Source organism: Ipomoea nil, unplaced genomic scaffold (assembly GCF_001879475.1).
Source record: "Ipomoea nil cultivar Tokyo-kokei standard unplaced genomic scaffold, Asagao_1.1 scaffold1735, whole genome shotgun sequence".
In the NCBI taxonomy this organism is placed as follows: Eukaryota; Viridiplantae; Streptophyta; class Magnoliopsida; order Solanales; family Convolvulaceae; genus Ipomoea; species Ipomoea nil.
In genome coordinates, this window is record NW_017618163.1 from 41,635 (window position 1) to 113,723 (window position 72,089).

The 72,089-nt window shown below is 33.9% G+C and overlaps 3 protein-coding genes across 5 annotated transcripts; 1 reads left to right on the plus strand and 2 right to left on the minus strand.

Annotated features, from left to right (window-relative positions):
* The first annotated feature begins 32,272 nt into the window (after positions 1–32,272).
* On the plus strand, positions 32,273–35,090 carry LOC109192028 (uncharacterized mitochondrial protein AtMg00810-like). Of its 2 annotated transcripts, none has more exons than XM_019342654.1 (5): positions 32,273–32,436; positions 32,781–32,833; positions 32,915–33,090; positions 33,206–33,342; positions 33,877–35,090. In XM_019342654.1, exons 4-5 carry the CDS (start codon positions 33,255–33,257, stop codon positions 34,341–34,343), a joined length of 555 nt encoding a protein of 184 aa, XP_019198199.1. In that variant the 5' UTR covers positions 32,273–32,436; positions 32,781–32,833; positions 32,915–33,090; positions 33,206–33,254; the 3' UTR covers positions 34,344–35,090. The 2 variants fall into 2 exon arrangements, with proteins under 2 accessions (XP_019198199.1, XP_019198198.1); XM_019342653.1 differs by having other exon boundaries at positions 32,781–32,792; positions 32,901–33,090.
* LOC109192026 (protein KRI1 homolog) lies at positions 34,898–40,350 on the minus strand. Of its 2 annotated transcripts, XM_019342650.1 has the most exons (4): positions 40,234–40,350; positions 39,257–39,405; positions 35,704–37,699; positions 34,898–35,328 (listed from the first exon to the last, which is right to left on the minus strand). In XM_019342650.1, exon 3 carries the CDS (start codon positions 37,650–37,652, stop codon positions 35,733–35,735), a length of 1,920 nt encoding a protein of 639 aa, XP_019198195.1. In that variant the 5' UTR covers positions 37,653–37,699; positions 39,257–39,405; positions 40,234–40,350; the 3' UTR covers positions 34,898–35,328; positions 35,704–35,732. The 2 variants fall into 2 exon arrangements, with proteins under 2 accessions (XP_019198195.1, XP_019198196.1); XM_019342651.1 differs by lacking the exon at positions 40,234–40,350 and having other exon boundaries at positions 35,704–37,704; positions 39,257–39,404.
* Positions 40,351–47,606: 7,256 nt separating this feature from the next.
* Positions 47,607–52,187, minus strand: LOC109192027 (gibberellin 2-beta-dioxygenase). Its single transcript, XM_019342652.1, has 3 exons — positions 51,729–52,187; positions 49,324–49,669; positions 47,607–48,007 (listed from the first exon to the last, which is right to left on the minus strand). Exons 1-3 carry the CDS (start codon positions 52,136–52,138, stop codon positions 47,744–47,746), a joined length of 1,020 nt encoding a protein of 339 aa, XP_019198197.1. The 5' UTR covers positions 52,139–52,187; the 3' UTR covers positions 47,607–47,743.
* Positions 52,188–72,089: the final 19,902 nt, after the last annotated feature.

Consider the following 72,089-nt stretch of genomic DNA (forward strand, 5'->3'; position numbering starts at 1 on the left):
TCAGTTAACCCTTTAAAGAAGTAAAATGGTGATTTTTACATTTTTAAAATTTTTGTCATTTTAGTCAATAGAAATGTTTAATTTTTTTTTTTGAAGGTCAATAGAAATGTTTAATTAATTAAGTTGGTTCCTTTCAAAAAAAAAAAAGAAATGTTTAATTAATGAAATTTTAAATAATTTGAAGATTAAATTGGTTAAAATTAAAAATTAGTGATTACATTAATAATTAAGAAATAATTGAGAGACCAAAATAGTAATTTCTCCTAATTAATAATATGGATTATAATATTTGATACAGTATACTTTCATACTAAAATATTATAAGATTTGAGTTATCATATTCTTTTAGAAAAATATCAAATAGACCCTTAAACTTTACTCAAAAGTGTAATTAGGCCCTTGGACTTTAAAAAAGTACAATTAACCACTCGAACTTGTTATTTTGGGGCGTTAAAATCAGTAGCCGGTTATTTACCTGAAATAACCGGTCATTTAAGATTCCGCAACATTCTAGCGAATAAAAATTTTGGCAAACAAAAAAATCTAAAATAAAATCCAGTGGAGAAGACGACCGGCCAGTCGCCTTCTCCATTGAGGATGGTGACCAGATCTGGTTGTCCTCTCCAATGGAGAAGGCGACTAGATCCGGTCGCCTTCTCCGATAGAAATGTTCTTCTTTGGCGGTCAACGTCGATAATTTTATCGATAACATGTTGGTTATCGGTAAATTAGACTTATTTGACTCATTTTGATATGTTCGAGTGTTTAATTGTACTTTTTTTTTTTAATTTAAAGACCTAATTGCACTTTTGAGTAAAGTTGAATGGTCTATTTGATATTTTTTCTTATTTTATTATGGAGCATCTAATAAATTAATATAAATATAGATATTTTATTATAGTAACTTTAATCTTCTTTTCAAAATTGGGAATTTATAAAGCATCAAAATTAATATTTTAAAAAAAGTTTTAAATTTGTATAATGCATTTTCTTTTATGATTATATAATGTATTGTGCACACATAATTTTTATGTTTTTAGACAAATTTTATATAGAGTAATATATTTTACTTAATTAAAATTTATAGAGCTAGACTTTAAGATGACTCATTTATCATTTATCCAGAAAATATCTTCCGACTACAAATTTTTGAAGAAATTTTTCGCCGATTAAATTGAGTCTTTTTTCTGTTGACCAAAATGATGAGTTTCGTTTGACTGTATTTTCTTTGAGTAGCCAAAAAAAAAAAAAAAAAAAAAAACCCTGAAAAATAACATTGGAAGTCATTTTTCAAGTTTCCAAATGGACCCTTAATTTTTTTAAAAAATAAATCATAAACCTTTAGAAATATGGTTAAATGCGTACATATAGTCAGGGACTACATTAACCTATACAAAATATTAAAATAAATTATTTTAATTTCTAAATGCAATTTCCTTGGCAAATTAATTTATTTTAATTACTAAATGTTTAATAAATTCAAGAAAAGTATTTTAAAATGTTAAAAATAGTTAACCAATGAAAAATGCCACCTAAACTTTTATTACTAAAACAAGATATGCGTAGATAATAATTTTTAAAATCAAATATTTTAAATTATTTTTATGTACTTCAAATTGAAATCATTTATCTAGCTTAGTTATTTTTTAATTATAGATCAAATATAATTGGATGATAACAACAATAATAATAACACGTTAAACGTGTTTTTTTTTTTATTGCGATAACATATTAATTACACAATAAGACCATTAACTATTATATTTAATTCCACTACTAAAAATAATAATTATTAAATTAATTTATTTTAGTTACTAAATACTTTAAAAAGTCTAAAAGAAAAATAAAACAAAATTGTTAGTAACCAATGAGATATTGACATATATGCTTTTCAAAACTTCTTTACTATATAGTAAGGAAACTTCTCATTCCTCAGTAAGGGAAAGTTTTCATTCCACACATTTTATGGAGGAATGATATAACATGATTACATGAATTCATATATTATTCTCATATATCTATATTATGTAGGGGCATTTGAGTTTTTATTATAATCTTATCTTATCTTACTCTATATAATAGCAAAATATTTTTGCCATGTCATTTTTCCGCCTAAATCAAACGGCTTCCGTGGTATAACCTTAATTGCTAGATTAATTGTGGACGGCTGAATTATTATTCACAATGAGTTTTAAATGTCTTGAGAAATTCGAATTATTAATCACATTGAATTTTAAATGTCTTGACATATGAAAAGTTGTTTGCATATCAGAATTGTTCTTTAATATCACATTTAAGACATTTAATAACATCGAGAATGCAAAATAAATTTAAATGGAAGACAATTATTGCAATCTTCAAGACTAAATATTAATTTTAAAATTAATTTGCATATACATACGATTATATTCTACAAACCTACAACACTATAAATACATCTTCACGATTAAGTAAAAAAAGACTGAAATGGTGTGGCGAACTAAGCTGTGCAGGGCAGCAGTACTTGTCCGTCGTTTGTTGAGCTTTCAAAGAAGCTTTGCGGGGCAACATGGTGAAGCTGTATTGGGCATGTTGGGTAAGCGTCCAAGAAGAGGATGAATACACTTTAATTTGTCTTTTTATTTATACGTCCATTATAATAATTAATCTTACCAATCTTATATATATAATAAAATCAACATGTCTTAAAAAAATTTTAACCTAATAATTGTTATTATCATAACATAATAATAACACTTATAATTTTTAGCATGTGCATCACATGGGCATGAGCATTAATACTTTTCTATTTTTGAAATTTCATGTTAGAAAATTTATAACATCATTTATATTTTTTTACGAAAAAATAAAGAATCATTTATTTATTGTATATAGTTTAATTTACTACTTTTAAATTATGTTAATATATATATATATATATATATATATATATATATATATATATATATATATATATATATTTGAATGCTACTAGCTCTATTACATTGTAGTATCTGTTCATATACTTTCTCAACCTACTGAAACACAAAGAGCTAATAACACCTCTACTGAGGCTCGAACTTACAATCTTCCAAATGGAAGTCCAACCCGGATACTATATATATATATATATATATATATATATATATATATATATATATATATATATATATATTAAATGTAAAATTTTAAAATATCATGTGATATCTAATAACACAATACTTTATAATATATGCTAATAGTATGCTGTGATGTTTCAATATAACAACCAATTTAGTATTACAAAAAAAAAAAAAAAAAAAAAAAGTAACATTTCATAATTAATTTTAATGATTGATGTTTGAATTTTATCAACAATAAAAATACTTAAATTTTATACCGTGCATCACATGAGACAAATACTAGTTATTTTTAATAATTCATTTTCTACCAATAAAACAATTGAATAAATATTCAAGTAATTTCTTGACACCTCTATTACCATTGCAAAAATAATTGAGAAAGTCTAGAACAAATATTGATGGATATATTGTTGAGATTAACAAGAACAATAAAGCAATAATAATGGCAGAAAGGTAAAGAAGACAAGATTTACGTGGTTCGGCAATGTGCCTATATCCACGGGAGTGAAACAATATTCTTATTCATAGTGATGGTGATTGTGGTGACACAACCCCTTAGGGATACAACCAATATATTTATAGGCATCTAATCCCTATACAAAGGGTTTACCCGTTTCACTCCTACTCCTAGTATGAGACAAACTCATATTCCTAATCCATATATGAGACAAACTCAACAATCTCCACCTTGGCGAATATGTTCTTTAGGAGAAAAGATAAATCAACAAATCTCCACCTTGACGAATATGCTCTTTAGGAGAAAAGACTTATCTCACCATCTCCACCTTCACATATATTCCCTTTAGGAGAAAAGACTATCTCCACCTTCGCAAATATGTCCTTTAGGAGAAAAAGATAACTCAACAAATCTTCACATTGGCAAATATGTCTTTTAGGAGAAAAGACTTATCTCACCATCTCCACCTTCACAATTATGCCCCTTAGGAGAAAAAAAAACTTATCTCACATATACATATGGGTAGGAACAACCATGCTCATCCCAACTAGCCAGCCACATGCATATGCAACATCAAACGTTATCCAGTGCATGTACACGAACTGCTTTGTTCCAAGTCATTCGCCCCTCAGCCGTCGACTTGTTATACCGTCGCGACTCATGCTAACTGTCCCGTTAAGCTGACCTCCTGCATCTAGCCCATACCAGGTCCATGTCCCCTCCTGGTATCCACGCTGCCCCAAATACAACAGCGCCCCTGCAAAGTCACACTAAACCCGTGTGCCTTGCCTAATGCTCCACTAACCAGTAGTTTCCACTGGTTAGCAACACGCACCACACAGCATCAAACGTTTCCTCGTGCATGTTCACGAACTGCTTCATCCCAATCAATCCGTAACACTAAGCCATATTAGCCCAGCTCATACCAGCCGTGACTCATGACAAACCCGACTCATACCAGGTCCATATCCCCTCCTGGTATCCGCGCTGCCCAACACCACCGCGACCTTCACCACATTCTCATCTAGTATCTAGAAACACCCAACAAGTCCAAACAATGTTCGAACCTGTTACTAGTTACCGCTAGAACATCACCTTCACTATAATAAGAGTCATCAGCATGTACCACGTTCGTAGCTTCCTGCTTCTTCAACTCCTCCCAATCAACCTCTTCCAGATTAGCTGGCTTTTATGCCCTCAAGGTTTTCAGAAGGCCCTGATATGCCAACAAATCCTTTACCCTAGATCGCCATAACCCAAAATTCCCTATACCATCAAACTTTGATACCTCGAATTTTGTATTTGAATTAGCCATCTCAACTATGCTCTGATACCAATTTGTTGAGATTAACAAGAACAATAAAGCAATAATAATGGCAGAAAGGTAAAGAAGACAAGATTTACGTGGTTCGGCAATGTGCCTACATCTACGAGAGTGAAACAATACTCTTATTCATAGTGATGGCGATTATGGTGACACAACCCCTTAGGGATACAACCAATATATTTATAGGCATCTAATCCCTATACAAATGGTTTACCCGTTTCACTCCTACTCCTAGTATGAGACAAACTCATATTCCTAATCCATATATGAGGCAAACTCAACATTAGGGCATCCCCCAAAAGGGATTTTGGGAAGATTTTGAAACAGTATAATTTTCTTTGTCAAACTTTTCACAAATGGGAAGGGGAGATTTTGATGAATTCTTCCTCCTGCAAAATAAAAAATTTTGTCAGCTTAAAGTGTCCATAAAGTGTCCTTCCTCCTGCATAGTTTGATGTGACTCCATAAAGTGGGAGAAGATTTGATGGTTTCAGCAATTCAGCCCCACGTTGTTGGGATAGAATTCAATTCCTAAAATAAATAAATAAATAAATAAAATATGGAGATAAAATAGTGGGTCCACAAAAAGTTGTGAAAAAAATTTAAAACTAATGGGAAGAATGGATTTTGTGATTGAGTGAGATAGTGAATGATGAGGTGGATATTGGGGCCCACAAAAATCTGGGATAAAATCCCCAACTATTGAGGATGCCCTTAGGGGGATTTTGCACATATTTTAAGAAAAAGTTGATGTGTTGGAGGAGAGAGGAGAGAGGGGAGAGAGGGTTGGGGTTGTTAGGGCATCCACAATAGTGGAGATTTTGGTGTAGTTTTTGATGAGTTTTTGTATGTGTGATTAGGAAAAAAAAATGGAAAGAAATAAAAATAAAACATAAAAACCAAAACAAAATAAGAAAAAGAAAATTAAAAAAAGCAAAAAGTAACCTTTTCAGAAGAAAAAGAAAGAATGCTCGGGCACCACCGTCTATCTCTTTCTTCAGCTGGGCCCACAAGCTGACAAAATCCCCATATTAACACAAGCACTTCAAGCATTCTCTCACTTCATTCTTTTTCATCCATGTAGGTAACTTTTCCTAAAAAAACGTGAACAATCCCCTAATTGGGGATGCTCTTGGGTTATTTAAGGGATTTTTTGGGGATTTGGTGGGGGGAGGGGGGGGGGGGGTGTTTGAGGGTTTTTTCAATTTTTGATTTTGTTTTTTATTTTTTATTTATTTTTTTCTTTTTACCCATTTCTCTTTCCTAATCACACATGCAAAATTTCCTCAAAATCCTACCACTATTGAGGATGCCCTTAGAGACGGGCTCGGGGCAAACCGACTCGGAGGCGCGATATGAGGGACCGAGGGCGACTCGACAGGGTTCGACCTCGGCCAAGGTCGACCTCGGTTGGGGTCGGCCCCAACTGGGGCCGACGGCTACCCGAGGGCCCACTGGGGTCGACGGTTACCCGAGGGCTCGTGGCGGGTGGCCTCGGGTGCGTGCATGCGAACGCAGTCAAACCGCGATCCAACTGCCCACCCTATTCTTGTGGACGGTTGGTGAGCTAACTTGTATAAAAACAGGCATCCTTGTCCTGTTAAGGGATCTATTATCTGGTCTGAATACTACGCATTCCTTGTAATTCTCTTATAAATACTATCAATACGTAAGTTGTCCCCGCGGCACACATTCATCACCTTTGTTATCGCATTATCCTAGTCTTATCTTATCGGGTTTAGTAATTCGGGCTACTCCGGGTTAATTAAATGATCTCCATTTACCACCTTCTCTTCTTGTTCTTCAACAAAGCAAAAACCTCAACAAGCTCCACTTTGTATTATGGACCATGGTCCAAAATAACATTCATATTATGTGTCTGCAATTTGTTTACAAGTTCTGTAGACACATAATTTTTGCACCAGGTTCACAATGCGATGACGATGGTATACCAATTATTTAAACAATAGACTACTCTCATTTACATTGACCCTGTTTGGTAAAATTGTTAGCCTATAGGTCAATTTTGACTTTGTTGACCATTATTAGTTGTTTGACTTGGTTTAACAATCAATATAAGTGTTTGGTTAATTAACTTTTTGTACTCCAAAATGCTAAAATTCAAAAAGTGTTCATTTAATTAGTTTTTTGTACTCCAAAATGCTAAAATTTAAAAAACTACTCAAATCAACTTTTTCAATTAGCTTTTTGGAGAAAAGAAATTATACCAAACAACTATTAGCTAACAATTAATTTACCAAACACTTCTCTACAATAAGCTAATGTTATAACTCAATCAGCTAACAACCCATTGTAATTGTCATTAAGGATGTTTGTTTGTTACGTTCTCAACCCAATCAGCTAACAGCTGCCATTGTAATTGTCATTAAGAATGTTTTTCCTCTAAACTACTGCAGTTCAAAGAGTTAATACTCCATCATTGAATTTCGATCCTATGACCTTTCCTCAAGAGGAGAAATAGATGTGTCATCTAAGCACAATGTGCTTAAGTGTTTTTACCCACTTAAAAAGCTTCCTTCCTCTTTTTTCTCCCACCGCTGCACCCACCATGCACCAATTATTTGTGCTGCTTCCCCCATTAAAACACACACAAAATGCATTGGAAATGAATGGAATCTTGGGCGTGGCCTGCGATAAATACGGTCACACGATGATCTCCGACCGTTGACTCTTTTGTCGGCAAAAATTGTGGTTTAGAGCATCCACAATGGTTGGGGAGAATATGGGGATAATGTAAGAGTGATTAGGAAAGAGAAGGGGGAAGGGGAGGAAAAAAAAAAAAACCAAAACTAAAAATTAAAAACAAAAAAAAAAATTAAAAAAAACAGAGGTGTCAGGCGCGCCTGACGCGCCCATGTGGGCTTGCTGCTGTGCGCGAAACGCGCACAGCAGCGATGATCATTATTTTTTTTCTCTCTTTTCTGACATTAACCCCTATTTTGCAGGAGAAATCTTCTCACCATTATCTCATCTTCACACTAGATATTATCCCCACTCAAGAGATTGAATCTGACATTATGCTCCTAATATCTACTGATGTAGATGCTCTTAGTGAGTATGAGCGTGACACTGATTTTGGCCATGAAGACAGTGAAAGTGACATGATATCCAACTTTGTTGCAGCGGTTTACCCGAATTATTGTACATGAGCAAAATTTACTTGTGTACACCCTGAGATAGTGGCATAGTGACGGGAAATTTACTCATGCATCACTAAAAATAAAATAAAAAAAGATAGCAAATAGTAGATGTTTGAAAAAACTAGGGGCAATTCCAACTAAGTTAATTAAACTGTTGAATTGGTAACCATAATGTTATAAGTTATAAGTTTGACTTCCCGCATAACTGTATTTAATTCCTTAACTGAAGGACAAAGAGTCAACATTGCCTCCACTGAGACTCGATCTCATTACCTTCCATATGGGAGAGTCACTACATGTCATCTGAGCACAAGATGCTTGACAACCCCAGATGATATTAACTCTATGTGAATGCAATATTACTTCTCAGCTAGGCAAATTATATCGTGCACCATGGTGCATAATCAATTATGCACCGCGCGACAAAACGACGTCGTTTTATTTAATGAAAAAAAATGATATATGTTTCGCGCCGTTCCGCAAAAAGTAACTCTGTTATTCATTTTCATTTTGTATACATTGTAGTATTAGTCAGGGTTATTTATTTATATTATATGGTTTTATTTTGTGGCTTAGGATAGGTTGACTTGAGCTTCTCTGTCTGTTAGGAGAACTCTCGTTAACTTATACTTTATATATTTTGTAATTGCATTCTGTTAGAATTAATTAATGAAATTAATATTCTAATTTGTAGTTTCATTTCGATATAACTACAATTTGATTTCAATATATAACTACAGTTTCATTCGATATTATAACACCCAAATATGTGAAAATGTTATTTAATTTAATTTTATATACATCATAGTTTCATTAAAACACAACTACATGATCATTTTGATATAAGTACAGTTTCATTACACAATATACACTAAAAAATGTGAAATGTTATTCAGTTTCATTTTACATACATTGAAGTTTCATTTCAACACACCTACAGTTTCATTTCAATTCAATTGCAGTTTCAGTTGATAATATAAAAATAATAGGTGAGGCAGTGTCAGTTTAGATATACTGTAGTTTCATTTCAACACAACTACAGTTTTACTTCAATTGAATTGTAGTTTCAGTTGATAATATATAAAATAATGCGTGAGACAGTATTAATTAGATATACTGTAGTGTCAGTTGATAATTAATACACCAAATATGCGCGCTCCGTTAACTGTAACGACACGTCGTTTCTTTACTTAAAGAAACGATGCCGTTTTGACCGCAATGCACGTGCACCGCGGTCCACAATATAACGACTGTCTCAACTATCGCAAATTATGCCCTGGAAACGTGTTTACCGTGAATGGTGAACACAAGTCCAAACGACGTCGTTTTTAGGAAAAAAAAAATCGCGGATGTGGAGTTAACAGCGCGCGTTTGATCAAATTATGAATTTTCTGTTATGAGATTATGAATGTAATGAAAATTCATAATCTCATAACAGAAAATTCATAATCGCATAAAAGTAAAATATTTATTAAATTATGAATTTTCTGTTATGAGATTATGAATTTTCTGTTATGAGATTATGAATGTAATGTAGATTCATAATCTCATAACAGAAAATTCATAATCTCATAACAGAAAATTCATAATTTCATAACAGAAAATTCATAATTTCATAACAGAAAATTCATAATCTCATAACAGAAAATTCATAATCTCATAACTGAAAATTCATAATCTTATAACAGAAAATTCATAATCTCATGTTTCCAAAGTGAATGTGTAGGCATGGTCCCAAAGTGAATGTGCAGGCATGGATTCATAATTTATGAATGTCCGTGATTTCGGACAGGAATGTGTAGGCATGGTTCCAAAGTGAATGTGCAGGCATGAATTCATAATTTATGAATGTCCGAAATCATTGCTCACCACAAATTAAAGTGAAACCGCGAAATGTGAAAATGAAGAAGAAAAGTCAAGCAATTAATTAAGAAAAAGGAAAAAAAAAAAAAAAAAAAAAAAGATAACAGTGTACTAACACCGTTGGAACCGGCAAATTATATTGCGTCTTTTTTTTTTTTTTTAAATGAAAATAAACAGTGTTTGTTTCTGTCGTTTCGCACCCTTTTGCAAAAAGTAACTCTGTTATTCAGTGTCATTTTGTATACACTGCAGTTTCAGTTCAACACAACTACAGTTTCATTTCGATATAACTATAGTTTCATTCGATATTTATAGACTCAAATATGTGAAAATGTTATTTAATTTTATTTTATATACACTATAGTTTCATTAAAACACAACTACATGATCATTTTGATATAATTACAGCTTCATTGTACAATATACACTCAAATATGTGAAATGTTATTCAGTTTCATTTTATATACAGTGCAGTTTCATTTCACTATAACTACAGTATCATTTTGATATAACTGCAGTGTCGGTTTAGATATACTGTAGTGTCAGTTGGTGTTTAATACACCAAACAAGCGGACTCCGTTAACTTTAACGACGGGCCATTTCTTTACTTAAATAAAACGACGTCGTTTTGACAGTGTCGGTTTAAACACACTGTAGTGACTGCCGCGTGGTGCATAATCGATTATGCACCGCGGTGCATAATATAACGACCCGTTGGAACCGGCTATTGAACCTTAAAGATGTATAATGGCAAAATAATTGGTCCTTAAATGCTTCATTGTGGCCTAATTCCTGAGCCAATAAGGGGGCCCAATTTTGAAGCTACCATATAAGTGGATTAGTATTTGGGCCTAGATCCAATACGTTATTTGGCCCGCAATTGGGAAATATATTTTGTACACAATGAACTCATGAATAGGGGTGTCAATACGGGCCGACCCGCCTCATTAGGCCCGCCCCACCGCAGGCTTTTTATTTGGCGGGCTGGCTCGCGAAGCCCGCGGGCTTGGAACTATACAACCCAAGCCCGCCCCATGCGGGCTTGCGGGTCTCGCGGGCTGGCCCGCGGGCCATCACTTAAATTAAAAAAAAAAAACATTAAATAATATATAAACATGTTAAAACCGCTTGAAATATGGTACCAGAAACTTCCATAAAATCCATAAACCTCGCCCAAATCTCCTGGATCGATACCGCGCGTTCAGCCGAACTGTAGAAGGGTGATCAAAACTAGGGTTCAACAGCACACTCGATTTCTCTCCCGACTTCAGATTTTTCCTCTACAATTCCTGTCTGTGTATAATACATATATAAATATGTATGTTTGTTAGACTTGGAGGCGATTTAGTAATTCATAAATATGTATGAATTGATGATTTAATTTTAGGCTGTGTTTGGAAACCCGAAAAATGACTTCTGGAAGTCATTCTGAAAGTCATTTTCCGGGTTTTTGGTGTTTGGCTACACCTGGAAAATCCAGTCAACGGAATCCATTTTCCGTTGACTGGGGAAAATGAGGCCAATTTGGCGGAAAACGACTTCCGCCAAATTTGGGCGGAAGTCGTTTTCCGCCTCTTCTCTTTCATGAAGTCATGAATCAATAATATCGTGAAGACCAGGGACGGAGCCAAAAATTATATTGAGGGAGGGCAAAGAAATAGGGATGGTCAGTGGCGGATTCATGAATTGTTTTCAGTGAGGCCAAAAAATTAAAATAAAAGGGAAAGTTTGAAAAAAAAATGAAACACTTTAAAATGTATAACAATAAATATTGTTGGATATAGCGAAAAATAAAGCATATTAAAACTTTATAAAAATATTTATAACAAAATATGAAACATAATTAATTTGATAAAACAATTCGAATATAAAACACATTATAAATTACACATTCCATTATTAATATAAAGAAAGTTATGTATACATCCCATTATTAATATAAAGAAAGTTATATATACATCTCATTATTAATATAAAAAAGAAAGTTATATATACATCACATTATTAATATAAAAGATTGTGTTGAGCAAAGATGTGAAGAAGAAAAGACATTAAATTACACATTCCATTATTAATATAAAGAAAGTTATATATACATCCCATTATTAATATAAAGAAAGTTATATATACATCTCATTATTAATATAAAAAAGAAAGTTATATATACATCACATTATTAATATAAAGGATTGTGTTGAGCAAAGATGTGAAGAAGAAAAGACAATATCAATGGAAGGAATTAAACCCAAGCTATTTTGAAACCCAAACACGTTTCCTACCACCTTGTCTATCAAAGCTTTTGTTTACAAAATCTGTTTTATAATACTTATACTAATAATGTACTATATATATACATATTATATACAAAGCTATATATAGGGTAGGGGTGGGGTAGGGTGAGGGGGGGGCAAGTGCCCCCCCTGCTTCCCCTCTGGCTCCGTCCCTGGTGAAGACTTGAGCTATAATCTATATTGCAAGGTGGAAGACTGACATACAAATTCATTTTCGTGTATATTGAAGTTTCATTTTTAGTATATTACAAATTCATTTTACTATCTAAAAATAAATCTTCAATATGCTAAAAATAAACATTTGATTCACTTTGCAATGCTAGTTATAGTTCATGGTCCACAGTATAATTTGCCTTCATGAACGGGTAATCCCTCTTAGTCTTGTTGGCTTCTCCGTTTGGTTCACGAAGAAAGAATAAGATTTCTTAAGAGTGAAAATTACAGAAGAAATAAAATAGTAATAATCCAATAATGTTGTAGCTAGGGATGCATGGCAACGGGGCGGGACGGGAACGGCGAGTATAAACCCCGACCCTGTCTTCCCCGTCCCTGTCTCCACCCCATTCCCGATGGAGAATTGAAAATAGTCCCCATTCCCGTCTCCGCAGGAAATTTGGCAGGGACGAGGAATCCCCGTCTCCGATCAACTTTTAGTCAAAATTTTAAATTAGTGTGATTTTTTAATTTAAAAATTAAAAATAGAATTTTTAATTATATATATATATATATATATATATATATATATATATATATATATATATATATATATATATATATATATATTAATTATAATAATTTTTGGGGGACATGGAGAGGCGGGGAGGCCCATCCCTGTCTCCGTCTCTGTTCTCCGAAAATTTTTTCTATCCTCGTTTCCGTCTGCATTCCCGTCGGGCGGGGATTGGAAATCTCTATCGGGGACGGGGCAAATTGCCATCCCTAGTTATAGCCCAATGCCATAGCCTCATATGTATAATTTTTTTTTATGAGAGATTTAGAGATTAATTTCTTTTTATATGGTAAAAATAGTAACAATATTCCATTAATTGATTAAAAAACGAATATATAATAAATGGTATTTCACAATTCTATTGACATATGAAAAAAAAAAGAAAAAGAAAAAGAAGAATAACTAGTGATATAAAATGCCATAACACTAACTTATACACTGATATACACATGGTGTCAGATCCAAAAATTTTTTTAGTGAGGGAAGAACACATTAAAATAAAAGAGATGGTTTGAAGAAAAAATAATAAAACACTTAAAGAAATATAAACCATAAATATTGTTAGATATAAGTGAAAAATAAAACACATCAAAACTTTATAAAATATTCATAACAAAATATGAAACATAATTAATTTATTATTAAAATTAGATTCATGAAAAAAGTTATGGGTTTAATTCCTCTCCTAAAGTTGTGCCATGCATCATTGTGTTGGTAAAGGGTAACTTTTTTTTTTTTTTTTTTCCCCCTTAGTTGCAGCGTGGGGTGGTGGTGGGGACTCATGAATATAATAGTGCTTTCATGCATGCATTGTGTGTCAACTTTGACTTCATACATTCTAAAAGCTTGCATTCATGCACTTATGGAATTTTGGGACTCAAAACTCAAATAATCAACACACAACACTGCCTCCTCTTTCTCCAGTCCTAGATTACCTTGTTAGAGTCAAAGATATTTTGGTCCCACAACACCATAAAGATGAAGAGAGGTTGAACAACAATTACAACCTAGCTAGCTAGCTACTTACCCTACAAAAATAACCACAAGTTATCTCCGTTTATGGTGTTAATAAAAAAGGATTAATAAAAAAAGGATACAAAAAAAATTAATAAAAAAGATCAGGGGCAAAGATGGAATTAAAATGGCCTCCACCATTTTGGCGTAAAGCTTCAGTGCAGCTGCACGGTAGACAATCGTCAAAATGGCGCCTAATTTGGTGCCCTCACTAGAGAAGGTTCAGCGCCATTTTGGCGCTCTGTTGGAATTGGCTTTAGTAATATAAAATAGCCTAGCGAAGATAATCCAGCGACACTATCACACCTATCCAGTAATATATATAACCATAGTTGTCTTTTTTTTTTTTTTTTTTTTTTTTTTAATTGCTGGACAAAGCTAGCTAGTCCAGTGACACAACCATCCGCTTTTCTTTGTTTCGTTTTCATAGTTTTCAATTAAGAAATATGGAGGTTGTCTTCTTTCGGCAAATAAAGGTCTAACGAAGACAACCGGTCTCTCACACACACATATAAAGTTGTTTAATTCATCTTATATGTTATGTCTGAAAATAATACATGTGGAAGTCTAGTTATTGTCAAATTAACATGATGGATATATTACGAATGTAGTCGAACCGACCCGAGAGCATGGAACAAGAACGGCCCCCGGAGTGGCGCTACGTGCCCCATTCGTCCACCTCGGCAGGCACCTCAGCACAAGCCCTTGGCACGAGGCTTCGGGGGGCGCCTCAGCGCGAGACCTCGGCACGAGGTTGGCAGCAGACCTCGGCACGGACCCTGGGGCGACGCTACGTGCCCCGTCCGTCCACCTTGGCACAAGGCCTCGGTGCGAGACCTCGGCACGAGGTCAGCAGTGGACCTCGGGTGCGGTCAAAGCGGGGAACAACCGTCTCCCCGAGTTAGGTGGGCAGTTAGGAGACCCGTGGCTTGTATAAAAGGCCCCTCCTCTGTCCAGTTAAGGGGTGCTCACTACTTTCATTACGTACTCTTGTCCTAATCAAGTCTTGTAATAGCTTATTAGCTATATTTAATACAATATTCGGTCCCGCGACCTTGCAACGACATCGTTCTGTCCTTTTACTATTTACGTTCTTATCCGGGTTTAATAATTCAGGCCATCCCGAGTTAATTAAATCCATCACAACGATTACATGTTAACTATGAAACAATTGAACTTAACTGCACTTTTTTCAATTAGATGATTCAATTACACTATTTGATCGATATTGGCCGTGAATTTGACACTTTTTTCCCGAAGGAAAAACCTTTGGCCACTTTTAGTTAGGAATTAGTTACGTTGCACTTCACATACCTTCACATACCTATATCCTGTTAATATGCACTTTATCCATCAAAACTTTTGAATACAGAGTATATACATATCTTCGTAGGTCAACAAACAATATTCCAAGATGGTGACATTAATGGCAAACTGGATATCATGAGTAGCTCTCAATGGAGATCATATCATACATATAATATATATACTGTACTGCATGAGTGAATTAAGTAAGAACAGAAGAAAAATGGTGCAAAATGGCAGACAGTGACTTCATGGATAAGATATATATCTACCAAACAATTAAAAGTCTACAAGTAAACGCATCAAAAATTTTCAAAAAGTTGCAAAGGCCACTGTCATGTGAATCAAATCTCAAAGAAATGTTTGGTACTTTCCCATCAGTTAAATTTTTTGGAAAATGTTTCTAAGAAATATATTTGATAGGAATAACTTTACTGGAAAAATTAATTAACATGTTTGGCGTTACCTTTGAAACATAACAATTAAATTACCTGTTAAATTAATTAACACGTTTGATTCGTTTAAACTTTCCTAAGATAATTTTTAAAATCTCTAATATATCATTGTCATATAAGAAATTTTTATAACATGACAGTATGACACCAAAAAGGATAATATAAATATATAATTTAATAAAATTGGTAGATTTTCAGTAGGTTAGGAAAAAAAATTTCACCTCCCTTAGTTGATATTTACTTTTTCACCTTTTAAATTCTTAAGAAAGTTCGAATTTTTCTGACTACTAAATGCCCTCAAAGTGTCATACAGTTGATTAGATGTTTTTGATAAGGTAAGGGCATAAGGAGACATGCCGTGCTACATTATGTTACAAGGATGTCAAATGTTGTTTTGCTTGTGCATCTTAGAAACCAAGATTCAGTGTATGTAATGACCCTAGCTAAAAGATGCATGTGTCATACATATATCTTACAATCCATATGTTTATTTATTTCATTGGATCAATCAAGTTCACAAGACCGAGGTCCAAAATGATTATAAATATTTGACAGGTGTCTGTTTCATAATGCTTAGGAATCCCCTCCTTGTCTCCTAAATTCATTACAATATATTTCATTCGTCTCATTTTATGTGTTTAATTTGGTATACAAATTTTAAAGTTATTTTGAATTTAATATTTTATAATATTAAGTTTAGTACTAATTATATATAATTTAGATATTTAGAAATTATATTAAAAGTATTATGAAACACAAAAAATTATATTTTAAAATAATTAAAAAAAATACGTACTAAAAAAATAAACAAAGAAGATAGAGTTGATTTGACCAATGAATAGTAAACATATCAAGTAAAATAATACAGAGGGAGTAACTCTTTAATCTTCAACACTAGTTACATTATATTAGGGATAGAACATAACTTTATAATATACTCCGTAATTATATATAACTTTGATTGAGTATTCCTTCTTTCCAACTTTCACCTCTATGACCAGTTGAGTTGTCCATGCGGGCATTGATTGAGTATTCCGTAATCCTAAGGAGCAACTCCCAGCCAAACTGGTAGGACAATAATGGACAAGTTAACTACAGGGTTTCAAATTTGAATTTTTGCTGAAGGTTCTATTGGTCTTCTTAATTTGGATCGGTCAATTATAAACAACCTAGGCTAGTCTACATCCTCCTAGTATTTTGCCAACTAGAATTACAAAACAAACTTTACCCAAATACACTTTCGAGTAGTACGAATAGACTTTCCTATAAATCAAAGAATCTCCCTTGATCTTCTTAGACTTAAATAACTCTTACAACAGGCGAAATCTCTCTCCTGAAGAGCCTCGCACCCTGACCAGACAGAATTTATGAAAGTAATAAATCTCAGTGACTAAGGATTCATCAGGTGAGAAGATCAGTGTCACAAAAACACACCATATTAGATGTAAATCTAACACTACAGCTGTCATGGTTCGACATTACGTTTTTATCCACAATATATCATCCACAAACTAATTGATCGAGCTACCCCATGCGGCTGAACCTTGATAACTTTGCTAGACGCATTTCCCATCAACTGGTCATCCTAGACCACCGGGCCCATAGCTTTGGCTCACGGATTCCTTGGATCAACATGTCAACCTACAATACTGGAAATTCTGAAATTTTCGACCATCTGAAAGTGATCTTAAATCAAGTCGAAAGCCTTGTTCCGACCACTTTTGGTATTCGGAAAAACTCTTGTTGCTATTTCCGACCACTTTTTGCTTTCAACTTGATTTAAGATCACTTTCAGGTGGTCGAAATTTCAATAATTTCCAGTAGTGCTAGTACATACATTGACACATTGTCATGCTAGGTAACATCACATCGTGTACTATGGTCTATTTGTGAAATAGTGATTAACTACTCCGTATTAATTAATTGATTTGATCATTTAAATGTATTAATTATTTGTGCAAATAATGTAAACTCGACTAATTAGACCCATGGTGAAATATAGAGACATTTATTGATCACTTTTGACTAGTGAAGTGACATTAGCTTCCCCCGTGCATGCGAGACACGTAATCAATATGTCGAGATCCCGTAATGTACTCTTTTTAACTCTTTATAAAAAGCGCATTTAATGCCTTGATGATGGATTTTTGGGATAGACTAAAATGACACTCTCATAAACATATGATCCACTGTCTAACAGCCCAAGTACGTATATTTACACCGTGTATAGTACCCCTGTGTATTTTCCACATCATTGGTGATCGAATACTAAGTTTACTTTATACAAAGTAAAAATCTGTTTGACTTATCTTTTTCAATTACCGTCTATCGTAATCAAAATAATTAAAAGTTCGCATTCACTTATTAAATTATCCCAAAAAAAAAAAAAAAAAATCAAATAAGTGAGTTTTGAGTGGTCAACACAAACTCAAGCATCTTTCTTGAGTTTAGGCAGAGGAATATAATGGGTGGTTGTGTTAGGCAAGAAAGGGAATATGAAACCGGCCATCTAATGTTGGTTCATGATGGGCTGATGGAAGTGTTTGATTTTCTTCACCTTGAATTGATATATTGCTTTTCATTTTTCAATACTACTTTTCAACTTGGCTTACTTGTAGCTTTACCTTACCTCGAACAACACCATTAGGTAGATTTATTTTTGACTTTTTTGCGATGTTTCTCTCAATCATTATAATATAAATCATGGTCAACTTGGTAAAAAATACTACTAATATAAGATACATTTTTAATATACTAAAAATTCATTTAATACATTAAATATTATTTTTTAGATGATTCATTAATAATGAACCTTCAGTACACAATATAAATTTCCCTTTTTTCGTAGAAAAAGGAGAGATGAGAGAAGTAGGCCAAGGCGGGAAGTAGGGTCCTCGACCCCGCTGTCGCCCATGTTCCACGATTTTTAGTTTTATTATTATTATTATTATTATTATTATTATTATTATTATTATTATTATTATTATTATTTTGTTGTCGTCTCCGCCCTTGTGGGGCCGGGACCAAAATTTCCAATCATGTTGGAGTTGAATTTTCACAACCATTATACCATGGACCATGGTCCACTTTACAAAGTAGACCACTAACATAATATGTTCATTTTTAGTAAATTGAATGTTCATTTGTAATATATTGCACTTTTTAAAAAGTTCATTATTTGTATGTTGAAAGTTCATTTTTAAGTATACTACCTCTAAATGAACATATATCCGTGATCTATAGTATAATTTGCCAAATTTTCATCCCTAGAGAGATGAGAGAAATGGTGGGGTTTTATATGCTCAATAAGGATTCTTTTGTCAGACTTCTTTAAAAAAAAAAAAAAAAAAAAAAAAAAGTCACGCGACTAGTGGTTGCTAATTTTGTATTTTTCCTCTTTAATACACTCTAACCTATCAATAGTATCTTTTCAATAGTTTTTTTAACCCTAATCAAATCTTTCTTATGCAAAATAACAATGACGTCATTACCCAGCCCGACAGAGCATCTGGGAGGGTGTAAATCATGGTAACTCAATTGAACATGAACCACAAAGGTTAGACCTTTGCTTTCACCTCTATGACCAGTTGAGCTGCTCATGCAGCCCTATAGAGTACATTCTTATTATGACAAAAGGTTGACTCGCCCACCCTAGGGACGTCATTACCCAGGCCGACAGAGCATCTGGGAGGGTGTAAATCATGGTAACTCAATTGAACATGAACCACAAAGGTTAGACCTTTGCTTTCACCTCTATGACCAGTTGAGCTGCTCATGCAGCCCTATAGAGTACATTCTTATTATGACAAAAGGTTGACTCGCCCACCCTAGACACCCCCACACCACGACTCGACAATTTAATAGCAAATTTGACTTTTAGTACATTCTTCTATTAATATAAAAAATCTAATGTATGAAATGTTGTCTCATTATACCATTTTTTTTTATTTGATTGCTACAATATAAATGACAAATATGTAATTTTATCACTAACTAAAATAGTTTATGGGGGATGTCACATGTTGGGACAAGAGTATTGAATATTTACATGTTTGTCATCATTGTTAAAAGTGGAATCACAGAAATTTAAACAATATATGTTGGAAAAATAGCATTAAAATGACATTTTAAGTGGCTATTTTGTGGTACAATTATCGGTGGGGTCCACTTTCGATTTGGGTCGGGTCAAAGTGGATTTGAGTTCTTCGTAGTGAGACGAAGAGATTGATATATTGTACGCTCAAAACGGATAATGGGTGAATAAGATATTGATTCTCAAAGTAGACCCATTGAGTTGGAAAAAATGAAGGGAAAAAGTGAGCTTTTATCCCACATTGGTTGGAAAGAGGATTTGACCCCCCTTTTATACAAGAGCTTTTTTTAGAGCTTGTAGAATTGTATAGCATAGAGGCTCTCTCGCGTGGGGGGGGGGGGGGTGCAAATCAAATTCCAACTAGAGATGAGTTCGAAAAGGCTTGATTCAAGCCCGAGCTCGTGTGCGCCGGCACCTGCGTCCGTAGCTGAAACAATGTTTCAGACGTTACAAAGCCAAGTTTTAACGACTTGCTTAATGCCATTTAGTACACCACTGCCTATATAAGAAGGGGTAGAGGGCAGCAGATTTTCGAAGTATATAGTGACAAGAACACACAACACAGAAAGTGGTTTCTCGCCTCAAAACTCTGCTTCTACTCCTTTCTTTGCCTAAACTGTGTTCATAGCTTTGCTCTAGCTCGCCGGGTTCGCTCGTTTGGGTGCTCAAATGTCGAACCGTAGCGCGTTTTATCTTGGGAAACCTAGGCCACGACGCTCCTAGCACTTGTGGGAGGTGGCAAATAAGGTTTTAAGGAAAGAGTGGTCTCTTGACTCACGCTAAAAACCCTTACCCATACACGAGCCATCTTTTCCTTCTTTCGGTTTTGGATTATGCTTCTAAGCAAAATCCGTTCTCCATATTTGTTTTGCCGTTGGATTGGACTCATAATCTGAGGATTATTTGTTCCAATTTTTGGTTGATATATATTGGTATATCTTTTTTGTATATATATATATATATATATATATATATATATATATATATATATATATATATATATATATATATATATATATATATATATATATATATATATATATATATATATATATATATATATATATATATATATATATATATATATACATAGATTTAGGTTCTGGTGCGGTTAGGGTGCCCAGGTGCGGTTGTGCGGTTTAATCTAGACCATTCATCTCGCTTAAATCAACGTCCAGAATTGTCAAAATTTAAAAAAAAAAAAACGCGGTGGCAATTTTGTAATTTTTGCATGTAGGTCAAAATTAAGGTGAGCGGATCTGTGATTAATGTGCGTGAGGGTTTGTACTTAATGTGCGTGAGTTTTGTACTTAATGTGCGTGATTTGTACTTAATGTCAATAGTTTTTGAAACTTAAAGTCTGTGAGTTAATATTTAAAATGCGTGGGTTTTGTGCTTAATGTGTGTGGGTTTTGTACTTAATGTGCGTGGTCTTCTTTGTAAATACACACACTTTTATATCAGAAATATACAGTACGTCTTTCTTCTTCATCTTCTCTGCACCTCTCGTCTCTCTCTGCTTCTTTCGTTCTTCATCAATGTAGTCCCTTATTCCAAAGCGTTTTTTTTTTTTATAATTTTCATTGATTTGAGTCTTGATCTAAATTTGATCAACGACTCAGATCTAATCGCACAACCGCACGGGAAGCTATACCCGCACCTGAACCCTTCCCTATATATATATATATATATATATATATATATATATATATATATATATACACACACACACACACACACACACACACACACACACACACACATATATATATATATATATATATATATATATATATATATATATATATATATATATGTGTGTGTGTGTGTGTGTGTGTGTGTGTGTATATATATATATATATACATATATATATATATATATATATATATATATATATATATATATATATTTGTGTGTATATATATATTTCGGATAAATATTAAATAATATTTTATATACTTGTGTGTGTATATATAAATATTATTTTACGATATTAAATCGATTTTGGTTCATTATCACCAACAATATATGACTAATTGTTGCAAGCAAATTAAAGTTAATATGTAATGTAGTAAAATTAAAAGAATATGACTAAATATAACAATGTCACAATAATTAAAAAATTAAAAGTAAAATTTTCTTGAAATCATGTTTCCATAATCTACTATACTAATAAGAACCCAAGAGAGTTAGGCCTATAATGGGTAGAAAAAATGGCAGTCAAATTTTTCAATCAAATGAATGGCTCAGATTGATCAGATTTTAATTTTTCCTTTAAGATTTATTAATTTATCCTTAATGAATATGATTATCCGTTAACTTTTCCGTTAAATATTATCTTTTCCGTTAATTTCTGTTAGTTGACCGTTAACTTACTCATTGATTTTAATAAGAAAGGTTTTAGGTTCGGACCCCACCCCAATTAAAGTTGGCATAATTAGTACTCTATTTTACTCTTATTAAATTAAATAATAATTTAGTAACTACAACAAAAAATAATACATATGCATTTCTTTAATTTAGTAACTACAACAAAAAATAATACATATGCATTTCTTTAATTTAGAACAATGTCTTTATTAAAAAAAAATGTATTCATTATCAATAAATTAAATAAGAGAAATAATTTCATTAGTTATATTGTCTTTATTTTTTTCCAATATAAAAATTCATTACATTCAAATTCATCAAAAGTGTTTATATTCGCTACATTGTCCCTACAATGTCTTTATTTTAAAAAAAAAAATTATTTATAATCAATAAATTAATTAAGGGAAGTAATTTTATTAGTTATATTGTCTTTATTTTTATCCAAAGTAAAAATTCTTTAGATTCAAATTCATCAATTGATTATATTCACTATATTGTCTATTATTTTTTTTGTGCATTATTTTTTAATTAAATATCAAAGTTATAATACAAAATAATGCTATATATTTATTTACCAAGTATTTTATTAATACCATGAAAAAATAAAAAAAAATATAATTAATAAAGCCAATCATAATAACTACTTGAGGGATTTGTTGACAAAGAGAGTATTCAAATCACACAACAAATTAAAGTGAGAACTATTTCACAATGTTCTTGTTTGACAATCAGCAGTTAGCGGTTAGCGTTAGCGAATTATATCAACGGTTGGTAAAAAAATATTTAAAAAAAATTAACTGTTTAGATTAACATGTAAAACGAACTAAGGACATACATATATTTAATAATAATAATAATAATAATAATAATAATAATAATAATAATAATAATAATAATAATAATAATAATAATATTAGTATATATTTAATTTTTTATGCCCTAATTTTTATTTGCTCCCCCTTATGTCCCGTATTTGGCTTCAACCATACCTATACAATTATTTTATTGACAATTATAATCAATCTTGATAATATTATCTTGCATTTGTAAACTTAGAATTACCTAGTTAAATACACAAATTCAACATTCAATTATCTATGCATGAACAATTCTAATTTAATTTTGCCTTGATATACTTTAAAGTACTTATTTAAAAAAATATATATATTGGGCATTATCTCAATCGCGTAATGCGCGTAAAAAACTAGTAATATAATATAATTTGTAATTTTTCGTTTTGCACTTGTATATATGTTCGGACATTATGCCCCCAGGCACACACATATATATCAATTAATTAATGCATATTTCAAATAATACAATTGATGAATGTGTCCACTACAATAACTAAAATACAACACCTCAAATAATTGAGAACAAATACATGCCTGTATAAAGAGAGACTAACAACCTACAAAGAATTGAAGAATCACACACAACACTATAATCTCATTAAAGTTGTTATTAGAATATCAAAATGACTCTTTGTGATTTACTTTTTTCTTTACAAATTTTCTTGTAATGTTTTCCTTCGATTTTAAACTTGTTTAAATTTTTTTTATTTTTGTGTTTAAAGCAACTTGTAATATAACTCTTAGTATACAAACTTTATTAATTAATATTAAATTAAAGGGAAAATTGCACTTTTCATCCCCAAGTTATAGGGTAATGGTAGAATTCGTCCCTAAGTGTTGGTCATGTTCACTTTTTGTCCCTAAGTTATCATTGATGTTGCATTTTTCGTCCCTGAGTTATAAGGCAATTGTCGCATTCGTCCCTAAGTGTTGGTCATGTTCGCTTTTCGTCCCTAAGTCATCATTGACATTGCACTTTTTGTCCCTGAGTTATACTAAAATTGCAAATTTTGTCCCTAATCACTACTACATAAATGGTATACTACGTCACTTATAATAGACGACGATTTTTTAAATAATCGCCGTCTAATATATTGTGTAATACTAAATCACTTAATACACGATTGTTTAAATAACTGTCGTATATAGTTGACATACACGTCAGTTGTTTAACCGCCATAGAAAGTGTATATTTACAACGGTAGTCACTTACAAGCGTGACACTTCGAAAATCGCTGTGTATGTGTAAAAAAATCCGCCGGTGGTTATTTAAAGTGTATGACGTAAAAAAAATTAATTAAGGTATACACGGCGGTTATTTAAAAAACCGTCGTCTATTAAGTGACATAGTATAACAAAATATATTATACGGTGGTTATTTAAAAAAACCTCTGTCTATTAAGTGACGCAGTATACCATTTATGTAGTAGTGATTAGGGACGAAATTTGCAATTTTAGTATAACTCAGGGGCGAAAAGTGCAACGCCAATGATAACTTAGGGACAAAAAGTGAGCATGACCAACACTCAGGACGAATTCTACAATTACTCTATAACTCAGGGACGAAAAGTGCAACACCAATGATAACTCAGGGACGAAAAGTGAGCATGACCAACACTCAGGGATGAATTCTACAATTACTCTATAACTCAGGGACGAAAAGTGCAATGCCAATGATAACTTAGGGACGAAAAGTGAGCATGACCAACACTCAGGACGAATTCTAAAATTACTCTATAACTCAGGGACGAAAAGTGCAACACCAATGATAACTCATGGACGAAAAGTGAGCATGACCAACACTCAGGGATGAATTCTACAATTACTTTATAACTCAGGGACGAAAGGGCAACGCCAATGCTAACTTAGGGATGAAAAGTGAGCATGACCAACACTCAAGGACAAATCTATAATTACTATATAATTTAGGGACAAAAAATACAATTTTCTCTAAATTAAATAATGAAGCTTTTACAATACCTTTTATTACAAATATTTTCTATTGAGAAAAACAAACAACAGCATTTTGTCACGTGCCACTTTTTTCTTATTTTCTCAATTTAGACTATATTTGGCTAACCTAGCTGAAAAGATAGTGAAAAACTGAAAAGGTGCTGAAAGTTGATAAGTTATAAACTAAAAGCTGAAAATTGAAGAGTTGTAAGTTAAAAGTGTTTGGTAAAATTATGCTTAAAAGTGTTTGGTAAAATTAACTTTTTGATAAGCTGATAAATGTAAAAAGATTAAAAAGGACATCTTCATAAAATTTAAATAGGTTTGTTTACATATTAAAATAAGCTACGGTATGCATAAGGGAATGGTCGACGGTGGCGGAGCAGATGAGGAGAGAGGTTGTATATTTATTTCGCCGGAGGATCAATGGACTTATGAACAGACGATTGGAGTTGGAACTTTAAGTAGTTGTTAGGCGGTGAAGAATTGCGGAAGAGGATGAATAAAAATATAAGAGAAGAGAAAATGCCAAAAGAATTTTAATTGGGAGGGATAAATAATGTCATTTATTTAAAAGAATAGGGATAAAGATGGAAAAAAGTTAGGAAGCTACTAGCTTATTTTTTAAACGCTATCTAAGGTAGCATTTCAAAATAAGCTCCCATTTTAAACTACTAGTTTATTTTGAGAATATTACCTAATAGAAGTTATAGCTTATTAGTAGTTTAAAATAAACTCGCTCCTAAATAAGCTCTGCAAAATAAAATCTTAGTTGATATTATAGGTAGCCACCCAACCGTGCGCTTGAGATTCCTCTATGGAAGATTGAGAAATCCCGAGCATCGAGCTTTCTTGGGGAACAAATTATACTATGAATCATGTAACGTGGACTATTGATAAATGTTCATTTTAACATATTAAAATTTTATTATTAGTATACTGAAAGTTCATTTTTAAGTAATATATCAAATAATAAACCTTAGTACACTAAAAATAAATTAAACTGTTAGACATTATATGGTAGAAGAATATTTGATGTGATCTCAGTATAATATCTTAGAGATAGTGTGTATAATATCTTAGGGATATTATTGATCCTTACCATAGTTAGTGTGCATAGCCTAGTATAAATATGTGTATCCTCTTGACTCAATTGTATGGAATACAGAGATTAGAACATGGTATCAGAGCCACATAAAGAAAAAAAACACAGAAATTTTTTTTTTCCTCTTTCTGCTTCTGCGCACGGTGGAGGTTTGGGTCGGGATTGTCGCCGACCGTTTGTCGTCACCACCATCAGGAGCAGAGTCGCCGGTCACCGATAGGCCGGACTGCTGAATTCGACGTAATTTCGCCCGGCGAGTGGCCCTCACGCGCCGCCTTCGTCCATCGCCAGCTGTCCACGCGCCGGCGCGTGTGCGTCACTCCGGCGCCGGAATCCACTCCGGTCTACTTTCCCGAGGTCGCCCAGTCGTCTACGTCGCTGCTCTAGGCTCGGTTTTGGCATTGGAGGTCCCGGTAATATCCCTCTTATTTTTTGCTTTGCAAGACAGTGAAGTTGTGTGGCTGTTTGTGTGTTTGTTGTGGCTTAGAGGTCTGATTCTAGAAGTTTGGTTGTCTGATTTGAGATATCTTCTTGTTGGATAGCCTAATGTCTGAGCCTAAGTCTATAGTTGTGTCCGATATTCTTCTAGTTAATGCAAGAATCACAGAACACAAATTAAATGGCTCAAATCATTTGGATTGGAAACGAACCATTAAAATATATCTACGTAGTATTGACAAAGATGCCCATATGACTGCCACCCCACCCGAGGATGACAAAGCTAAGCAAACTTGGTTGCGTGATGATGCTAAATTATTTCTTCAAATACGGAACTCAATTGAATCTGAAATATTTGGTTTTGTTAGTCATTGTGAAACTGTCAAAGAGCTCTTAGACTATCTTAATTTTTTGTATTCGGGTAAGGGCGACATTGTTCGAATCTATGATGTTTGTAAGGCTTTTTATAGGGCCGACATGCTTGACAAACCTCTGCAGACTTATTTTATGGAGTTCAAGAAAACATATGAGGCTCTTAATGAATTAATGACGTTCACAACGGATATAAAGGTGCAGCAACAACAGCGAGAACAAATGGCCATCATGAGTTTTTTGGCTGGTCTTCATCCTCGACTAGAACCAGCCAAGTCCCAGATATTGTCCAGTGAGGAGCTCAAATCCTTATCTGATGTATTCTCTAGAGTATTACGCACAGAGACCTATCAACCCCCTCAGTCGAGTAGTGTTCTTGTCAGTCAGAAGTCAAAGGGGGAGCCTGTGAAGTCGTCATATCACAATAGGGATCCTCATGGCCAGCAGTATAATCCAATCATTTGCCATTACTGTCAGAAACCGGGGCACAAGAAGAAGGATTGCCGAAAGCTTCAAAATAGAAATCAGGGCAATCGGTCTGCCAATATGGTGTCTTCTGATACTCATGGTGAGAAAACGGTTGTATTCTCTGCAGATGAGTATGCTAAGTTCCTGAAGTACCAAGAATCCTCATCATCTCCCTCAACTGTAGCGGCTGCCACCTCAGGTAATCCCAACACTTGCCTCGTCTCTTCAGCTTCCAAATGGGTTATTAATTCGGGAGCCACGGATCATATGACAGGTAACTCTAGCCTCCTATCTACCTTTCAATCTTCTCCTTCAACTTCCCATGTCACTCTAGCTGATGGATCCACTTCTAGGGTGCTTGGGATTGGCACTGCTAATCCGACTCCTGATCTCCCGTTATCCTCGGTCTTGAGCCTTCCCAACTTGTCTTTTAATTTGATCTCTGTTAGTCAAATCACTAATGCTCTAAATTCTTCCATAACCTTTTTTCCCACTCACTGCATGTTCCAGGATCTTACGACGAAGCAGATTATTGGTAAAGGGCATGAGTCTGGTGGCCTCTATATTCTTGATTCCAGTATACCGAGAACTATTGCCTGCTTTGGGATGGGTACTCCGTTGGAAGTCCGTTGTCGTTTAGGGCACCCATCCTTACCATTGTTGAAAAAGATGTGTCCGCAATTTAGTAAGGTGTCCTCTTTAAATTGTGAGTCTTGTTAATTTGCTAAACATCATCGAGTTAGTTTAAGTCCTAGAGTCAATAAACGAGCACGTGCTCCTTTTGAGTTAGTTCATTCTGATGTTTGGGGTCCATGTCGTGTTATGTCCAAAACCGGGTTTCGGTACTTTGTTACTTTCGTTGATGACTTCTCTCGCATGACTTGGTTATATTTTATGAGAAGTCGTTCTGAATTATTTTCCCATTTTCGTGCTTTTTGTGCTGAGATACAAACACAATTTAATATACATGTTCGTGTATTGAGAAGTGACAATGCTAAAGAGTATTTTTCTGAACCCTTTTCCTCTTATATGCTTGAACATGGAATTTTACATCAATCTTCCTGTGTTGACACCCCATCTCAAAATGGGGTTGCTGAACGCAAAAACAGGCACTTACTAGAAACTGCTCGAGCTCTCCTGTTCCAAATGTGGGTTCCAAAACATTTTTGGGCTGATGCAGTCTCTACTGCTTGTTTTTTGATCAACTGTATGTTGTCTTCGGTCTTACATGGTACAACACCCTATCAGTGTCTTTTCCCTCACAAATCTGTATTTCCTATTCCACCAAAAACATTTGGATGTACTTGCTTTGTGAGAGATGTAAGGCCCTATATCACGAAATTAAATCCTAAATCTTTAAAGTGCATTTTTTTGGGATATTCTCGTGTTCAAAAGGGGTATAGGTGTTATTGTCCGTCAACGGGAAGATATCTCGTGTCTATTGATGTAACCTTCCATGAAGATGTTTCCTTCTCACCTTCTTCAAATTCAGAAAGCCATGGCGACAGTGATGATGATATTCTCATCTATACGGTTACCACCGCTTCCGCTTCTATTCCACCTTCCCGACCACCAATCACTCAGGTATATTCTCGTAAACACCAGTTTGTTCCAAAAGAGGTTAACCCGAATCCCGACACTACTTTGGTTCCTGACAATACGCCAGATTCATGTCCTGAGCCGGATTCTTCGTCGTCTGATCCAACTACCTTGCCAATAGCCCTACGCAAAGGTAAAAGAACTTGTACTTATCCTGTCTCATCGTTTGTTTCTTACAACCACTTACCCCATATCTCCTGCTCTTTTATTGCTTCTCTTGACTCTATACAAATTCCTAAAACTGTCAAACAAGCACTGTCCCATTCTGGTTGGCGTAACGCTATGATTGAGGAGATGAATGCCTTGGATTTCAATGGCACGTGGAACTTGGTAGATTTACCTGTAGGGAAGAAGGCCATTGGGTGCAAGTGGGTATTCGTGGTGAAGGTTAACCCTGATGGATCTGTAGCTCGGTTGAAGGCTCGTCTAGTTGCTAAGGGGTATGCACAAACTTATGGTATTGATTACTCTGACACATTTTCTCCTGTTGCAAAATTGACCTCTGTCAGATTGCTTATTTCTATGGCTGCTACATTTAATTGGTCTTTACATCAACTGGACATTAAAAATGCTTTTCTACATGGTGAGCTTCAATAAGAAGTCTACATGGAGCAACCACCTGGGTTTGTTGCTCAGGGGGAGTATGGTAAGGTTTGTCGACTTCGCAAATCTTTGTATGGCCTTAAACAAAGCCCTCGTGCATGGTTTGGGAAATTCAGTCAAGCGATTGAGAGGTTTGGCATGATAAAAGAAAGTCTGATCATTCTGTCTTCTATAAACGCTCTGAGAAAGGCATTATTTTATTAGTTGTCTATGTGGATGACATTGTCATCACTGGAAGTGACACCGCTGGTATTGTATCTCTTAAGACCTTTCTTCATAGTCAATTTCAGACTAAAGATCTTGGTACATTAAAATATTTTCTAGGTGTTGAGGTAATACGGAGTAAGAAAGGTATACTTCTCTCCCAGAGAAAATATATACTTGATATATTGACAGAAACAGGGAAACTAGGAGCTAAGCCATGCAATACTCCAATGATCCCTAGTTCACAGTTGACATCAGAGGGGGTGCTATTTGATGATCCAGAAAGATATAGAAGATTGGTTGGTAAGCTAAATTATCTGACTGTAACTCGTCCTGATATTGCTTACTCAATAAGTATTGTAAGTCAATTTATGGCATCTCCAACTATTGATCATTGGAAAGCTGTTGAACAAATCCTGAACTACTTGAAAGGTGCTCCAGGACGTGGAATTGTATATCAAAACCATGGACAATGAACATTGAGTGCTTTGCAGATGCAGACTATGCAGGGTCTAAGGAGAATTGGAGGTCTACAACCGGATTTTGTGTCTTCTTTGGTGGAAACTTGATCTCGTGGAAGAGCAAGAAGCAAAATGTTGTCTCACGATCGAGTGCAGAGTCAGAGTATAGAGCAATGGCACAGGCAACCTGTGAAATATTGTGGATATATCACATTCTCGATGAAATGGGCTCAAGGCCTCTATTCCTGCGAAGCTATGGTGCGACAATCAAGCGGCTCTCCATATTGCAGCCAATCTTGTTTTCCATGAACGAACCAAGCACATTGAAGTTGATTGTCATTTCATTCGTGAAAAGATACAACGAGGCTTAATTTCTACTGGATTTGTGAAAACAGGAGAACAGCTAGGAGATCTTTTTACAAAAGCTATGAATGGGCATCGAATAGATTACTTATGTAACAAGTTGGGCATTATCAATATCTATGCTCCAACTTGAGGGGGAGTGTTAGACATTATATGGTAGAAGAATATTTGATATGATCTCAGTATAATATCTTAGGGATAGTGTGTATAATATCTTAGGGATATTATTGATCCTTACCATAGTTAGTGTGCATAGCCTAGTATAAATATGTGTATCCTCTTGACTCAATTGTATGGAATACAGAGATTAGAACATAAACCTTTAAAAAATAACATTCAGTATATTAAAAATAAATCTTATGTCAATCATCCTCAATATATTGATTGTTTGTTCATGGGGACGAGTGTCCTAGCTAGGACCAATCCTCTACAAGAGAAATCCCTAAGCTTAGGTCTTTTTTGTCTCAAGTCGGTTTCGAGCTAGTTTAATCTTAAACTAATATCTAGCTCCCCAGTTGATATGATCAAAACATTTCAATTTAAGAATATATATAGAGGAGGAATAAAAGACATTAAAAATATGAAATTAAACAATATGCATGAAGTGGCAACTTTAGTCCTTAGAGAATTATTTTTTGCCACCAATTTGTCACTTAATAAATTAAAGTGGTTGATTTGGTCCTTCAAGGACTAAAATTGTCACTTCATGCATAACTTAAGAGTTAAAGAATAAAGATGATCACACATATAACTCATGGACTAAGTTTGCACTACGGATATAACTAAAGAACCAAAAATTCAATTTTCCCCAATTGAATTGTAAACCCAAATTCCATAAATCAAAATCAAAATCAAAATCAAATACACATACATGATAGGGATGATGAAAATATTTGAGTAAGTCAATATATAACTAATAGATTATTATATATAATTATATGGAATATAGGGAGCTAAAGACAAATTTATCACCGCTCTCCCGCCAGAGCTAAGCATTAGAAGGTGACAGCTCTTCCTTCTCTTCTCTATTATCAGTGAAATTTATCCCCGTGCCGCGAATCTTGAATAAATATTGATATGGATGAAGACAAAAATGGCCGTCTAATGAAACAGCCATGGCTGTCAAAAAAAAAAAATCAAATTTTTTGAATTTTTTTTGATGGCCATGGCTGTCTCAGACAGCCATGGCCATCATTTTTGACAGCATCGTTGTCAAAAAAATTCAAAATTTTTGAATTTTTTTTACACGGCCATGGCTATCTCAGATAGCCATGGCCATCTTTTAGGACAGCTATGGCTGCCGGGTAGCCACGGTCATCATTTTTGACAGCCGTGGTTGTCGCCGGATAGCCATGGCTGTCCTTGAATGAGTACAGCCACTTTACTGCCGGTGGTGGTATGAAGAGTTAAAAATAATAATAATAATAATAATAATAATTAAAAAGAGACACATGTCACCATTAGAAGACACATGTCACCATTAGAAGACACTAACCTGCTAAACAGGTAACTTTGGACCTAATTGAACTTTTTTACAGATTTAGGGGATTGAAATGGAGTTTTTTTTACTTAGAGGACTCAATTACACTATCCGCTTGACTTAAGGGGCCAATTTGACACTTTTTCCTATATATATACCTCTTTACTGTTCCCGCTATATTGGCCAAAGCATCTAGCTCTCCGATCAGCAATTCAAAAGCATAGCAAATCACATTAGTCGATCTCGTTTAAGTTCGACTTCTGCCATGGATTTCCGAATCCTCACCAGGAGAGAGCTCCAAGCTCTATGCAAGAAGAACAAAATTCATGCGAACATCACCAACGTTAGTTGCGATGGCGCTTGATCTCGTAAGATTTGCATCTAACACTCCAACTTAATATCATCGATTTGTATAGTTTGATATTTTTCCATATTTTGTGATGTAGATTTTTTGAACGACTGATATGAATATTATCGATTTTGATATTTTCTTGTGCGGATTTTTTATACTCATCTGAAACTAACATGAAATGATAAATGAATGAAGTTAGGATTAGTTTGTGTATCGATCAACATTTAAAATTGAGCTTGTGATGAAAGCTTTCTAGTACAATAACCTAGAGAGAGTTTTCAGCTTAGCTTGTTGATAATCGATTAATCCTTCTGTGGTTTTGTTTCAAAAGCTGTCTTACTCATTATGTGCCTATTCCAGGTGGAAGCTAAGGTATTGAAGATTTCCTGAAACTGCAATTTCATCGGTTGCAAGTCAGTCAGATATATCTCTTTTCTAATACTTAGTACTCACTTGATCTCCGAATTTTTGGTGTGATAGATAATGCAGTGCAGGTATTGACTTGAAAACAGCATCTGATGAGGGGTTCATTTGAATTTGAGAATCTAAACCTGGCCTGTTAAACAACGAATTGAACTGAACTGAAAGTTGATATGCCTAAAAGCTCTGAATTGAAGAACTAGCTAGCTACCAGTGACAACTCTGATCTAACGCAATCATTGAAAATAATGTTCGTCTATTTATTGTTTTGATTTCTTCCCTTTGTTATTTACTAAGTGCTACTGCTTCTTGGAAGTTTGTTCACATACGTGATGGGTTTTCCTGTTTGTATGATATGGTTGCAGTTGACATGCTACTGTCTAAAAAACTGGGAGGGAGAAGGGGAAGAGTTGAATGATGACAAAGCTAAGGAACTTGATAGCTCATTGGATATATGTTGAACCTGCCAATTTTGTGTTGGCTGAGAATTCCACAAATAATGGTAGGTTTATCTGATGGCCGGCAAGGAATCACATAGTGATGAATGTTTGAATCTGCCTGCAGATTCATGTGATGTTGAAGTAGGTTTGCAAGATCCACATGCCCATGTTACTCCAAAATCCTCTTCAGGGTTAGATCAGGAGGTTGCTAACAGTGACATGGCGCCTAGCGTGTTTTGCAACATTGCTTTAATCAGATAGCAGGGGAGGATTCTTCGACACCTTCAGCCCGGTGGTCAAGCCCACCACAGTTCGCCTATTGCTTTCTTTGGCGTTGTCTCGTGGATGGTCTCTTTGGCAGCTGGATGTTCACAACGCTTTCCTAAATGGGCATTTAGCTGAGCTGGTTTACCTGAAGCAGCCACCTGGCTATGTTGACCCTAGTTACCCAGATCACGTTTGTTTGTTGTAGCGGTCTCTTTATGGTTTGAAGCAGGCTCCGCGGGCTTGGTTCAAGCGCCTACATGATTTTCTTCTCTTTGTGGGGTTCAAGGCCTCTAAGACTGATGTATCGTTATTTTACTATTTTGTTGCAGGGGCACAAGTGTTTTTGCTTGTCTATGTTGTCGATATTCTGCTCATGGGCAGTGATTCAACTCTATTGTTTGATTTGTTGAAGCGTCTTGCAACAACCTTCAAGATTCGAGATCTCGGGACATCGAGTTTCTTTCTCGGAATTGAGACGGTTCCGCTAGATGGGGGCTTTATTCTTTCTCAACGCAAGTACATGGTGGATATTCTTAAGCGGGCTGGTATGGAGGTTTGTAAGCCTCTTGTTACGCCTGTTACGGCGGCCTGTTCTGGTGAGTCTTCTGATGATCCGTTTGACAATCCTACTCAATATAGGCGTTTGGCGGGTGCCCTCCAGTATTTGACTGTTACGCGCCTCGACTTGTCTTATGCCGTTAACTGCCTTTATCAGCATATGCACTCTCCCACTGTGGCGCACCCGCACTGGGTGCTTCTTAAGATGGTTTTGCAGTATGTTAAAGGCACTACTTAGTTTGGGCTGCGTCTTTGAGCTTCACCGTTGATGTCGTTGCATGCTTATTCCGATTCGGACTGGGCTAGTGATTTGGTGGATCGCAAGTCCACTTGTGGCTTTGCGGTCTATCTTGGTTGTAATCTGGTTTCGTGGGTCGCAAGCAACGCACAGTTGCTCGTTCGTCTACTAAGGCAAAATATAAAGGTCTGGCTAATGTTGCTGCTGAAGTTACTTGGGTTGTATCCCTTCTGAATGAGATTGGCTTACCCTTGCCTGGTCCTCTGTCGCTGTGGTGTGATAACTTGGGTGCGACCTACCTCTGTGCCAACCCGGTCTTTCATGCTAGCACGAAGCATGTTGAGGTCAATTATCATTTTGTCCGTGACAAGGTAGCCTCGGGTAATCTCCAGGTTCATTTTGTGTCTACGCAGGATCAAATTGTTGACATCTTCAGTAAACCGTTGTCTGCTAAGCGGTTTGAGTCGTTGTGTGAAAGCTTGCAGAGGCGTAATAGGACTCCTGTAGTTCAGTATCACTAGGACTCTATCTGTCCGTTAGAACCTCTGTATTTGTATATACTTCTACGGCATTACTATTATTGAATACAATCCATTCACTCATCCTCTTGATACAAGAATAGAACCGGATGTATAAAAGACGGCGTACAATAATGTTAAAAGGACACAAGAGAAGAGAATATAGCATTCTTTTAATGTTCTGAAGAGCCTGCTACAAAGTCTATCTATGACAACCATATCCCAACAACAACAAAAAACCAACTATGAAAGGGCAAACAATCCCCACAATTCAGATATAGAAGCTACTCAAGAACAAAATTTTGCATCCCCAAGCAAATACTAACTTCAAGAGGACAAGTTGCTGTATGAAATTTGATATAGCATGAAGAAAATGGAAAATTTCAGTTGTGCTTCTGCAGAAATCACTTAGTACTCTGCTCTGATTCTTGACAAGGAGCCAATTAGTTTGTAAAGTTGACCAAACCCTGCAGAATTTTGAGTGAAAAGATTAAGAAAACAAAACGATGTTTATTGAAAAGACTTTCCATTGAAATATGGAACAAAGATATAGGTCTTGTTTAGTAAAGAGCAACTTTACGATTCACAAATACAGATAAAAATGGGTTAGATCAATGACCAGCAAGATCATAGCTTTAAATCCTTTAATCATTTCCTTAGAGTTTAACATATTATTTTATTTTTTAGCACAAGAGAAGAGAGAGACACCAGTTCAATCTTCATTACCTAGTGAACAACCATCAAGGTTCAATTTATAGTAATGCAGATTTAAGTTTAAAGCCAGTAACAACATCTAAAGAGACTAAAGCTATGGACATTAACTTTTGAGAATAAGTGCTTACCTTCACAATGAATTAGTTTCGCCAAAATGCTACTTCTTCTTATTGAACCCAAATGCCAAAAGCCTGCGGTGAGATGGCTTAAGTTCAGCTAGACGCATCTTTCTCCTTTTTTTCCTTGATAGAGTGCTTGTATCGCCATTTGATCCCTCCAAATGTGGTTTCTCATTTTCCGTATAATTTGCCACTATTGTAGTTTCCTGATCTCTTGGCCTCTTTTTCTCATTCTTCCTGTTGTCTAGTGTCTTCCCCTGAATTAATTCTTTAATTTTCTGCTTTTGCTGGTGTCTCTTAGCTCGGGGCACCTTCCAATCCTTGTCTCGATATGCTGCCAACGTCTTTAGAGGTACATATTGATTCAACTCCTTGTCATCCAACATTAACATCTCCTCAGTACTCAAGCCGAATCTTTTAGCATTGACAGGTTTATACTTAAACCTAGTCTTTAAGTCACCTATCACATCCTCGTAATCCAACTTATAATATTCCTCCATTAATTGATCCTTAACTGCCTGCATGACAACACTAGTCTTCCTTCGCTTCTTTTTCCGCTTACCTTCTTTGGACACCCCATCTTCTTCATCTACTTGATCATCTACTGTTTCGTGCTCTTCGCCTGTATTTTCCTGGCTTTTCAAAATTCTTTCCCTAATTGATAAAAACCCATCACGTGGCTGATTCGTCTCATCCCATCCCTTTGGAAGCCCAAGTAACTCATCCTCCTTGTCAAAATCAGGCTTTTCAAGATCACCTTCATCTGCATCCTCATCACTATCACTCCCAAAGTCAGGGTTCACATCTTCTGCCTCATAGTAAGCCTCTCCAAATGCATTCTTCATCTTCTTATCATACTCCTCTGGATTGAATTCCTCTTCCAAATCATCCTCATCTAACAAGCAATCCCCATCCTCTCCAATCCCTGCAATCTCCTTAATCTTCTGAAGCTTCTCCCTCATCTCCTTCTTCTTCAAATTCTTCAGTCGCTTCAACTCCTCCTTCCTCTCCTCCTCTTCCCTTGCCATCCTCTCTTCCTTCCTCTCCCTCTGCAATTTCCTTGCATTGGTTTTCTTCCTTACCGAACCCTCTACTTTCCTTGCGTGTCCCAATACCCTATCACCAGCATTCTCTTCAAACCTGAAATTGAAATCCCTCTCAAAATCCTCCTGCTTCTCAATCTCCTCCTCATCCTCTGACAATTTAAATCCCTCGTGATCTTCCTTGCCACCCTTCTCATCACTATTCATCCACATTTCATTCCTGAAATAATCTTTCAGAAACCGGTCATTCTCATCTAACTTATCATCCTCCCCAAAATACTCATCCAACTTCTTGGAGAACTCCCCATCGTCGCCGTCGTCATCCTCAACATCCTGATCACCTCTCTCTTTTACCTTAAAGAAGTCCTCTCCATCCTGCTCATTATCCATCTCCATGTTCTCTACTGCATCCAGGAACTCCTTCCTCAGCTCCTCTTGCTCCTCTGAGTATGTCGTCACCTTCTTCTTATCCTTACCCTCTTCATCTTCATCTTCGAACTCCGGCCCCTCCTCTACCAAATGCTTAAACACTACATCTTTCAAATACATTGGCTTCTTCTTAGCCTTTTCTTTCTTCTTATCATCAGCCTCAGAATCAGGCTCGGACTCAGATTCAGACTCAAATAATTTAGCATCTTTGTTTTGCAAAATGGGGTCTTTGTTTCTGATCTTAATTAGAGCATTAAAGAACTCTGCGTCTTTTTCACTAATTGGCTTACCAAAGTCTTCGTCGTCATCATCATCTTCTGACTCCTCTGAGTCATCTTCGTCGACAAGACCCTTCTTCTTCAATTCCTCGAATCTCTGCAGGTCTTCTCTCTTCTTGTTGTGCTCGAATCGGCAAGCAAACTCCTTGTTTATCTCGATTTTGTTCAGCTTCTCTACATCATCGTCGTCGCCTTCAAATAACTTCATACCTGTATGGCTGTATCGTTTCAGGTCACTGGCAATGTCTGCAGCCACTACCCTAATTTCAAATTTCAGAAAAAGGTTAAACATTTGAACTTTTTTGTGATAAAAGCATACAATTTCTTCCTTACACCAAAAGGAGTTAATATTGCCTTAATTAGGGGTGAGCAAACGGTAAGTCTGGCTAAAACGCATTGAAAATTTTTACCATCATAACAGACCGAAATCGACCCAAGTAAATGCTACAACCTTGGTTACAGAAAAATTATACTAGTTAAACACTTAAACATACCATGATACACACCCCGTTTGAAAATTTACACACTTGATACTCCAGAATCAATTTTCTCAAACAGAGTGATACAAACACAGTGTCTCCATTCGTTATTTCTCAAAAGTTTACAATATATATATATATATATATATATATATATATATATATATTAATGAACAATTAAAGAAAACTTAAAAATTTCAAACACAATACCGCACTGTCCAGACTCCAGAATTAATTTTCAAACACTAACAACAAGAGTCCAGTGAACAAGATACGATTTTGTATGAAATATGTAAAAATTCAATGTATGAAATCCACAAAGTCGCAGCGTATAATGTATGAAATCCCTTTTAGTTTTAATATTTAAAAAATAAAATTTTACTTTGTGACTCAGTGAACTGATATTTTGCTCACCCCTAGCCTTAATCGTAGTTCAAAACAAGGAGAAGCATCTGATGCTTCGGTTATCATGTATTTTAACAATAAATGTGGGTATGCATTGGACTTTCTTATCTGGCCTAATTACTTTTGTTTGTTTTGTTACTTGCACATGTAACTGTTGTTCTTAACATTTTAATTATAATGCTATTATTTCACTTTTATTAATTCAAAGTAGTTGATTGGATTACTATGTTAGACATGTTTTTAATTTTAATGCTATTATTTCAGTTTTATTAATTCAAAGCATGTGATTACATTACTATGTTAGACATGTTTTTAATTCTAATGCTATTATTTCACTGCTATTAATTCAAATCAGTTGATTAGATTACTATGTTAGAGATTAAAACTTTTTGGCCTTGGTTTTTACCCTCTAGGCAACTCCTTGTTCTACCTTAAGTACTAAAAAAGATTCAAGATAGCAGCAGCAATATAGTTTCCTCCTAAAAATTTGCAACTCTCCCTCTCTTTTCTTCTTTTCTTGGGGAAAAGAGAATGGTATGTAACACACAAATCAATCCACGAGTATAAAATTTTGTGTCTTTAAACAAATTCTAATTCTAATTTTTTACTTCCTACTGTGTTTCTACTCCATAGAAATACATTTATCATTTTCCAAATCAAAATTAATATACTGCGTATTTGTTAATTCAATTAACATTATTTTACTTCCTACTGCGTATTTACCAAACAAGGCTAATCATTCATTATTTTAAGCAAAACATTATTTGTTTATGAAATCTTATAATTCAATTGCATCCATGTAATTGAATTTATGTATCTATTTCTGTAAAGAAGGGCAGACAATTATTTATGTATCTATTTATATATGTATCTATTTGACTCTAGAATTAATCAAACAATGTGTTCGGAGAGTAGATGAGGAAATTACCTTTGCAGTTGGAGAGCTTTCGCCGATTCGCCGTGGAGCTTTCGTCGGAGAGTAGAGATGCGGTGGAGCCTTCGTCGGAGAGTAGAGATGCGGTGGAGCCTTCGCCGGAGAGCAGAGACGCCGGCTGTGGGCTGTTGCTGGTCGGAGGGCTGCGATATGCGAGAGAGAAGAATAAGGGCTTAGGGCTGCGCTATTCCAAACCCTTAGGACTTAGGAGAAGAATGAGTAATTAATTAGTTGTGGTTTATGAACTCTAGCTACGGATTAACATTCTCTCGTTATCTCTATATATATTAAACTTCAAATCCATAATCAACATAAACTTCAAAACACACACACACTTCAAATGCCACAAATCCATAATCAACATAAACTTCAAAACAAAAAATGTCACAAATCCACAATAAATATTAAAGTTCAAAACAAAAAATGCCACAAATCAACAATCAACATTAAAGTTCAAAACAAAAAAACAAATCAATGTAAAATAACAACATTTTCTTCTTTTTTGAGTAGATAAGCTATCACTATCAATTGAATCAGTTTCATTCACACTAGACTTTTCTTCTATACCTAAAAATAAAATAAAAATATAGAAATTAAACAATATACTGAAAACATGTAATTTTCAAATATATAAATTCAATGCATATAATAATTCATCATTTAAATTCATAAATGAATAAACATATAGCTGCATAATCAAACAAACCAAATATTTAAATTATATAATAATTGCAATAAACCTATTGCAGTATAAATTATAGTATAACAGTATAAGAAATTTATACTATAACAGTATAAGGTAACAGTATAAATTAACAGTATAAGAAATTGTAATTGAATAAGAAATTGAAAATTGAATATGAAATTGAATTTGTAATTGAATATGAAATTGAATAACAGTATAAATTAACACTACAGCAAATTCTAGAATAAGAAATTGAAATTACTTTGGGAGAAGAAATTGAAATTACTTGCAGAGATTCAGTTCGCAGTCGGAGTCCAACGGACTGGAGGAGTTGCTTCGATGTTCGACGACTTTACTGCTAGTCGGATTCCAACCGGCGGCGATGTCGCGGTTGACCGGTGGACGTCGACGACTTTACTGCTAGTCGGATTCCAACGGGCGGAGATGTCGCGGTTGACCGGTGGACGTCGACGACTTTACTGCTAGTCGGATTCCAACGGGCGGAGATGTCGCGGTTGACCGGTGGACGTCGCAGACGATCGTCACCTCGGTTCTCAAAGTGGGTTCGCCGCAGATGATCGCCGGAGACGTAGACGGCCAGACGTAAACTGGGTTCTCACTTCTCAGTCGCAATTCTCAAACTCTCTGTTCAAAGTCGCGATTCTCAGACGTAGATCGCCCTACAGGGTTACAGACTCCAGTGAATGTGAACATTTGGATATTAAATGGGCCAGCTCAACAATCCAATGAGTTGGCCCAACTCAATCCAATAACCGTATAGGGGCAACCCAATGAGCTTACTTTTTTATTGGATTGATTTTGCGAATTTTAACCCTGCAATTTTTAGGACTTATTGGGCCAGTCCATTAGTCCTGGACTAAATTGAGGGCAAATTATGCCCTGGAAACGTGTTCACCGTGAATGGTGAACACAAGGCCAAACGACGTCGTTTTTAGGCAAAAAAAAAAACAAAAATTGCGGATGTGGAGTTAACGGCGTGCGTTGATCAAATTATGAATTTTCTGTTATGAGATTATGAATGTAATGAAAATTCATAATCTCATAACAGAAAAAATTCATAATCGCATAACATAAAATTCATAATCTCATAATAGAAAATTCATAATCTCATAACTGAAAATTCATAATCTTATAACAGAAAATTCATAATCTCATGGTTCCAAAGTGAATCTGTAGGAATGGTTCCAAAGTGAATGTGCAGGCATGGATTCATAATTTATGAATGTCCGTGATTTCGGACGGGAATGTGTAGGAATGGTTCCAAAGTGAATGTGCAGGCATGAATTCATAATTTATGAATGTCCGAAATAGAAAATTCATAATCTTATAACTGAAAATTCATAATCTTATAACAGAAAATTCATAATCTTATAACAAAAAATTCATAATCTCATGGTTCCAAAGTGAATGTGTAGGCATGGTTCCAAAGTGAATGTGCAGGCATGAATTCATAATTTATGAATGTCCGTGATTTCGGACGGGAATGTGTAGGAATGGTTCCAAAGTGAATGTGCAGGCATGAATTCATAATTTATGAATGTCCGAAATTATTTGATCTCTGAGAGCGATTTGCAGGCCTGTGGTGTTGTTTGATCTCACAACAGATATCACTTGTGGGTCTGTGTGCTCTCCAAACCCTATCAACTTTCTCTCTTCTTCTTGAAGCTCTGGGCATGGTGGATAGTGGTTCACCCTCAAACAACTATCATTCTTCTCATCCTTTATAAGCCTGCTCAGCACATTCCTTGGCTCAATCTTCAGCCCTTCTGCTATTAGTTCCAACACTTGGCAGCTCATCTTCCTCACTGCTCCAACATACTCATGCACAACCTTCCTACATTTATATATTCATGCCCAAATTATATAAACCAATTAAATATTATATGGGGAGTACAACCACTTATGGTGTCTCGATGGGAAGATTATTAGAGCATCACCGATAGTTGTAGTTTTTGAGAAGTTTTTACATGTATGACTAGAAAAGAGAAGATGGGAGAAGAGGAAAAAAAGAAAAGAAAATCTGAAAAAAAAAAACAAAAAATTAAAGATTTATGTGTCGGGTTGGGTTCGACATTTGCGCTTCATGTGAGGCAAACTTCCTTATCTTCTTTTTTAGGTGGAGTCCACCGAGTTGACAGAAACCTTGGTCCTTCAGCAAAGACCAATGTTCCTCTCTCTCCTCTCGCTCTCTCCTCCACTAATGGGGATGTCCATCTCACAATATTCATTATGTTACAATTCAAATAATTTATTCTCTTTGTCTCATTTTGTCTGTCTTGTTTACTATTCATTGATCAAAGCAACTCTTTATTTATTGCTTATTTTCTTTAGTAATTTTAATTATTTTTAAATTTGACTTTTTTTTTTGTGTTTAATATTACTTTTAATGTAGTTTTTAAATATCCTAAATTTAATATTATGAAAAATTGAATTAAAAATAACTTCGTCTCGTTAACGAATCAGACAAAAACAATGGGATGGAAATGAGTATGAATTAAGTTGTGCCCGATATATATGGATACCTTAAGATTTCACATTAAATATGTTTGTATTGATTTTAATTTTTCCTATTGTGAAAAATGGTCGTGAATGAAAAGAAAAAAAAAAAAGGTGACATCATAAAACGAAAGAAAAAATGTTTTCTTTCCATTCTAAAATTATTAGAATTATTACAATGAATATAAGTCTAATTAATGATAAATGTTGAATATAGTATATTTATATTTATATTTATAATATAAGTATGAAAAAAGCAAAAAGTTCTCAATTTGAATTTCTCATCTTCACCCTAAAAAATATTTGACTCACTTGGTGTAAGAAATGAATATTAAAAAGAAAATTGTTGGGTGTTAGTTTGAAGGGTCAAATCTAGCATCATACTCTCTATCATTCATTGTTACGCAAACATAAAGAAATAAAGTTGTTCATGCTGTCTGAATCAAGACCATTACCCAAAAGTTATAATTAATAGCTAAAGACGACATAGCTTTATTTCTCTATACTTGCATAGTAGTCACTATCACATTTTGATGGCATGATGCAATTAAACCTACCAAATAACTTTATTCATATTCAACAATGATTATCACATTTTGATTGGTTTAATTTACTTTATTTTTTAAGCATCAATTATTGGAGGTCGGTTAAATTGCACACATGCATGCTTCAATTGTAAAGAGTTTTTTTTTTTTTTTTTTTTTTTTTTTTTTTGCAAATAATGTAAACTCGACTAATTAGACCCATGGTGAAATATAGAGACATTTATTGATCATTTTTGACTAGTGAAGTGACATTGGCTTCCCCGTGTATGCAAGACACGTAGCCAACATGTCTAGGTCCCGGCATGTGCTCCCTTCAACTCTTTATAAAAGATGTATTATTTAATGTCTTGAGGATGGACTTTTGGGGATAGACTAAAAGAACGCTCAAGTTCAGAAACATCCGATCCACTGTATAACTGCCTAAGTACGTATATTCACACCGTGTATAGTACCCCTATGTATTTATCACATCATTGGTGATCGAATACTAAGTTTACTTTATACAAAGTAAAAATCTTTTTGACTTATCTTTTTTTAGTTGCAGTCTATCGTAATCAAAAGTTCACATTCACTTATTAAAAGATCCCAAAAAAAAAAAAAAAAAAATCAAATAAGTGAGTTTTGAGTGGTCAACACAAACTCAAGCATCTTTCTTGAGTTTAGGCAGAGGAATATAATGGGTGGTTGTGTTAGGCAAGAAAGGAATAATATGAAACCGGCCATCTAATGTTGGTTCATGATGGGCTGATGGAAGTGTTTGATTTTCTTCACCTTGAATTGATATATTGCTTTTCATTTTTCAATACTACTTTTCAACTTGGCTTACTTGTAGATTTACCTTACCTCGAACAACACCATTAGTAAGATTTATTTTTGACTTTTTTGCGATGTTTCTCTCCATCGTTATAATATAAATCATGGTCAACCTTGTAAAATAGACTACTAATATAAGATACATTTTTAATATACTAAAAGTTCATTTAATACATTAAATATTAATTTTTGGATGGTTCATTAATAATGAACTTTCAGTACACAATATAAATTTCTCTTTTTCCTAGAGAAAGGAGAGATGAGAGAAGTAGGCCAAGGCGGGAAGTAGGGTCCTCGACCCCGCTGTCGCCCATGTTCCACGATTTTTAGTTTTATTATTTTATTATTATTATTATTATTATTATTATTATTATTATTATTATTATTATTATATTTTTTGTTGTTATTGTCATCTCCGCCCTTGTGGGGTTGGGACCAAAATTTTCAATCATGTTAGAGTTGAATTTTTACAACCATTATACCATGGACCATGGTCCACTTTACAAAGTAGACTACTAACATAAAATGTTCATTTTTAGTAAATTGAATGTTCATTTGTAATATATTGTACTTTTTAAAAAGTTCATTATTTGTGTGTTGAAAGTTCATTTTTAAGTATACTACCTCTAAATGAACATATATACGTGATCTATAGTATAATTTGCCAAATTTTCATCCCTAGAGAGATTAGAGAAATGGTGGGGTTTTATATGCTCAATAAGGATTCTTTTGTCAGACTTCTTTAAAAAAAAAAAAAGTCACGCGACTAGTGGTTGCTAATTCTGTATTTTTCCTTTTTAATACACTCTAACTTATCAACGACAGAGCATCTGGGAGGGTGTAAATCATGGTAACTCAACCCCCTCACTTTGAGAGGTTACTCCCACACTGCCTCTAGTGAGAGGCGATCCCTGGTCATTCTTTCCAACTTTCACCTATATGACCAGTTGAGCTGTCCATGCGGGCCTATAGAGTACATTCTTATTATGACAAAAGGTTGACTCGCCCACCCTAGACACCCCCACACCCCGACTCGACAATTTAATAGCAAATTTGACTTTTAGTACATTCTTCTATTAATATAAAAAATCTAATGTATGAAATGTTGTCTCATTATACATTTTTTTTATTTGATTGCTACAATATAAATGACAAATATGTAATTTTATCACTTAACTAAAATAGTTTATGGGGGATGTTACATGTTGGGACAAGAGGATTGAATATTTACATGTTTGTCATCATTGTTAAAAGTGGAATCACAGAAATTTAAACAATATATGACTAATTGTTGCAAGCAAATTAAAGTTAATATGTAATGTAGTAAAATTAAAAGAATATGACTAAATATAATAATGTCACAATAATTTAAAAATTAAAAGTAAAATTTTCTTGAAATCATGTTTCCATATAATATAATATAATTTGTAATTTTTCGTGTTGCACTTGTATATATGTTCGGACATTATGCCCCCAGCGCGCGCGCTCACGCGCGCTCACACACACACACGCGCGCACACACACACACACACACACACACACACACACACACACACATATATATATATATATATATATATATATATATATATATATATATCAATTAATTAATGCATATTTCAAATAATACAATTGATGAATGTGTCCACTACAATAACTAAAACACAACACCTCAAATAATTGAGAACAAATACATGCCTGTATAAAGAGAGACTAACAACCTACAAAGAATTGAAGAATCACACACAACACTATAATCTCATTAAAGCTGTTATTAGAATATCAAAATAACTCTTTGTGATTTACTTTTTTTCTTTTCAAATTTTCTTGTAATGTTTTCCTTCGATTTTAAAATTGTTTAAATTTTTTTTTTATTTTTGTGTTTAAAGCAACTTGTAATATAACTCTTGGTATACAAACTTTATTAATTAACTAGTTTTTTACGCGCATTGCGCGATTGGGATAATGCCCAATGTTTTTTTTAATAAGTACTTTAAAGTATATAAATGCAAGATTATATTGAAATTGTTCATGCATAGATAATTGAATGTTGAATTTGCGTATTTAAATAGGTAATTCTAAGTTTACAAATGCAAGATAATATAGTCAAGATTGGTTATAATTGTCAATAAAATAATTATATGTATTGGTATGATTGAAACCAAATACGTGACATAAGGGAGAGCAAATAAAAATTAGGGCATTAAATATATGTATACCCTTAGGTCATTTTACATGTTAATCTAAACAGCTAAATTTTTTAAATATTTTTTTACCAACCATTGATATAATTCATTAGTTAAATCCGCTAATATAATCTGCTAACTGTTGATTGTCAAACAATGACATTGCGAGATAGTTCTCACTTCAATTTGTTGTGTGATTTGAATACTCTCTTTGTTAACAAATCTCACAAGTAGTTAATATGATTGGCTTTATTAATTATATTTTTAAAATTTTTTCATGGTATTAATAAAATACTTGGTAAATAAATATATAGCATTATTTTGTATTATAACTTTGATAGTTAATTAAAAACATAGTGCACAAAAAAGATAATAGACAATGTAGTGAATATAATCAATTTATGAATTTGAATGTAAAGAATTTTTACATTCGAGAAAAATAAAGACAATATAACTAATAAAATTATTTCTCTTAATTAATTTATTGATAATGAATAATTTTTTTTTTTAATAAAGACATTGTAGAGACAATGAAGCGAATATAATCAATTGATGAATTTGAATATAAAGAATTTTTATATTGGAGAAAAATAAAAACAATATAACTAATGAAATTATTTTTCTTATTTAATTTATTGATAATGAATAATTTTTTTTTTTGAATAAAGACATTGTAGACACGTAATTCTAAATTAGAGAAATACATATGAATTATTTTTTGTTATAGCTACTAAATTATTATTTAATTTAATAATAGTAAAATAGAGTACTAATTATGCCAACTTTAATTGAGGTGGGGTTTGAACTTAAGACCTTTCTTATTGAAATCAATGAGTAAGTTAACGGTGAACTAACAGAAATTAACGGAAAAGATAATATTTAATGGAAAAGTTAACAGATAATCATATTCATTAAGGATAAATTAGGAAATCTTAAGAAAAAATTAAAATCTGATCAATATGTACCATTCATTTGATTAAAAAAATTGACCGCCATTTTTTCTACCCATTATAGGCCTAACGTAATATACTAAAATTTTATTATTAGTATACTGAAAGTTCATTTTAAGTGATATACCAAATAATAAACCTTAGTACACTAAAAATAAACCTTTAAAAAATAACATTCAGTATATTAAAAATAAATCTTATGTCAATGATCCTCGATATATTGATTGTTTGTTCATGGGGACGACTGTCCTAGCTAGGACCAATCCTCTACAAGAGAAATCCCTAAGCTTAGGTCTTTTTTGTCTCGAGTCGGTTTCGAGCTAGTTTAATCTTAAACTAATATCTAGCTCCCCAGTTGATATGATCAAAACATTTCAATTTAAGAATATATATATAGAGGAGGAATAAAAGACATTAAAAATCTGAAATTAAACAATATGTATGAAGTAGCGGTTTTAGTCCCTCGAGAACTATTTTTTTTACCATCAATTGGTCACTTAATAAATTAAAGTGGTTGATTTGATCCTTCAAAAATTAAAATTGTCATTTTATACATAACTTAAGGGTTAAAGATAGTCACACATATATAACTTATGAACTAAGTCTATACTACATATATAACTAAAGAACCAAAAATTTAATTTTCCCTAATTGAATTGTAAACCCAAATTCCATAAATCAAAATCAAAATCAAATACACATACATGATAGGATGATGAAAATATTTGAGTAAGTCAATATATAACTAATACATTATTATATATAATTATGTGGAATATAGGGAGCTAGAGAGGAAGTTTTTTAATTATTTTCTTCTCAAAAATGCCCAGTCTGTTGTCCCCCAACCTTGTCTTGTAAGCTGACTTCTTGTATTCAGACCATGTGAATTCTCTGTACAAACTTTCTTCTCCTTCTTCCATCAAACAAGGCAAAGGTGCTATCTTTTCACTCAATGGGGGCCCTCCAAAGTATATCATTGACACTCTGCCCTTCAAACTGTCAGCTAAAACTCTGTGTCTTACACTCCTGAACCTCCCATTAGTCAGTACCTGCATGCATGTTACCACCAACAATAATTTATTATTATCTAATAATAATAAATAGAATATCATCAAATTGTATCTGTTATGTTACTTTATACTTTCATTTTGCTTTCTCCTTTCTGCTTTCCACTTTTTAATGGTCAACATTCTTTGTTTTTTAACAAATAATTTTAGAATGTATAATTTTGAAAAAGTCTACAATGTTGGGTGACACCGGTGTCATTTTATATAAGTACAAGTCAAAAGTTTTGAGTAATACAATATACAAGAGTTATTAGTGCCTTTTTTTTTTTATTTTTATTTCAAAGTTATAAGATAATAACCAATTCAACTCCGGCCTGTATTATGAACATTACTATTTTTAGCCATTAAGTTTTTAATGAAGCGACGCTTTTTATTCTTCCGTTAAGAGATTTTGTAATTTTTTTTATTGATGTTTAAAAATATTACTCCATAGTTAATAAGAGTTATTAATGAAAATTTACTTGAACATAAGATTAGGGAAATGATCTCTTCATAAAAATTCTCAAATAGCTAGCTTATGTTAGTCATATGCTTTGTGTGAGAGTGATTGATTAGTACTTTAATTTGATTTACAAGCTAAGGAAGTCTACGACCATTATTTAAATGTGTGCTATGGGTAACGCTCGTCTTATAATCTTAACTGGTAAATAATTAAAAGGAGGTAATAAATCAACCTTAGTCGCCCATATATAGCTGACCAACTTAAACCAAGAAAGTCAATAGACAGCTCCTATTGAGAGACAAACTTAGAACTTTGTAGTTACTTAGTTAGTCAACTGTCTGACTAACTTTACTGGGACGGCGTAACAAGATTGAATAGTACTTTGGACATACAAGAATTGGTCTAGCTTGTGACTTATTCCAAGCACTCATGCACCCCCACAAGTAACTCATGCCCAAAGTGGACAGATGTCTTGTGCGCACCGACATTTGGCACTGTCTGTTGAGTCATTGAGTCACTGTGCATGGCTGGAAATTATGGAATTTCTGACCACCTGAAAGTGATCTTAAATCAAGTCGAAAGCCTTGTTCCAATCATTTTTGGTATTCGGAAAAACTTTGTTGCTATTTCCGACCACTTTTTGTTTTCGACTTGATTTAAGATCACTTTCAGGTGGTCGGAAATTTCATAATTTCCAGCCGTGGTGATTTACATCCTCCCAAATGCTGGGCAGGGGTGTGGGGACCCTTGGATTTAGAGATTCAACCTTTTAGGAGAAGAAGTAACATATAAAACACTATATATATGTTTGAAGAGTTGATTGAGGCAATTCAAATAAAATGATTGAATTTACTACCTGGAGGGAATCACCAACATCAATGAAAAATGAGGATTGATCTGGTGGGACAGACAGCCATGTCCCATCTCTGAGAGCGATTTGCAGGCCTGTGGTGTTGTTTGATCTCACAACAGATATCACTTGTGGGTCTGTGTGCTCTCCAAACCCTATCAACTTTCTCTCTTCTTCTTGAAGCTCTGGGCATGGTGGATAGTGGTTCACCCTCAAACAACTATCATTCTTCTCATCCTTTATAAGCCTGCTCAGCACATTCCTTGGCTCAATCTTCAGCCCTTCTGCTATTAGTTCCAACACTTGGCAGCTCATCTTCCTCACTGCTCCAACATACTCATGCACAACCTTCCTACATTTATATATTCATGCCCAAATTATATAAACCAATTAAATATTATATGGGGATGAAAATTCGTAGTCACTGATTTGTACTGAGTACAACCACTTATGGTGTCTCGATCAGGAGATTATTAATTAGAGCATTGTCAATAGTTAGGGACGGAGCCAGAAATTAGGTTGAGGGGGCGAAGAAGTAGGGACAAATTCAGAAATTTTTTCCAAGGCGAAACATTAAAACAAAAGAGATAATTTTTAAAAAAAAAATAAATTACCTAAGAAATATAGTTGTAAATATTGTTGGATATGGGCGAAAAATAAAACACATCGAAACTTTATAACAATATTCATAATAAAATATGAAACATAATTAATTTGAATTAAAAACACTATAAAAATATGTTGATGCTAAAGGATTGGAACTATGAAACATAATTAAGTTGAATTAAAAAATACTATAAAAGTATGTTGATACTAAGATTTAACCCCTGACCTTTACAATTGTTAAACATATGCTCAACCAACTAATCTAACTCATTTTTGTTGACATTTAGTAGTTTTTTTATACTAATACTAAAACATGTACTATATATACATACAAAGATTATATATGAGGTGGGGGTGGGGTGAGGGGGGCAGCCTCCCCCTGCCCCCCCCCCCCCTCCCTTTTGGCTCCGTCTCTGCCAATAGTTGTAGTTTTTGAGAAGTTTTTGCACTGTGACTAGAAAATAGAAGATGAAAAGGGAGAGAAAAAAAATAATAAAATAATAAAATTTGAAAAATAAAAATAAAAATTAAAAAAAAAAAGTTTAAAGATTTATGCACCTAGCTGGGCACGATATAAAAATCCACTAATGAGCATTCCCTTATCTCAAAGTATTCATTACAATTTAAATAATTATTTATTCTCTCTGTCTCATTTTACATGTCTGGTTTATTATTTATTGGTTAAACCAACTCTTTATTTATTGCTTATTTGCTTTACTAATTTTAATTATCTTTAAATTTGACTTCTTTTTTTTTTTTTTTTTTTTTTTGTGTGTGTTTAATAATACTTTTAATGTAATTTCTAAATATCCTAAACTTAGTATATGAAAAATTGAATTAAAGATAATTTGAGTCAAACCTCGAAATCAGATAATATATATACCTTAAAATTTTTCATTAAATTTGTTTGTATTGATTTTAATTTTTTTATTGTGCAAAATGGTAGCGAATGAAAAGAAAAAAAAAAAGTGACGTCATAAAACGAAAGAAAAAATATTATCTTTCCATTCTAAAATTATTAGAATTATTAGAATGAATACAAGTCTAAATGTCTAATTAATGATAAATGTTGAATATAATATATTTATACTTATAGTATGAAACAAGCAGAAAGTTCTGAATTTGAATTTCTCATGTCACCCTAAAAAATATTTGACTCACTCGCGTTTATAATAACTGATGCTACACTCCCGTTTTAAATTCACTCAATAATATATATATATTATCTAGCTTCAAATTTGAAAAACAGCCTGCGAATCAAGTTTTTTTATAGCATTGCTATGAAAGTTGTTTCTATGTTTGATTGTAAAAAATGTTTAATCATTCCATTGATATTTATTGTAAACGTTTCAACCTATGATTAATGAATTAGCTTCTTTATTTTCATAAAAAAAAAACAAATTAATTCATGAGTAATTAATGAATATAAAAAAAAAATTGAACTGTTAAAACATGATGTAAGAAATAATATTAAAAAGTAAATTGTTGGGTGTTAATTTGGATGATCAAATCCAGCATCATATATACTCTCTAGTATTCATTGTTACACAAACATAAAGAAATAAAGTTGTTCATTCAGTCAGAATCAAACACTTACCACTACGCAAAAGTTATACTTAATAGCTAAGAGGACGTAACTTTATTTCGCTATACTTGCATAACAGTCAGTATCACGTTTTGATGACATGATGCTATACTCAACTTTCTAAGCCATCGCCCAACACCATCACTACTAACTATAGCTTTTGACATAGATATTAGATAATTAAGCACTTGACCCTGACATAATTTTTTAGTAAACTTACCAAAAAAGTTGAGAGTTGCCAGGGAAGGTGAGGGAATAATTGGTGAGTTGAGGGTTGGCATTGAGGAGAAGGTATTCAACCCAACCCACATCTCCATTGGGGCCAATGCTCTTATTGCCATAGCCAAAGGGATTGGGAGGAGCAGCTTGGAATTGGTCCTTTTCATGCTGAGGCAACCCAAAGAAGCTAACAGCCTCAGCCTCCAGTTTGGCCACAGCTTCAAAGGGAACACCATGGTTGACAACCTTAAAGAATCCCAATTCTTGGCAAGCCTTAACTATGATGTTCTTGGCCTCAGGGTCCTGCAGGTCTACCACTGGAATCCCATTGAAGTGGGTGGGGGTGGGGGTGGGCTTGCATGTGTTTATGTATGACAAGTTTTCAAGAAGTGGCTGAGACAAAACCACCATAACTACTGAAAGTTGGGATGGATTGGAGAGTTTTAAATTTTCTGTGGGTTTTGAGGGAATGGGTAGTGGTTGAATGGAATGGTGAGTTTAAATAGGGTGTGATGGGTGATATGATGATGCAATTAAACCTACCTAATAACTTTATTCATATTCAACAATGATTATCACATTTTGATTGGTTTAATTTACTTTATTTTTCAAGCATCAATTATTGGAGGTCGGTTAAATTGCACACATGCATGCTTCAATTGCAAAGAGTTTTTCTTTTTTTTTTTTTTTTTTTTTTTTTTTTTTTTTTTTTTTAAAGAAAAAAAAGAAGCTTTTTATGCTATATTATAAGTTCAAAGTCATGTTTGGTTCGCAGAAAAATAATTTTTTTTTCTCAACAATTTTTTGAATGAGTAAATTCTCTGGGAAAGTTTTTTCTTAGAGTTTCAATTCGTAGAATATGAGGGGATTGGGAAAAAAATCCTTTTGGTAACTTATTATCAAAATCAAGAGCTTATCATTACACCAATGACTATGGTTAGTATCGAATTGAATGTGCAATTTTATTTTCTTATACTTGTGTAATAGTTAGTACCGCATTCGATGGTATGATACTAGACTTGGACTCCAAGCCTTTGCGAAACATCCACTTATATTAGTTTTTTTTTCTTTTTTTTTTTTGGGGGGGGGGGGGGGTGGGGGGGCTTCTTTATGAACTTTTGGTAGTTTTCCATCAACCAAATAATGTAATATATAAAAAAAATCTTCTTTTATTTCTTTTCCATGAAATTTAATTTCATTCCTTGTATTTTTTTTTTTTTTTTGGGAGAATTGCTAGTGTTTCCATATACTTGCGTAGTGAAATCTCCATCAAAGTACATGTCAGGATTAAGTGTTTATTATTATGTCAAAAATTATAGTTAGTCATTAAGACTTATGTAACAACTAAACTATATTTTAATGACAAAATGCTATATTTGGCTTTCCAAGTCTCGTGCGAACATGTATTCTATGTAGCTCATCTATTTCTACCCCATTGTAAATTTTGGAGTGCATATATTATTGGAGTAAATCTATTTCTCCAATCTATGTTTCAACTCTAAGTTCTAAACTTGTAATTTTGACTTGTTCAAAATAGATGTTATTAACTATGTCCCTTCAATTAATCTTAAAGATTTTTCTAGGATTGGAGGCGGTACAAACTATACTATAAAAAGGAAACCAATATACCTTGCTAGCTTAGTCATGGCAAGTTGGCAAATCTTCTTGGGAATTATCTTTATTCCATAGAGGGTGTAATTTATTTTAAATGAATGTTTGATACTATATATGGGTATATTATGAATTATAATTAAATAGTACACAAATATGCAAAAAATTAAGAACAAGTAAATCATTGATGCAATTAATAATAATAATAATAATCTATTTTAATAGAGAAATACTGTGAAATTTTCTTATGCGATAGAGATCTCAAAAATATAATATATTTTTAACAAGAATGTAGTACATTACAGCGAAATATTTTTTTTTATGGGTCAATAAGTGTTAATTTTCATTAAAAAATATTAATTTTTTCATTAATATTTTTCAATGAAGTAATACTTTTTTTTTTTAATAATAAAAATGTAATATTTGTTGACTCATAAAAAATATTACATTTTTGTTAAAAAAGTATTACTGATGGGAGTCAACCGGGTTGGACGAGTTTCATCCCCGGCTCAATTCGACACGTGGCGATGTGGTTTACCATAGAAGGATGCGGTTAAATGGTTAATTTCCACCTACTTACTCACCAATTGGTTTTAAGTAGAATATAACAATTAGTTAAGCAAAGAACTATGTGGTTAAGCGTGCTCAACTTACGGCAATCGCAGCGATAAGATCCATCAATTACATATTTGACATCTGTATCACACAAGTTTTTGTGATTATAATATCAGCCAAAAAGACTTAAATATGACTTCTTTTGTTCCATTTTATGTGCATTGTTCGGTTAAGGATGCTTAACTAAAGTTATTTTTAATTCAATTTTTCATAATATTAAATTTAGCATTATGATATAAAATTTAATTATTTAGAAACTGCATTTAAAAAAAAAAACTATTAATCACAAAAAAAATTAAAAATACAAAAAAAAAAAAAGTAAAGAAAAAAAAAGATGATTTGACCAACAAAGTAAAATATGATAGATGTTTTATTTATGACCAAATCAACTTTTTAAAAACACTTAAGTGATCCCAACTTTGTCGGATTAAATATAAGTCCACAGGACCCCTCTCCTAGAGTCACTATGGAGGTAAATCGTGAGTTGCGCATTCAGCCCAGTGGTCAGATCCTTATATTCATTTGCGCACAAGGAATCCAATTCAGACCTTCCATCATCCTTAAACCTTTTTTCCATACATGTTTCCAATGAGATTCGAATCTTCATATTACCGCATCCAATCATGACCTTTAAGTCAGACGAAAAACCAACCATACTAAGCCTCAGGTCTCATATTATCAACTTTAAACAATATCAATAAACTGATATGGTATTCCAAGAATACCGACTTCATGTTAATCGTCTCAATTTTGTTTAACTTTACAAAGTCTTCAGTGGCTAATTGATCTGAGGGTGTAATTATATTGGTTCTTCACATTTTTTTTTAATCTTTGAAAAATAAATATCCCAATAGTATTTATTACCAATAAATAAATATAAGGGGAAAAAGTGTCTTGTCCGGAAAGAAATGATCGAGGTGGTCCCGTGTGTTTTCGTATCAGAGTATCATGAGTTAGATTTTTGTTAATATCTTTCTAATCGAGTCCGTCACATACACAAAATCTTTTTAGTGCAATTTATCTATCTTGTGTGATTTGCATAGTAAACCATCCGTTCCAACTAAACCGGATACGGTAGAAACCGAACTAAAATCTAAAAAGGTTATGCTTACAGTTTGATAAAACCGAACTAAGTGTTCTGGCTCCAAAGCCAAAAATTTAAAAATTGGAAAAGGCTAAAAAGCCTGCCAATGGCCATTAAAAATAGAGTTCTATTACATGTAATCCCTAATCTTAATTTCTAGATTTTATTTCTTGGCGAATTTTAATAGGTTATTATTTTTTTTTGTGGGTCTCAAGTGTCTACATCAAGATTTTGTGTGTGTAGGAGTATAAGTTGGGAGTACAAAATGAGAGTACATGTAGCATTTTCTTTTAAAATATTGTGTTTTTTTTTAAAATTTTCATTTAATTTTAAAGTTTAAATATTTTATATATTCATTTTTTTTAAATTTCAGAATAAAATATAATAAAAAATTAATTGTTAGATTTGAACTACTTCATCTGTCTCATTTTATCTATCCTACTTACTATTTATTGGTCAAACCAACTCTTTCTTCTTTGTTTATTTTCTTTTGTATTTATTGCATATTTTTAATTTTTAATTTTTTTTTTTGTATTTAATAGTACTTTTAGTGTAGTTTCTAAATATATAACTTTTGTATATTAATTCTAAACTTAATATTATGAAAAATTAAATTAGATTAAAAATAACTTTAGTCAAGCCTCGTTAACTGAACTAGACAAATTAAAATGGGACGTAGGGAGTATTTTAAAAATAAAAAATATAATTAAAAAAAAACTAGTTTGAACCAATAATTCTGAAACCGGAATCGAAACATTCTTAAAAGGTTTTGATTTGTCATTTTCTAAAACCATAATCTAATCAGAACTTAACCGCGGTCAATTATTTAATATACACCATCAAGTAATGATTGTGTGATTTTTTTTTAATGGATATTGCTAGTATTTTGTCATCCATTACGCAAACTTATATAATGTATGATGTAGGAATTGAACAATTATTATTATTTTTTCATATGAAGAAAGATGATTATTTAGATAGTATCTTCATTACATTGGTGCAGTGTTGGCCTGTCTTCGGGAATTGGATAACATAGTGGGAAGCAAATTGTGCCTAGGATGATATTATCTATGTTTTATTTTAAGATGAGATCAAATACAAGGAAGCTAATAGCTAGACTAGATGTCTAGAATTATTGATCTTATCTCAAAATAGAGGAAATTTTCAAAATGTCCTCCGAGTATGGTATTTTCTTAAATTGATCCTATAACTTTTAATTGAACTCAAACTGGTCTTTCAATTATTAGATTTTAAACCAAACCGGTCATTCGTTAGTTGGGTGTGAACTTGGTGTCAAATTAGAAGGCAAAATAGGAAATTTACATTGTATAATGTTTAGACTACCATCGCCTTTAATTTTTCTCCCAAATTAGTGAACAAATTGTTGAAGCCTGAAGAACCCAAATCGAATTGAAGCTAGTTTGGGAGAAAAATTCGTTCGCTAATTTGGTAGAATTCAACAATTTAAAAAATGATCATAGTTGGATAGACATTTCGAGTACTAATTAGTTTTACATGCTTAAAGCCATAAAGTCTTAAAGCTATTTTTACAATTTACATATTCCATTATAATTATTTTTTTTCCAACTAATAAATTCTAAGGCTTTTATTAAGAGAGGTTTGTTCAAATGGACTGCTAAAAAATTTGCATGTAAATAGCTACTTTGATATATTATTTTGGTCTAGTAATAGTTAATGGGCAAATGAAAACTTAAATTGTGTTCATAAAGCTGGAAAAAAGTCTAATTGTTTGGAAGTTTGCCATGTTCTACATTAAATGTGGGTGTGAACTAATATATATGGAGGTAATGACTAATTTAGTCACCGACTATAGTGATCTTCTCGATTTAGTCTTGAATGTCTTATTTTGCTTAATTGAGTTATTGATCGACTTCGATAGTTTTATCTAATTGAGTCATTTGTAACTGTAGCTTGGTAATTTTCTATTTATTAATACCTAATTTAATTTAGTATTCGACTATAGTGGTTTTATCCAAATTGATCATCAACTATAGTGGTTAATACATATTTTAGTCATCAACTATAATAATTTTTCTCAATTTAATCCTTGTTTCTAACAGGCGAAGACTCAATTAAGTAAAATCATCAAACTCGATGACTCAATTAAATACAAAAAAAAAAAAAAAAGGCGCTTAAGATTAAATTGAGAAAATTCACTATATTTAATGACTAAATTGGGTATTAAACTCAATATATAAGTGTTTCTACTTAGCAAGTGTGAAATATGTTGCTGAAAATCTCTCTCTTGTGCATACAAAAGTGCAAATCAAGATTCAAAATGAGTTTTACAAACGTGACTTATGTACACAAATTAAATGTTCATCTAATATTAGGTCAAAGTTATTTAAACATGATGTCAGAATTTGAATGTATGTATATGTCCCTTCCCCCCTCTCTTTCACCCCAAACACACAAATATAGCTCAAAATAGTTTTTTTTTTCTTTTTTAAAAAAGAGAAGACATAATGCATTAATTAATATCGGAAACAAGGGTAGTACATACAGACAAAAGGAGGAGGATTATCAAAACCATTTCGCATGAATAAATATAGAAATAGATTCCCGAGCTAACAAGTGGGCAATTCTATTCACTAATCGTTTAACAAAAGAGATAGCAACTAATCTAAACCGATTAACAATATTTTTAATGTAAAAAAAAAGTCAGATCAAATTAAAGGAGATAAAGAAAAACTATAAATTTGATCTTACTATAAACATTAAGGGCTCGTTTGGTTCGCGAAAAATATTTTAAGGGAAGTGGAACTGAAATTCCATGGAAAAACAATTACTAGGAAGATGAATTTCATTGTTTGGTTGGTGGAAAAAGAATTACTGGGAATACTAATTCTATTGTTTGGTTAGATTTGGAATTGTAAGGAATAACGAGTATAAAGACCTATATACCCCTGCAAATTAATAAGAGTAATAAAATTAAAAAAGATAATAAAGGTAAAATAGGTAATCCATATCACTTTTTCTTCCGATCTCCCATAGAAAACAAAATCCTTGGTCCAACCAAGGATTTTATTTTCCTCAAATTTGAGGAATTCATTTTCCAATCGAAAATGAATTCCATGAACCAAACACCAGAAAATAACATTTTCCTCCACTTTAAGAAAAATGTTTTCCTTTCATGAACCAAACATCCCCTAATATACTTAACCAAAAAAAAAAAAAAAACATTAATATACAAACATTTAATCCTCATAATTTATCTCTTCTATCAATATATTAAGAATAAAAACACTGAGGGACCCTTACACTGTTCACAAGCAACATTATAAAATGGCAGAAGAAAAAATTAATGATGTGGGGTTTTGGAACATAAAATTAATAATGTGGGGTTTTGGAACATATATACATGGAAGGAATGATGCACGAAGGGTTCCAAGAAAATGACATGATGTTTACCAATATCAGACTACTAGGCTAGTGTAGGTGGAAACATGGTCCTTCAATTCCTCAACTTGTACTTAAATTTTATAATTCACATGAATCCATCAACCAAGGTACTATCTTCACGTGTAACTAATAAATGTATTTTTCGATCTCAAAGCATCGACACAAATGTACGAACAACACACAGAGCAATCTCATCTATAATTTTTTTTTTTTTTTTTTTTTTGGTTGGTTTTTTGTGGGGTTCAATATGAGATAGATGATAGATAAAGAAAGAGAGTCATTTTGAACTCATGCAGTAAGATAATGATTTTTTGTGGGCCCCCAAGATAGAGGAAAAACGGAGGAAAGACAGCTGATGTGCGCGTTCACATACATCGCTCAGCCGGCGCATGCACGCATTAGGCGTTTTTTTTCTTCTCTCTCCCTCATCTCTTTCCTACTTGGCTTCTTAAATATTGTGCAAAAAAATAACTGATGTAGGTGCTCTTAGAGCAACCACATCAGTCAGTTTTTTGCACAACATTTAAGAAGCCAAATAGGAGAGAGAGAATGGAGAGAGGAGAAGAAAAATGAGGAAAAAAACATTCGGACACAAAAGAAATGCATCCTCTCCTCTCTCCTTGGAACCCACACAAAACTCATTACTGGCAGGAGATCAAAATACATTCTCTCACCTCCTTCTATATCATCCACTTCATAATGGGTCCCAAAAAAATTTGCGAAAAATCCACTAGTGTGAATGCTCTTAAAAACGAAAAATACTACTTCAACTCTCAAGTTCTAGTTCATATTTTTACTCCCTCAATTAACATTTTGGTGTTGACATTTTCTTCGGGATCTATAGAATGAAGATAACTTATCATATCTTGTCACATCAGAGAGTAAATGTGAGGGAATAGCGCAACTGAGAGTCCATGTAGTAGAACTCTGTTATAAAACATAATATTTTTACCATTATAATATTAGTTCAAATTACTTTTGCAGAATTAGAGTATATAGACATATGAAATTAATATTGTGAGATTAATTTAAATTCGGTGTAAATCTCTCTAACAGAGTTAGAGTTTATGGATGTATGAAATTCGTCTTCTCAACGTAAAAGAATCTAAATAAGTAAATATACATAAATTTAATTAAAATTATTACTGGATCTCACCCAAAATTAAATTTCAAAATTGTGACTGTCATGGCGTATGTGAACTTCATCCTGGGTGACAAAGATGACAATGTAAAAGAGCATCTGCATCTCAGTTTGATGGATATATTGTCAATGAACAACAGATGAAAAACATATACTCAGGTGGTGTGCAAGACTTTTCAACCAAAGTTAGTCTTGACTATGTTTGATCAATTCTTCAATGATATTAAAGAAACGTTAAATTCATCTAACGAATTCAGCTTTAAATTTGTGAAACAGTCTGTGATTCAAGATTTTTGTAGCATTGCTAGGGAAGTTGTTTCTATGTGTGACTGTAAGGAATTGTATACCGTTCTATTGATCCTATTTGTAATTGCTTCAACTTATGATTAAATGAATGAGCATCTTTATTTTTTTAAAAAAATATAAAAAATTAGAACAATTAATGTCAGATTTTCAACATAGATGTTACTCTTCAATGCCATGTCTTAGGCCAACTTCAATGCCATGGCAGCTTAAGTTCAATGGGGTGTTTAGTTTAGACATGGATATTGAAGTCAGATTTTTTAAAAAAAAATAAAAAAATCAATGGATAAAAATGATTTTTATTAATAAAAATAATGTTTTTGTCTAGTATTAAATTGAAATATGAATCATTATTAAAATTGTTGTATGTGTTATAAATAAATATATAATTGTGGGCATTTTTGTTAGTAACAAACATAACGGTTCATCATTTAATCTTGTCATTATTGTATCCGTTACAAATGTTAATTATATATGTGTTGAACATTCTTTCAAAAGGTTGAACCCCAACTCTAAGGGCCCCCCACATCCCGATTCGACAGAGCATTTGGGAGAATGTAAATCATGGTAACTCAAATAAATCATGGTAACTCAAATAAATCATGGTAATATGTGTTGAACATGTATTTGTATGAAGAAGTTAGTGAATGAAATTCTGATTTACTTCATATATTATTGCCTATCTTTTCTTTATTTCTCTTTTCAATATTATATATCTTGTAAAGGTCATCGGTTAAGAGCTAACGGTCAACGAGCATAATCAAATACAACAATATGAATAGGTATAATTTTAAATGTAGGATCAAAACATTTGACAAATATTGATCGGAGTATTATTCTTAATAATAAAAACACAAAATTTTAAACCACAAAGAAATTAAAGGGTCACAAATCATTTTGACCCAGGAAAAAAAAAAAAAAAAAAAGGAGATGGTGAGAGAAATTAAAGATTGACGGCTCCACTTGTCGACATCAAAGATGCTAAGCATTGTCGAACATCTCAATCTCTTTTACTCTTATTTCTAGACTAGATAGAAGATACACTGAACTCACCGATCAAACACCTCTAAAAAAAAGTTTTAATTTCAAACTTTCTACTTTTATTTTTCCCTAAATTTTAAATTCTCATTTTCTATCATAAAACACTAACTAAAAAAAGTTAAATTCATTAATAGAAAATTTTGTACGTAAATTCCTGAAATTCATAAATATTTAATTTATCAAGATTAGAGAATAATATTTCACTTGTGATTATTCAAAAGAGTTTACACAGCTATATATATATATATATATATATATATATATATATATATATATATATATATATAGAGGTTGACACAAAAGTAGATAACAAACTCAAAATAGACTTGAACTAATCATAACTCTTTAACTGCTCAATACTCCCTCTCAAGCTGACGGGGGACACGGGACTATGCCCAGCTTGAAACGAAGATAACCAAAGCGAATAGAAGAAAGCGGATTGGTGAATATGTCCGCGAGCTGATCATGGGTGGACACGAAGTTCACCTTCAACCCCAAGGACGCCACATTGTCGCGAATAAAATGGTAATCCACCTCTACGTGTTTGGTTCTTGCGTGAAAAATCGAGCTGATCATAGGTATGTTGCTCCCAAGTTATCGCACCACATGAATGGGACCGTTGGTAGATGTAAGCCAAGCTCATGCAAGAGAGATTGTATAATCCAGGTCACTTCTGCTACGGCATCGACGAAGGCTTTGTACTCTGCTTTGGTGGAGGAGCGAGCCACGGTGCATTGCTTTCTAGAAACCCAGGACATGAGATTGGGGCCAAGGAATACCGCGTAACTCGCTGTGGACTTTCTATCAAGAGAGCTGTTAGGAATATAACGGAATAATGCAGAAGCGAAGAATCGAAAATTGAGAATTATAGAAGTTAAGTAATAGGGAAAGTATATAAATGACAGAAAAATTAATAAGGATGGGAATATATATATATATATATATATATATATATATATATATATATATATATATATATATATTCTTTCTTATTCTTTTATAGAGATTAATATATATATATATATATATATATATATATATATATATATATATATATTAATCTCTATAAAAGAATAAGAAAGAAAATATATATATATATATATATATATATATAGGCTACGTGAGGAATGCAAAAGAATGGAATAAATGAATTCAATTCCAATATGAATTGATACACTACAAGAATTAAGACATTTAGTGACAAATTTTTTGTGACACTTCATAATTTAGTCACAAATAATACTCTTTTTGTGACTAAAAAATGGTTTAACACTATTGCTTATGATAAGTGTGACAACTATTTTTTTGGTCACAAATAGTATAGTAATTGTGACAACTAAGTATTTGTTACAAATATGGTGTCACTATTACTAGAATGATAGTGTTGTAACCTAAGTTGTCACTATTTGTTGTCACTAAATGTATGTGTGTTTTGGCGGCATTATAATTATAGTGGGAACAGAAGTAATTGTGACAAAATATAATGTGGCACACAAATTTTGGTACTTTTTGTGACAAATAGTTGTTGGTCACTCTGTTTTATATATCTGTGACAACTCTTTTTTGTCAATAAAAATACAATTAGAAATGAGATACGATTGTGAGAAATATTTAATTTGTGACGCTCTATTATTTCCTAACAAAAATTACTAAATTGTAACAATAATTGTGTTGAATTCAAGTTTTGTCACTAATGTTATAATAATTGTGACGAGTAATTATTTGTTACAATGATATTGTCACTATAATTAAATAGACTAATATTTGTGTGAAGTTATGTTGTAATCAAGGTTGCAAAACTCGGCCGCCTAGCCGCCTAGGTGCTAGGTGGCCCCGAGCCTTGGAGTTTTGGCTAAAACTCGGTCGGCCGCCTAGGCGGCCTGGGCGGCCAAACTCGGCCAACTCGGCCAAGTCGGTCAACTCGGCCAACTCGGCCGAGTCGACCGATTTCGTCCGATTTTGACCGTTTTTGACCGATTTTGACCGATTTTGTTCGATTTTGACCAATATCGTCTTTCATTAATTATTGATTTTAATATTATTATGACATTATGAGTTATAAATTATCATTATTTCATTTATTTAGATGTGTTATTTGAGTGAACGTTGAAAACAACCTCATTAAAATTGTCGAACTACAAGTCTGTTACTATTTTTTTTAATTTTTTTGGTGCCCGCCTAGCGCCGCCTAGAATCCGCCTAGGCGCCGCCTTGACCGCCTAGGCGCTAGGCGCTGCCCGGCCGCCCGACTAGCGCCTAGCGCCTACTGCAACCATGGTTGTAATTAATGTTTGCCACTAAAATCGCATTCAAGTTGGTGCCAAAGTAATTTGTTGTGAACTAAATATTAAATATTATGATCAATTAAAATGCAACCAGTTAGTGATTCTTAAAATAAATGTAATTGTGAAAATTATATACATTTTATTTTTTGAGAATAATTTTCTTTTTTGTGACATATAAGTTCATTATCATTTACGAAAGCTATCTAACAAACAATTCCACAAGTCAAATTGTTTCAATTCATTCTAATACAAGTGTTAAAAAGCTCATACTTATCACTAATTGGCTATAAGAAGGATATGACAACAGATAACTAAAGAACTCCAAGGTTAAGCGTGTTTGACTTACAAGATGGGTGACCTACTGGGAAGTAAGCATAGTGCAACACTAAAATCTATCACACGTCCGAATCGATCCAAATAGGCTAGGCGTAGGTCGAGCCATGTCTAGTCCCGGGGCAGGGTGGGGGTCAACCGAGTTGGCCCCAAGTTCAACCTAATTTATTGAAAAATAAGTACAATTATTGTGACTAAAGTGTTGTCACTAGATCAATTTTTTGTAATAACATATTTGGTCTCAAATTATACATTTATTGTGATGACAACTATCGTTATCACTCAAATATTACTTTTAGTGTAAGTAAATATTGTCACAAAAGGAGTGAGTAATTGTGACAACTTTTCAAAAGTTGTCACTACTACAATAGTGACCGGAGGATATAGTGACGACATGTGACGACTTCAAAAATTGGTCACTAATTTCAATAGTGACCAAAATTGATAGTTTCGGTGACAACTTCTGTTGTCACTAAATGTCAAATTTCTTGTAGTGGATGTATGAATGAGTGCATTTACAAAGCAAATAAAGAATGCTATTTATACAATAAGAAAAGAGACAAAAGCGTATGAAAGAAAGGAAACACATGCTACGTGGGGAGAATGCTGGAGTGCATATGTCCATACGACGTGGAGAGGTGGGAGACGCATTCTTATGGATTTGAGGCACACCACATTATTTTTTTCTAACAATCTCCACCTTGGATCAAATCCACCGTAGGAATTAACAACTGGAACAGCCGACTAAACTCAAGCACTGCTTGAACTTAGCAATAGGAAGAGCCTCAGAATAGCAGGATGGATCACCATCAACTTCCTATGCGACTGAAAGAGCATAAGCAACCATGTTGGTTTCATCATCACTAGCATACTTAGCAGGTTTTTTAACTGTCCTCCTAGGACGATCCATAGCAATGGAATACTCTCGTTGTGGCTCGACGAGAGGTGCGGTGCTAGTAGATGCATCATCTTTAATATTACCATCAGCAGTAGTAACACTATCAATAGGCCTGAACTCAAACTCCACCTTTTCACCAGTACTCTGCGTCTCACCTGTACTAGGAACTTTTCCAGAAGAAAGTAGTGCATTTTCGTCACAAGTGATATCACGACTTAGAATAATTTTCTGAGAATCTGGAGACCATAGACGATACCCTTTTGACTTAGAGGCATAACCAAGGAAAATGCATTTGACAGCTCGAGGGTTTAATTTACCCGTACTGGAATGAGCATAAGCAGGACATTCAAAAACTCTTAAGATAAAGTAGTCAACAGGATTACCTGACCAAACTTCCTCTGGAATTTTGAAATCAAGGGATGAATGTGGAGATCTATTTACCAAATAGCAAGCAGTAGAAATGGCCTCGGCCCAAAAATCACGCCGTTTCCATAACCCAGCATTAGAGAGCATACAACGAGCTCTCTCCAATAGAGTCCCGTTCAAACGTTCGGCAACACCATTCTGCTGGGGTTTACCAAGCAAGGTCTTGTGCCTGGCGATTCCATTTGCCGCACAAAAGTCATTGAAATCTAACTCACAGAACTCCAAGCCATTGTCTGTCCTGAGCTTTTTGACTTTTTTACCTATTTGAGTTTCAAGAAGTATTTTCCACTTCTTGAAAATAGAAAATGCCTGATTTTTATGTTTCATGAAATAGACCCAGACCTTACGAGAAAAGTCATCAATAATAGACATAAAATATCTACAGCCTCCCATAGACTGGAATTTAGTTGGTCCCCATAAATCAAAATGTATGTATTCTAATACATCTTTGGTACGATGTGTAGCAGTAGAGAAACTCACCCTCTTTTGTTTCCCAAAAACACAATGCTCACAAAATTGTAATTTACTCGTACCTGAACCAACAATGAGGCCTTTCTTGCTCAGGAGATGCATGTCTTTCTCACTCATATGCCCCAGACGCATATGCCATAGTTGAGTGAGATCCGCATAAGACATCGGTGAGGATACCGCTACTGAACCTGTCACAGTACTGTCATGCAAGACGTACAAGCTTCCAGAACGAGAAGCTTTCATGAGAACAAGAGAGCCTTTGGTGACCTTCAAAACTCCACCTTCAGCTATGTACTTGCACTCCAGAGATTCCAAGGTGCCCAAGGATATCAGATTTCGTTTCAAATTAGGAATATACCGAACATTGGTAAGAGTCCTGATAACGTTATCATGAGTTTTAATCTGCACACTTCCAATTCCACTAACCTTGCATTGAGTGTCATTACCCAGCAAGACAAATTCACCATCAACCGGTTCCAGAGAGACGAACCAGTCTTTGTGAGGACACATGTGGAATGTACAACCAGAGTCCAGAATCCACTCAGTTTCGCTCCGTTTGCAACCGGAGCTAACAGATAACATAACATCGCCTTCTTAACCACTTTCAACAACACTAGCTTCAGCGGACTTCTTTTCTCTATCTTGCTTGTTTTTCAGCTTGAAGCATTCAGTCACATCATGACCATGCTTCTTGCAGTACTTACAGGATTTATTGGACTTACGTTCATTGGACTTGGATCTAGAATTTTTATTGCTACTCCCTGATTCAAGTGAACGACCCCTTACAGTCAAACCTTCACCTTTGTCCTCAAACTTAATTTCAAAGTCAAACTTTTCTTTGGACAATAGGTTTGACTTAACATTGTCGAAAGTAAGGGTATCACTACTATTACCATACAACATAATTTCTTTGAAATGCTTGTATGATTTAGGGAGAGAGACAAGCAATAAAACAGCGCGATCCTCATCTTCAATTATGACATCAATATTTTCCAAGTCCAATAAAATAGAATTGAATTCATCCAAGTGAGATTTAATAGAAGTACCTTCCGTCATACGGATTGTGTACAGACGCTCCTTCAGGCGTAGCGTGTTCGCCAGAGTTTTGGGCATATAAAGCGTATCCAGCTTGGACCATAAATCAGACGCAGTCGTCTCACTTACTACCTCACGTAGAACCTCTTTAGACAGGCACAAAAGAATGGTTGAACGTGCCTTGTCATCCAAATCTTCCCCGGTTTCATCTGTCATTGTAGCCAATTTCTTCTTCTTCCCAGCTAGCGCTTTCTTCAAACCGTTCTGGGTTAGAACGGCTTCCATCTGAACCTTCCAGATAGAAAAGCTAATTTTCCCGTTGAACTCCTCGATATCGAACTTGGTAACAGTCGATATCTTTAAAAATAACTCTCAATTAAACCGCTCTGATACTAGTTGTTAGGAATATAGCAGAATAATGCGGAAGCGAAGAATCGAAAATTGAGAATTATAGAAGTTAAATAATAGGGAAAGTATATAAATGACAGAAAAATAAATAAGGATGGGAAAATATATATATATATATATATATATATATATATATATATATATATATATATAGGCTACGTGAGGAATGCAAAAGAATGGAATAAATGAATTCAATTCCAATATGAATTGATGTATGTATGAGTGCATTTACAAAGAAAATAAAGAATGCTATTTATACAATAAGAAAAGAGACAAAAGCGCATGAAAGAAAGGAAACACATGCTACGTGGGGAGAATGCTGGAGTGCATATGTCCATACGACGTGGAGAGGTGGGAGACGCATTCTTATGGATTTGAGGCACACCACATTATTATTTTCTAACAAGAGCACCCGGCCCAATCTAAGTCGAAGAAAGCATGCACAACCGGTGAGGAGGAAGGTGTGAGATGAAGGCCCAGAGTTCGAGTTCCCTGCATATAACGCACAACTCGTTTGAGGGCCGCCCAATGATCTTGGGTCGGAGTATGCATAAACTGGCACAGGCGGTTCACCGCAAAAGACAGATCCGGGCGGGTAATCAAGAGATACATCAAGGAGTCAAGGACCCAACAAGACGTCTGTAAGGCGCAGGATCATCTAGTAAGGTCGAACCAGTAGAAGTATTAGAAGTGACAAGTGACATTGGAGTGGGTAATGGCTTGCAGGATTCCATGCCGGCTTTCTGGAGAAATTCCGTCATGTAGCGTTGATGAGATAGCGTTGATGAGACAATGCCTCCACAAGCAGCTGTGCTTTCCCCAGGTACTCGGCCGGCGTTCCATTCCCTTGTCTGAGGGTTTGAAACTGCCCTAAGAGGCTTAAACACCGTGCGTGGGTGGATGAAGCTAACGCCGATGTAATGGACAGCCAGACCTCCCTCGAAGTGCTCCGGCCAACAGCGAGGTGCATCACCTCGTCGGAGAGGGAGGAGATGATCAGTGATAGTATGGACTGATCTTGCTGAATCCAAGAGCCGTACGCCGGATTGGGGACTGGTTCGGAGGTAGTGGCAACCGCCGTGGAGCTGCCGGACTGCTGGACAGTGGTGATCATCGCCGGTGGACAGGGGATTTCACCATCGATGTAGCCGAGTTAACCCTGGCCTCGTAGAAACGGTACGAGCTGGGTACGCCATAACAAAAAATTGTGGGTAGTGAGCTTCATTGAGACGAAATGGTGTGCTGAGGTTAGGGAGTTGGTCACCGGCGCTGATGGGGAGGTGGTGGTGATCGTCCGTTCAGATGAATTGGATGACATAGCCGGTTCTTTTCGCGTTGGATGAGGGGCGTGGGTTGGGTGTTTGGGAATCGTAAGGAACCTTACGCAGCTGATACCAGATGAGAACAGGAGTTTTAAATTTCAAAATCTAATCTTACCAAAATACATCAGATAGAGATCTATAGAGAGACTCCCACTATAGTCTCCTACACTCTAGGTAAGACTAAACCAAAGGAGAGAGAACCACTAATACAAAGCATATGATAAAACATTATTAAATATTAATAACACTAACATCCTTGACATAAAAAGCCTCAATTCCTAAGAAGAACCGAGACACGCCAAGATCACGAATTCGAAAGGACGAAGAGAATTGAGCCATGACGACGTCAATCATGCCAGGGTTGTTGCCCAGCAAAAGGATGTCGTTGACATAGACCAAGACATATGATACGCACGTACCTATCCTGAATAAAAAAAAAAAACAAGGATACGTCTGTTTTCGAGGGATGGAACCCAGTTTGTAATATAAAGTCGTGCAACCTTTTAAACCATACGGAACGAGACATTGAATGGCCGATGGCAAGGTAGAGAACTTCTTCCCCCATTGATGAAATCAGCATGCTGAGAATCAATTGGTCTTGTTGGACCCAAACGGCATGGAGCGGGTTGACCGGTGGAGCTGTTGTCGACGCGGCCTGGTGATGAACTCCGGTGGGCAGGCACTGGTACCATCAACATACCCGTAGAGATTTTGACCACACAAAAAGGGCACCAATTGAGCTCTCCAGAATAGATAGTTTGAGGAGGAGAATTTAATGGATACATAGTGGTGCACTTGGTGGAGCATGTTAGGAGGTCGGTGTTCCAGGATGGGGACGGCAGCAGCTGATCCACCGGAGGAATCATCATTGAGTGGGGGAAGGGTAGGGTTTTGATTATTGGCCATAGGATCAATTGAGACAGACTGATACCAGATTAGAGAATAATATTTCTCTTGTGAGTATACAGAGGAGTTTACACAGCTATATATCATAAGTCTCTAGCTACTCAATAATCAATATATTTTTATTAGTAAAATACTGAAATTTGTGATATTTAAGCTATAATTATTTAATTTGTTACTAAATTTATTTATATTTTGTTGTTGTCTGGTAGTGAAAATAAAAATACAAAATAGTTTTATTAGCATCTATATTTCATGTAAGAAAATGTTGGAAAATAGCATTAAAAGTGGCTAATTTGTTCATCAATTTGGCATGGATCGGGTCAAAGTGAACTTGGGTTCTTCGTAGTGAGACAAATAGAATTGGAAAAACAAGGGGATTTTCACAACTATATATACAAGAGCCTTTTAAAGTGCGCAAGAAAAAGTCTTTATGCTATACAATTCAACATGTCTCTAAAGTGGTGCAAACTCACTTCCCAAACTAATGAGGGACAAGTGCTTTTACAAAGCTTTTTCACATTCATTTTCCAACTCAAACGAGTCTACTTTGATTATCAATTTCTCATTCACTCATTATCTGTTTTGAGCGTACAAATCAATTTCTTTGTCTCACTACGAAGAACCTAAATCTACTTTGACCCGACCAAATTAAAAGTGGACCTCACATATATTTGTATCACAAAATAGCCACTTTCTATGTCATTTTATGCTAAAATTTCAACACAAATAATTTTAGAAAAATATCACATTTTGTATACGGTATAATTGAAACTTGAACCAAATAAAAGTTAGAGAAAATTTCACTTTTAATCTTCAACTATTATGACATTGATTTATTTAGTACGTCCTACTCTTTTAATTTGTCTCATTACATCATTGACATCCAATTTTTTTTTTTATTACCACAATTAGTAATTCATTTAAATTTTATTACTAATAAAGAAGGTTACATATACTTTTATTATTCAATTATAAGAGTTTACGGGGGAGAGAGAAATTATATATTAGGCTAAGATGGTTGAATGACAAAATTTTAAATGGAAGACTAATTGTGGCAAACAAACGAAAGTCAAGAATGTAATTAGGTAAAACTAAAAAAACTAAAACTAAATGCGAAAAGACCACAATAGTACAAAGAATCAATGCCGCCTTCACTGAGACTCAAACCCACAACCTCCCTCCCATATAGAAATGCAACCTTGATGCCATTAGACCACAATTGTTCTTAAAACTATATTGTAAAATAAATCTATTATGAATTAATAATACCCCCGCAATTCCCTCTAGATGTTTTACACCAAACGGACATGGCACACATGAATTTGAAGTTGCACGGTGGACAAGAAGTGTTTACCTAAAGGATGGTGATTGTTATTGGTAAGTAATTCCAAATATGATCCATATATATAGCATATTATCAACCACCACGCAATTAACATCATATCATATAACCAATGAAACATTTAACAATATATCAAATCAAAATATATCAAAAATCCATAACAAATTCAACATCAATCGTGGCATCGACTATAAATTTATAATCATAATTGATGCAAGCACGTAATCACACATGATATGTCGTTCCTTACACGTATAATTGGACATTCTGGAGTTACACACCCATGAATCTTTTTACTTTAAGCATGGTGCACTTCAATAACTCCAATCTAGATTTATAATATCTTCTAGTCAATTTCATCAAATAACTTTATAAACATTGATGTACCAAAGAGGTGTTTGTCGAATCAATTGACATTAAAATCCTCTTTCCTGTTAAGAGTTTGATTTCAGCGCCCACTATGAGCAATGTTTTGCAAGCAAAGTCCTTTCATGTTATTATTTATATATAGTTTGTTAGTTCTTATTATTTAGGAAAAAGTGTTAAATTGGCCCCCTAAGTCAAGCGGATAGTGCAATTGAGTCCCCTAAGTAAAAAAAGCTCCATCTCAATCCCCTAAATCTGTAAAAAAGTTCAATTAGGTCCAAAATTACCTGTTTAGCAGGTTAGTGTCTTCTAATGGTGACATGTGTCTCTTTTTAATTATTATTATTATTATTATTATTATTATTATTATTATTATTATTATTATTATTATTATTATTATTATTATTATTATTATTATTATTATTAGATTTTTAATTTTTTTTTAAAAAGAAATTCTTCATACAGCCACCGGCTGTAGCAGCCGGTGGCTGTACTCATTGAAGGAGAGCCATGGCTGTGGCGACAGCCCTGGCTATCCGGCAGCCATGGCTGTCCTAAAATACGGCCATGGCTGAGACAGCCATGGCCATCTAAAAAAAAATTTAAAACTTTTGAATTTTTTTTTTTACTGCCATGGCACCCATCGCTATGTAAAAAAAAATAAAAAAAAAATCAAAATATCTATCAGCCGGTCAAGAAATGAGCATTAAGGAGAAAGGAGAAAGGTGGCGGTTCTGTCCGACAGTGATGTTGGTTGGAGTGGTCTCGAACTGTGCGCCGGAGCTGAAGCTTCTCCTCACCGCTCTCCCGCCGGAGCTAAGCATTAGAAGGTGACAGCTCTTCCTTCTCTTCTCTATTATCAGTGAAATTTATCCCCGTGCCGCGAATCTTGAATAAATATTGATATGGATGAAGACAAAAATGGCTGTCTAATGAGACAGCCATGGCTGTCAAAAAAAAAATCAAATTTTTTGAATTTTTTTTAAATGGCCATGACTGTCTCAGACAGCCATGGCCATCATTTTTCACAGCATCGTTGTCAAAAAAAATTCAAAATTTTTGAATTTTTTTTACACGGCCATGGCTATCTCAGATAGCCATGGCCGTCTTTTAGGACAGCTATGGCTGCCGGGTAGCCACGGTCATCATTTTTGACAGCCGTGGTTGTCGCCGGATAGCCATGGCTGTCCTTGAATGAGTACAGCCACTTTACCGCCGGTGGTGGTATGAAGAGTTTAATAATAATAATAATAATAATAATAATAATAATAATAATAATAATAATAATAATAATAATAATAATAATAATAATAATAATAATAATAATAATAATAATAATAATAATAATAATA

Bases quoted from the DNA above. Each gene is read 5' to 3' on its own strand.
- LOC109192027 (XM_019342652.1), bottom strand. From the start codon at position 52,138: ATGGTGGTTTTGTCTCAGCCACTTCTTGAAAACTTGTCATACATAAAC. The intron at 49,670-51,728 runs GTAAGTTTACTA...ATATAAATGTAG, and splicing joins GGCAACTCTCAACTTTTTTG to GAAGGTTGTGCATGAGTATG. The intron at 48,008-49,323 runs GTAGTAAATTCA...ACATGCATGCAG, and splicing joins ATGTTGGTGATTCCCTCCAG to GTACTGACTAATGGGAGGTT.
- LOC109192026 (XM_019342650.1), bottom strand. From the start codon at position 37,652: ATGAAGTTATTTGAAGGCGACGACGATGATGTAGAGAAGCTGAACAAA.
- LOC109192028 (XM_019342654.1), top strand. From the start codon at position 33,255: ATGATGACAAAGCTAAGGAACTTGATAGCTCATTGGATATATGTTGAA. The intron at 33,343-33,876 runs GTAGGTTTATCT...ATTTTGTTGCAG, and splicing joins TGAGAATTCCACAAATAATG to GGGCACAAGTGTTTTTGCTT.